General features: G+C 40.5%; 2 protein-coding genes across 2 annotated transcripts; one reads left to right on the top strand and one right to left on the bottom strand.

The window, feature by feature from the left end:
- Nucleotides 1-40,881: 40,881 nt before the first annotated feature.
- DLX5 (distal-less homeobox 5) lies at nucleotides 40,882-45,272 on the top strand. Its single transcript, XM_030200846.1, has 3 exons — nucleotides 40,882-41,431; nucleotides 43,487-43,671; nucleotides 44,605-45,272. The coding sequence occupies exons 1-3, from the start codon at nucleotides 41,056-41,058 to the stop codon at nucleotides 44,935-44,937; spliced, it is 894 nt and encodes a 297-aa protein (XP_030056706.1). The 5' UTR covers nucleotides 40,882-41,055; the 3' UTR covers nucleotides 44,938-45,272.
- An 8,423-nt stretch (nucleotides 45,273-53,695) lies between these two features.
- DLX6 (distal-less homeobox 6) lies at nucleotides 53,696-59,552 on the bottom strand. Its single transcript, XM_030189944.1, has 3 exons — nucleotides 58,854-59,552; nucleotides 57,568-57,761; nucleotides 53,696-54,653 (listed from the first exon to the last, which is right to left on the bottom strand). Exons 1-3 carry the CDS (start codon nucleotides 59,275-59,277, stop codon nucleotides 54,402-54,404), a joined length of 870 nt encoding a protein of 289 aa, XP_030045804.1. The 5' UTR covers nucleotides 59,278-59,552; the 3' UTR covers nucleotides 53,696-54,401.
- Nucleotides 59,553-72,089: the final 12,537 nt, after the last annotated feature.

Here is a 72,089-nt window from a genome sequence, read left to right as displayed (position 1 = left end):
ACCATCCCACTGGCCCCGCTTCGGCCTCGACTGCTCCTCACTCCCGGAAATGGCACCGGAAGGCCCCCAAATCTCTCGGGAGCGCCACTCCTCCACCGCAGCGCTCCCAACCAAACAAAACGGCCCAAAATCGGCCCCGAAACGGACCCCAGCCCCCAATGACCCCAGAAGCCTCCCAAAACTTTGCTGCCTGCTCCTGCAGCCATCGGAGACCCTCCAAAAACCTCCCAAGTAAGTATTTTTTATTTTATTCTTTTCTAAACCCAGGTTACATTAACAAGAACTAATTGGCATTAATTTGCAGTTGCATGAGTCACAGACTTATGCCCCTATTCTATGAACAGTGCACCTAACTTCTCTCACTCAGAAATGCAAAGAGAATATTAATGTGGGAGGGGCATGGGATTGTGAGGGTGTTCCAACTTATCTTGCATGCACCTTTTAGAGTAGTTGCATTTATGCACTCAACAGCCACCATTTATGCCAGCCATAGACATAGCCAAAGTGGTAGCACCTAAAATTTGGCATGTAACTGTAGCCTTACACTAGTATTCTATAACAGATTTGGTGTACAACGCTGCCATTAGAGAATACTAGACTAGTGCAAATTTTGTTTAGTGTCTATCTTTTAGCGACCTATATAGAATTTACTCCAATATTCTTACAAAGGAGACACTACAGGCACTGCAATGGGAACCAGAGACTTGTTCTCTCCTTCTCTGGCTCCTACACACTTGTACTTCTGTTTTTGGGGAACTTGGACCAGGTCAGGATGTTATACCCTCTCCCAGCTTCCCAACTGGACTGTATAGATATCTAGTAAGGGAAATAAGGGTCTTCTTATACGTCTATTCAGAGAAGGTAAAAGTAGAAGTGCTGCTGCGGGGATGGGACAACTTCCCTATGAAGAAAGACTAAGGAGGCTAGGGCTTTTCAGCTTGGAGAAGAGACGGCTGAGGGGAGACATGATAGAGGTATATAAAATAATGAGTGGAGTGGAACAGGAGGATGTGAAGCGTCTGTTCACGCTTTCCAAAAATACTAGGACTAGCGGGCATGCGATGAAACTACAGTGTAGTAAATTTAAAACAAATTGGAGAAAATCTTTCTTCACCCAACGCATAATTAAACTCTGGAATTCGTTGACGGAGAACGTGGTGAAGGCGGTTAGCTTGGCAGCATTTAAAAAGGGGTTAGATGGTTTCCTAAAGGACAAGTCCATAAACCACTACTAAATGGACTTGGGGAAAAATCCACAATTCCGGGAATAATGTATAGAATGTTTGTACGTTTGGGAAGCTTGCCAGGTGCCCTTGGCCTGGATTGGCCGCTGTTGTGGACAGGATGCTGGGCTCGATGGACCCTTGGTCTTTTCCCAGTGTGGCATTACTTATGTACTTATATACTTAATTTACTTGGACATTTTTAAATAGATAACCTATTTGTTTAAAGTTATACTTTGTATTTGTGCATTGGCATTTGGACATTGAAGTTACATGAAGAGCAATTGAATTATGTTGTTCTTTGAATAACTTTCTCTGCTCTGGCCCATCCTAAATCTCTCCTTAATAGTGACACATACATTATGGCCGTACAGTAGCTTCAATAGATAAGCAGAAAGCTTAGGGCTAGTCTTTGCTTCTATGACTAATTAGATGCATCTGATAGCGATGCGTACATTAGCACTACCAAAAGTGCCCCCCACCCCAAGGCTCCTAACACCTTTTTGGTTTCCACTCCTTCCATACCTTAGGGGACAATGGTCCTTGGCAGAAAGAAGCCCTAAAGTTACACTAACAAAACCTGTTTTTTTTTTTCCGAATCTGAGAAAGATCTTTTAGGATCAGCTTCAAAATTGCAGAAAGTTATACTGTGTGACATTTGGATGACAATTACTAGGACTGATTCTATAATTAAGGGCACCTCAAGAAGTTGTGCTAGTTTACTCAAGAGACCATTACTACATTGAAAGAAGTGGAAGATAAAATTCTTAATTTTGAGAAGAGGTTTCAATGTCTTGAATCTCAAGTCTCTACTTAGCAATCTGTGGGCTCCTCTGGAATCAGAGCTAGTCTATCCACCCACTTTAGAATGGAGCAGGTAGAACATTCCCTGAGAGCTTGGAAGCTCAGATTTTTAAACACACAGTTAATTTGTTCTGTAACTCTGCTTGTTAAATACTTCAAAGAGGTGTTTAAAATCTCAAACCTGTAGACATTTTTATTGCTAATTCTTATTATGTACCTATTAGGACTAGCCAAGAAAATGTGGCAGAGGATGGTTTTGATTCCTTGATGGAGGTTTCCTTGAATTTAATAAATTTGTTGGTGTCCCTCTGATGACATGCCTTTTAGAGATACTCGTTTTGTTACATTTTCCAGAGAGTGTGATAAGATGATGATTCTAAAGTTGTTCTTTAAATATGAGGAAGTCTTTGTGGTCAAAAGATACAAATATTTCCTGATGTGACACGTGCCACTCAGATAAGGTAGAAATCTTTTTTGGGTTTGAAATTGAAAGTATTAGTAAAGGGTAGAACATTTTATTGAAGATTTCCATGCAAATGTTTACTTTCCAGAAATGGTAATCAGTTTATATTATTTGATTCCACTTAGTTAAAGAAACTGTTGTAGAGCAAGATTCCTGATGTTCATTTTCAGGGATGGCAATTGGGGGGGGGGGGGGGGTTGAATAAAAGGTGAATTTGATTAATTCCACAATATTGTAGGTTCTGAAATTTAAACCTTCTGTTTTTTCTCTTTTTTTCCTTTCTACTTTTTTTCTCTCCTCCCCTAATGTGAGCTGGTGTGATCATACAGTTTTGTTTATGAATGAACATTAAGGCCCTGTTTACTAAGGTACTTGAATCAACTTCTTTACCAACATACATCTTCCAGTCTGTGGCATCCTTGGTCGCCCTTCCACTTTTTTTTTTGTTGTTGTACTGTTTACCGTGGGGCGTTTTGAGTTCTCTGTCTTTCAGCGGATTTCTTCTCACACATACTAAGGTGCACTAGCATTTTTAGTGTGTGTTAATGCTATAGACACCCATATATTCCTATGGGATTCACTAATGTTAGCACATGCTAATTTTTAACGCATGCTAAAAATGCTAGCATGCCTATAGCATGGCTTAGTGAACAGGGCCCTTATTGTGGTATAGTATTATATACATCTCTTTTCCTATGTCTTTCTTTTAATGTTTGCCTACCCTTTTCTTTATAGAATACTAATGTAGTCCCCTCACATGTGCCTACTTTACAGGTGTGGACATTTACACCAGTGTTAGAGTCACTTAGATGTCCTAATAATGCATAAGTATGTGATCCACCCATTCTCTGCTCAAACTTGCCCTATGTGATGCCCATCATCAAAGAATGTACCTTCACATCTATGCAGATACACGTGTATGTGTTCACATACACATGTAAATGACTACAATACCGGCATGTACATGCAGGGGTGGACTGACAGTAGTCAGGGCCCCCGGGCAGTAAAGGTCATTGGGGGTCCCCCGCCCACTGCCTGCTGCTCCACTGCTGCACCGTCGCCCCCTCCTGCATACTGCAGCCCACCCACTGCCACAGTTGCTGTCCCCCTCCCACACTCTACAGACCCCTAAGCCAAAGTGAGCCCTCCCCAGTCTAGTGGCTTCTTCGGGGGGCAGGAAAGAACCACATTCTTTTCTGCCCGATATTGCTACTGTGCCCAGCACCACCATGTTTTCAAAATGGCTGCCAAGACTTCCGATGGGTGCCGCCAGGCAGAGTAGCAGCAGTGGACAGGAAAGAGTAGGATTCTTTCCTGCCCCCTTAGAGGCCAGTAGACTACCAGGGCCCTTCAAGGTAAGACCAGGAAGGGCCCACTGAAGTTGGGGGGGCTGTAATGTGTGGTGGCGGTGGTTAACCAGGCAGAGCCTCTGTGTCCCCTAGATCCTCTGAGCTCTCAGGCACTGTCCGGTTACCCGAATGATCAACCCGCCCCTGTGTACATGCATGCATTCTTCCCAGCTAAATCTAGGCAGTTCCTTATAGAATTATCTCCAGTAAAACCAATTCAGAATCAGTGTGTGAAATAGTAATTGAACTACTAGCCAGCAAATTAGAATAAGGTTCTTAAATAATTGGATAGCAAATAAATGAACCTACAGCTAAAGCTGCAGAACCAAGTTTGGACATTCTGTTATATATATATATATATATATATATATATATATATATATATATATATATATATATATATATATATATATATATATATATATATATATTTAAGTCCAAACGGTTTTGAGTTTGGTCATCACCAAAAAAGGTAGTGGGAACTGTAGGAATATGTGAAAGACAAGTGCTGCATGCATTAACTGTCAACAATTCTATGAGCTATGATGTCATTGGATATAGTGTAATGTCTTGTGGGTGTGTCTGAGTCACTCTAGTTGCTCTGTGAGTGAGTCAGTCTGTGTCAGCATAAGATGGTGTTAGCAATCTCTCTTCAAGCTGTATGATAACCAACTGACAGAATTTTGTATTCAGTATTTTACCATGTCTACTGCAAGTATGATGTAAAATAGTTATCTGAAGAAACTGTAAGTAAACATCATTTTTGTTTGGAAGTTAAAGAAGAGAGAGTAATTGAATCTTTTATTCAAGAGTCTGTGTGAAAGAGAGAGAGAGAGAACAAAACAATGGGAGTTAACACTTCTAAAGCTCTGCTGCGTATGGGCTAAATCTGCTGAAGTAAAAGTCTATTTTTTCATTTCTCCCCATCATATTGGGTTATAGGCCCAGACCACTAAAATAAAAAAAAGAAAACATTAAGAATTTTTTTTTTTATCTCTCCACACAAAAGACAAGATGGCAGCTGCACCATTACTATGTTCTCTCAAAGTGCCCCAACTGAATGAATATAACTATATTCAGTGGGAGATGAGATTTAAATGTATTATTGAAGCAAAGAAGCTAAATTTATGTTTGGATCAAGTAAGAAATGCTGACAATTTTGAAGAATGGAATACTACAGACTGTTATGTCAGAAGTATGCTATATGAAGCTCTGACAGAGAAACAGGCAATATTGATTGATGGAACAGACACCTCAAAAGAAATATTGCAAAAATTGAAAACCATGTATGGTACTTCATATACAAAACAACAGCCTATATGGTTATCAGAAATAATTCAATTGAAGTTGAATGACAAGAAAAAATGTAATGATCATATAACACATTTAATGTCATTATTTAAGAAGCTAGAATTATTGGGTATACCTATCTGCGATGCTTTAAAGAGAGCTTTTATGTTTACATCTCTGTCTAAAAGTTTTGAAGTATTCAGGACAGTGAATGAAGCAATTGAGGGACAATCTTTTGAACAGGCTGTCTCTAAGCTTAGACAAGAATGTATTATAACAGAGGAGATCTGTTCACCAAGAGAGATTAACCAGAATGAAACATTTTTCTCAGCGATGCATAGTAGGAGGCGGAGCTATAATGAAAAAAACCTGCCCAGAAACAAGCTGATTTGCTATTCATGTGGTAAAGAGGGACATGTATCAAAATACTGTAACAAGAAAAACCACACCCCTTCTAGCTCATTTAAGCCAATGGAGAATAAGCATGGTCAAAGAAAAAATTATGACCATGACAACAGTAAGAATAAGAGCTGTATAATGACAGAAAAATCTTTTAATATAATGAAGAACACTTCAGATAAAAATAGTTGGATATTAGATTCTGGCAGCACAAAACATATAACCAATAATAAAGAATTTTTCACAGATATGAGACCAGAAGATGGTAGTCTTCACACAGCAAATGCTGGCTCAACAATGATCAAAGCAAAAGGAAATGGACATTTAAAATGCATAGTATCAGATGGAGTCAAAAAAACTCTTGTAAAAGATGTCTTATATGTTCCACGAGCAGTTTGTAATATGCTCAGTGTATCAGCATTAGACAAGAAAGGTTTTTCAATTCATTTTGAAAATAGTAAATGTACAATTTCTGATGGTAATGAAATTTATGCTGAAGGTTATATGAATAACAATGTCTATAAGTTAAACATTACAGGTGAATCATCACATCTTATAAAAACAAAGAAGAATACAGAATGTAATCTTGAGACCTGGCATCGTCGAATGGGACACAGAGATCCAAAGGTGATCTTGGAGCTGCAAAGTAAGCAACTTGCAACAGGCATAAAAATAAGTGCCAGTAATGGTAAGATGGAAAAATGCATAGATTGTATTACTCAAAAGGGGGTAAGACCCTCATTTCCATCATATAAAGGAAAAAGAAGTAGTAAAATACTGGACTTGATACATAGTGACTTATGTGGACCATTTAGAGGGGCATAATCGACCAGAAACGCCTATCTCCATGGGCGTTAATCTCCGAGAACGGGTCCGTGAAGGGGCGGAGTGAACCGTATTTTTTAAAAAAAATAGACGCCCATGCTTTATTCGCCAAGGTGTGAGCTGGGCGTTTTTGCTTTTCACCGATAATGGAAAATGAAATCGCCCAGCTCAAAAACGAATAAATGCAAGGCATTTGTTCGTGGGAGGGGCCAGGATTCATAGTGCACTGGTCCCCCTCACATGCCAGGACACCAACCGGGCACCCTAGGGGGCACTTTTACAAAAACAAAAAAAAAGGTAAAAGAGCTCCCAGGTGCATAGCACCCTTCCCTTGGGTGTTGAGCCCCCCAAATCCCCCTCAAAACCCACTGCCCACAAGTCTACACCAGTACTATAGCCCTAAGCGGTGAAGGGGGGCACCTACATGTGGGTACAGGGGGTTTGGGGGGGGGTTGGACGACTAGTAGCATTAAGCAGCACAATTGTAACAGGTAGGGGGGGGATGGGCCTGGGTCCACCTGCCTGACGTCCACTGCACCCCCTAACAACTGTTCCAGGGACCTGCATACTGCTGCTTGGGAGGAGGGTATGACATTTGAGGGTGAAAGTAAAAAGTTGTGAAACATCATTTGTTGTGGTGGGAGGGGGTTAGTGACCACTGGGGGAGTCAGGGGAGGTCATCCCCGACTCCCTCTGGGGGTCATCTGGTCATTTAGGGCACTTTTTGGGGCCTTATTCGTCAAAAAACAGGGTCCAGGAAAAGTGCCCTAAATTCTAGCTACAAACGCATCCATTATCGGCGAAGGGCGCCCATCTCTGTTCGGGTGATAACCACGCCCCAGTTCCGCCTTCACCACGCCTCCGACACTCCCCCGTCAACTTTGTCCGCATCCGCGACGGAGTGCAGTTGAAAGCGTCCAAAGTTCGGCTTTTGATTATGCCGCTTTATTTGTTTTTGTGAGAAGAACGCCCATCTCCCGATTTAGGTCGGAACTTGGGCGTTATTCTCGTTCGATTATAAGCAGGTTAATATTCCATCACTAGGGAATAACAAATATGCATTAATATTTGTGGATGATTTCTCTAGATACTGTATGGCCTATCTATTAAAAGAAAAGAATCAAGTTGCTGATATGTTAAAGAAGTTTGTAGCCTTGGTAAGCAATAAATTTGATAAAAAACCAAAGATTCTACAGACTGACAACGGTGGTGAGTTTACTTCACATACCATACAAACATTTCTAGAACAAGAAGGTATTCAGCACATAAAGACAGTTGCATATACACCAGAACAAAATTCTGTAGCTGAAAGAAAGTTCAGATCGTTTGTAGAAATAACAAGATGTATGCTATCTGATAGTAATCTTCCAAAGAGATTATGGGGAGAAGCAATTCTCACAGCAGTATACCTACAGAACAGATTACCTACAAAAGGGACTGATCGCACCCCACATGAAATGTGGCATAGTAAAAAACCAAATCTGTCACATATAAGAATATTTGGAAGTACAGCATATGCTCATGTGCCGAAACAGAAGAGACATAAGCTGGATTCCACAACAGAAAAAGGAATTCTAGTGGGCTATGATTCAGGTCACAAAGGTTATAGAATTCTGAATCTAAACACTGGATTTGTTGGTGTAAAACACATCACATATTTTGATGAAAATAAAAAAATTGATAAAGACTGGAAAATTCCAAATGAACCTTATTATCCAGAATATGAAAAGAAACCAATAATCAATATCCCGGTGATTATAAACACTAACATACCAGAATTGTCTGATAATAATTTTTCTGATTCTAATGAGGAACAGGAAAATGAAATAGATACAGAAAGTGTTTATACTGAAGACACTACCACTGATGAAGGGGAAATGATTGGAGATAGAATCTCGATCTCAGATGACACGGAGAGGTCAGACCAACAAAATGTCAGACGCTCATCCAGAGAAAATCGAGGTAATCCACCCCAAAGACTATCTTATTTAACAACTTCTGATGATGCACAAGAACCTTTAACTTGGGATGAAATTGATCAAATGTCTGAAAAAGAAACAGAAGAATGGAAAAAAGCTGCACAAGATAAAATCGATGCGTTGCATAAAAACAAAACATGGAACTTAACTGAATTACCCCATGGCAAAAAGGCCATAGGATGCAAGTGGGTATTAAGTTGAAAAGAAATGCACAAGGACAAATAGAAAGATATAAAGCCAGACTGGTAGCAAAAGGTTATCTTCAAAAATATGGTGAAGATTATGATGAAGTATTTGCACCAGTAGTGAAACACACAACAATCAGAACTCTCCTAAGCATAGCTGCATCAAAGAAAATGCAAGTGAAACACATAGATGTTAAAACAGCATTTCTTCATGGAGATATATCTGAAGACTTGTATATGAAACAACCAGAAGGTTTCATAGATACAAATAACAGTCATTTAGTGTGTAAACTGAACAAAGGTTTATATGGTTTAAAGCAAAGTGCAAAATGCTGGAATGAGAAAATGCATGAAATGTTAACTGATTTAGATTTTAAGCAAGGAGAAGCAGATAAATGCTTGTATACTGGACAAAAGGAAGGTCATTGTGTGTACATTTTAGCATTTGTAGATGATTTGCTTATAGCAAGTGAAAGTGAAAAAGAGTATAAAGACATTGTAAAGTGTTTAAATCAGAATGTTGAAATAACTGAACTTGGAAATGTGTCATACTATTTAGGTATGAATATTGAAAAACAGAAAGATGGTTCTTATTTAATAAGTCAGAAACAAAAGATTAATGATCTTATTGAAAGTATGGGTATGCAGGAAGCACACTCAGTAGGTTCACCTATGACCACAGATTTTCAGAGGGATGAAACTGAAAGGGAACCATTACCAGATAACATTCTATACAGATCTGCAATAGGAAAACTTTTGTATCTAACTACCACTTACAGAGTTGATATAGCTAATGCTGTAGGAATTTTAAGTAGAAGAGTGAACAAGCCTACTAAGACTGACTGGACTGCTGTAAAAAGAGTGGTAAGATATTTGAAAGGTACAATTGACTGTAAATTGGTGATTCCGGTAAATAGTAATCAGAAATTGATTTGTTACTGTGATTCTGATTGGGCTGGAGATCATTCAGATTACAAATCCACAAGTGGGTATGTGTTTATGTATGGAAAAACATCTATTTCATGGGCAAGTCATAAACAAACCATTGTAAGTTTATCATCCACAGAAGCAGAATATGTTGCTGTGTCTGAAGCATGTCGTGAACTAATGTGGATAGAAAAACTGTGTACAGATTTTTGTATAGAACAGCAGAGACTGATACAGATTTTTTAAGACAATCAAAGCTGTATAAGGTTGTCAATAAATGACAGGGTACAGTCTAGAACAAAACATATTGCAACAAAATTCCATAATGTCAGAGAATTGTCAAGGCAAGGAGTAATAAGTTTGCAATATAAACAAACTGACCAAATGATTGCTGATATCTTGACGAAACCGCTAGCTGTAAGAAATTTTGAAAATCTACGAGAAAAGCTAGGACTGTATGTATATAAATAAATATATAAGAATTGAATTGTTGGACAATAATGCATGTGAAGGGGTATGTAGGAATATGTGAAAGACAAGTGCTGCATGCATTAACTGTCAACAATTCTATGAGCTATGATGTCATTGGATATAGTGTAATGTCTTGTGGGTGTGTCTGAGTCACTCTAGTTGCTCTGTGAGTGAGTCAGTCTGTGTCAGCATAAGATGGTGTTAGCAATCTCTCTTCAAGCTGTATGATAACCAACTGACAGAATTTTGTATTCAGTAGTTTTACCATGTCTACTGCAAGTATGATGTAAAATAGTTATCTGAAGAAACTGTAAGTAAACATCATTTTTGTTTGGAAGTTAAAGAAGAGAGAGTAATTGAATCTTTTATTCAAGAGTCTGTGTGAAAGAGAGAGAGAGAGAGAGAGAGAGAACAAAACAATGAGAGTTAACACTTCTAAAGCTCTGCTGCGTATGGGCTAAATCTGCTGAAGTAAAAGTCTATTTTTTCATTTCTCCCCATCAGGAACATCAGGTCATGATCAAAACAAATTTTGGAGAATCTATGATGTGTAATTGACGCACAGCTGTCTAAAAAGGCTCCATCCATTCACTGACAGATAAATAGTCTGCAAATGAAAAAATCTTAAGACTATACCCCCGGATTCTAGCGTGACTTAAGTCGTATTCTGGATTTGTTCGTGCAACTTAATTAGTTAAGAAGCCAATCAGCACTGATAATTGCCACTTAACAAGCAACTGACACTAATTCAATTCAATTTGATTCTTGCATACTGCTAATATCCTCTTTCCACGGTTCAGTACAATTTACATTCTAGGTGAGACAAAAGCAAATAGTGTTAGTGTGAGGTTGAAAAAACATTAGAGACCACTGGATTAATACATGAAGCTAAAAACAATACAGAAAGGTTAATGGATGATCCTAGGAGGTAGAAGTCATGATGGACTGTTATGAAGCAGTCTTTGGGACGAGCAAGGTTTTTAGCCTCTTCCTGAAGTTGAGGTAGCTGTTTTCTGTTCTGATGGGAATAGGTAGAGAGTTCCATATTTTGACTCCAAGAACGAGGAATAGAGAGCTGAAAACCTTCTGATTTCTAATTGTCTTTTGGAACTGTGATGCTAGCATCAGTTGTTGTTTCAGTCTGTTAGACTGGACCAGACATAGCAAAGTGGTCTTAGCAGGTCAGAAGTGAAGCCCTGTAAGATTTAAAAAACTAAACAAGCTGCTTTGAACCTGAGTCAGTGGCGTTCCGAGGGGCGCTGACACCCGGGGCGGATCGCCGATGCGCCCCGCCCCCCCCACCCCCCCCCCCCCCCCGTGCAGCGCAACCCCCCCCCCCCCCGGCGAAGGGACACCCCCCACCCCGGCGAAAGAACCCCCACCCCCGGGTGCACCTGCTGGGGGAGTGCCGCACGCTGGTCAGCGTTGTTGGTTTCCATGCTCCCTCTGCCCTGGAACAGGTTACTTCCTGTTCCGGGGCAGAGGGAGCATGGAAACCAATGACACTGACCGGTGTGCGGCACCCCCCCAGCGGCGTGCACCTGGGGCGGACCGCCCCCACTGCCCCCCCCCCCCCCCCTTGGTACGCCACTGACCTGAGTCTTTCTGCTATGGGAAGCTGGTGCAGTTTGTTTAGATGAGTTAAAACACTAGTATATCTCTTATTTAAGAGCTTTGAATAACCATATTTTAACCCCTAGAACTACTCAAATTAAAGGACATCAACTGGATCTAGTTGCATCTCCAGGTTTTACAGCTGGTGAGGATATTTACTATTCAGAAAGTTTTTGGAAGGAAGTCCCTTGGTCTGACCATTTATTATTTCAATTTAACATCTATTGGAAACAGCTTGAAAAACAGGTCTAAGGTTAAGAAATCAAAGGTATCAAGGGGAACCATTGATCCTACTATTTTCTGGTCAAAATTTGATGTTGTTTATCTTCAGAACCTTTGAATTTTGCTTCAGAATGGCATAGATTCAGTAAGGAATTATTAGATACTTTAGCTCCACTGAAAACTAAGAAAAAAATAGTTAGACCTTCACATAGATGGTTTCATTTTGAGCCTATAGAATTGAAGTGTAAAAGTAGAAAATTAGAAAGAAGATGGTGCAAATCTCCTTCAAAGGAAAATAAGATGCTGAGGAGAATAGGTGAAACTAAAAAGGAAAGATTATTACTTAAAATTGATTTCAGGACATCTGGTAGATTCTAAGATGATCTGTAATATTCTTCATAGTCTTACCAATACTGAAGCATGTACTACTTTAACAGTAGATAATAAACCATCAGTTGTCCAGTTGGCAGAATATTTTAGAAATAAGATCAGCACAATGAAAAATCTTCGATAACAGCTATCCGATACAGGAATTCTCAGTTTCTGAATTGAACTTTTCCCCAGTGAATAAAATATGGAAAGACTTTTCTGCTGTATCTTGGGTTATGGTAGAGACTTTATTTTCAAAATATACAACATTTTGCAGCTTAGATTTTTGTCCACCATATGTTATGAAATCAGCATCTAGCAAATTTTAATTGTTATTGTTTGAATGGTTACAGTCTTCCTTAGATCTTTCCTTCCCTTATGGGTGAAATTATTATCATTCCCATTACTAAGGATATTAACCAGCTTAAAATCAAAAGAGAAAAACGCCTATATTTCGACCCAAATCGGGTGATGGGCATTTTTCTCGCAAAGGCGCCCAAATCGGTATAATCGAAAGCCGATTTTGGGCGTTTCCAACTGCACTCCGTCGCGGAAACTAATAAAGTTGATGGGGGCGTGTCGGAGGCGGGACTGGGGCATGGTTATCAGCCGATGAGAGATGGGCATCTGTAGCTGATAATCAAAAAAAAAAGGCGTTTTTACCGCGATTTTGGGTCACTTTTTTTGGACCCTTTTTTTTCACGAACAGGTCCCAAAAAGGCGCCCCAACTGCCCAGATGACCATTGGAGGGAATCGGGGATGACGTCCCCGGACTCCCACAGTGGTCACTAACCCCCTCCCACCAAAAAAACCCCACTTTAAAAACTTTTTTCCCAGCCTGTATGCCAGCCTCAAATGCCGTACCCACTTCCATGACAGCAGAATATGTTCGATCCTCTCACAGCCTTTCCCTGGGTCAGATGTGGCTCTCGGGTGCACTACAGGGTCACATCAGCATTGCATTGTGGTGGGTGTAGGGTATTGGGCTCTGTGATTTCATTAGCTTATGTTACAGTCTCACGATGTTGGTAGTTGGTAGGCTCTTCTCCCATGGTGCTTTTCCCCCTGCCTACTGGGTCAGAGTGTGCCCTGTTGTGTTTCCTGTTGTAGTCCATGCGGTAGTGGCCATTTTTGTAAGCCAGTTTTAGTTCCCTTTCCTGTGTTAGCCACGTTAGACAACTTAGTTCTTACCTTAAATGTGGCTGAAAGAGGGCATTGTACAGCATTCTGCCAACTCTGACCTACTGCTAATCTCAGTACCAGGGAGACTTGTTGCCAGTGGGGCACAACCTCTGATCTGCAGTTAACTGTGAGTAAACATACTTATTCCAATAAAGGACGTTTTCAGAGAGATTAGTCTTCAGGTGTCAACTGGTGTGCCAATGTTATACAGCAGCAACAAGTCCTAGAGGCCTGTGTGTATGCAGGTCCCTGGAGCACTTTTAGTGGGTACCGCAGTGCACTTCAGCCAGGTGGACCCAGGCCCATCCCCCCCCCCCCCCACCTGCAACACTTGTGCTGGTAAATGGGAGGCCTCCAAAACCCACTGTACCCACATGTAGGTGCCCCCTTTACCCCTAAGAGCTATGGTAGTGTTGTACATTTGTGGGTAGTGGGTTTTGGGGGAGGAGGGTTGGGAGCTCAGCACCCGTGGTAAGGGAGCATGTGGGAGCTTTTTCTGAAGTTCACCGCACTGACCTAGGGTGCCCAGTTGGTGTCCTGGCATATCAGGGGAGCCAGTGTACTACGATTCGTGGCCCCTCCCATGACCAAATGGCTCGGATTAGGACGTTTTTGAGCTGAGCGTTTTTAGTTTCCATTATCGCTAAAAAAAACAAATGCCCAGCTCAAAAATGTCCATTTTTTCGAAAATACAGTTCGGCCCACCCCTTCACGGACCCGTTCTCGGAGATAAACGCCCATGGAGATAGGCGTTTGTGTTCGATTATGCCCCTCCACGAAACCTAGTTATTTGATGACCAGCTATAGACCAGTCACTTCTATTCCTTTGTTTTGGAAACTTATGGAGGGAGTGGTGGAATTGCAGATTACTGACTATTTGGAACATCACAATGTACTGCATTATTCTCAGTCATGGTTTAGGTCAAACTGTAATACCGAGACAGTTATTGGTTTTCTTTTTGACAACATACGCAGACTTCTTTCTGAAGGTAAAAAAGCTCTGGTGCTGCAGTTTGACCTTTCCAGTACATTTGATCTGGTGGACCATGACATTCTTTTGTAGATACTTGATAGTATAGGAATCGCAGGAAATGTATACAACTGGTTCTCTGGATTCTTAAGACCATTTCTATAGAGTTAAGTTGGAAGGAAAACTTTCAAACAAATGGAAGAATACCAGTGGTGTTCCTCAGGGTTCTCCACTTTCCCCCATACTATTAATATCTACATGTATTCCCTGGGTTTTGTCCTGGATAAGATGGGTGTCTATCTGTATAGCTATCCAGATAACACAACGATTATGGTTCCTATACTCTCTTCAGTTTCTTCTCAATCTGACTTACTTCATAATATTTTAAATGCCTTGAATTCTTGGATGAAACAACATAAGTTAAAATTGAATTCAGATAAAACTAAATTTCTGCTAATTAGTCACTCTAGAGAAGAAATTGAAACCTCTATGATGATCAATCAGAATTTAAACAATTTTTCTTCTATATAAATTCTGGGAATTCAGCTGGACAATATGTTGTCATTAGATTTGCAGATTTCTCAACTAATACAAAGATAATTTTTGTTGAAATTTATGACATGTAAGAAAATATTTTGATCAAAAACACTTTCAGCTTATAGTAAAATCTTTGATTTTGAGCTCCTTAGATTATTGTAACATCGTTTATTTAGGAGCATCTAAACAAATTTTGAAGAAATTACAGATTGTTCAAATTGTGGTGTCGCGCCTCATTTATTCACTATCAAAATATGACTCGGTTTCTCAACAGTATAGAAAATTGCATTGGCTCCCTATACAGGCCAGATTGAGATTTAAATTTTACTGTTTCTTGTACAAGATTTTATGCAGCCTTGCACCTTCATATCTAATGCATCATTTTGTTTTGTAACAGAAATCTAGGATTACTAGATCATTAGCTTTATTTGCTTATCTATCGATGCAATATTTAAAGAAAAGACTAAACTTGTAGATACTCTCTTTTCCTATTAGGCAGCTTGTTTAGACAATTCTATCCAAAGCATATTATCTTCCAGGATTAGACAGTTTCGGAAACAGATAAAAACCTACTTGTTTAAGAAATTTGTATTGAATCATTCCTGATTTATAAGGTGTAATAGGCCTGTTTTGTATTAATCATTTATGTATTTCCTGCCCACAACTACATTCAGTCATGCGGACAGGTGCTCAGCATATTTTATAAACCGCATGGAAATTTAGGTTTATTCTATAAAGTATGCTTATTTTGTTTCAGCTCTACTTTTTAAAGGTGTGATATATAGAATCTAGTCCATAGTGACTACCCAGGAGTGGGTATCCTGCCAGGATCATCCCAAAAGCAAACAAGAAAATCACACACAAATTAATGAAGAAACCCAGGTTAAACATCCAAAGATTTTGAGGTCTCTCTCTTGCTGCAGCTGAAGGAGAGTTCATGTGTCAACCACCAGAAAAAAAGACAAATAGGAACAGTGTTCATATAAACAGGAAGAAACCACTTCTCCCCAAAAGAACATTGCTGCCTATCTCAGACTTGCCAAAGACTATCTGGATGACCTGGAATAATAATATTCTTTGAACAGATGAATAAAAAAATTTAATTTTTCAGGCACAATAACAAAACATTTTGTTTGGAAAAAAACCTCAAATACTGTGTTCTAAGGTAAGATCCTCATCCTATCTGTGAAGCATGGTGGTGGAGGTATCATGGTATAGGGCTGCTTAGATGCATCAGGACCTGGGTGGTTTGCTGTCACTGATGGACCCTGAATTCTGATTTATATCGGAGCATCATGGTTGCTGTGTTACTTCGCTTGGACATGCAGAAATAAGAGTCAATCAAGTTTATTTATTTATTTCTGCTTGATGTACCACCATATGGCCTGTGCTAGGCTTCAAATCCATTTACAATACAATAAAATAAAGTGGCTAATTTATCTGAGCTTGTCAAAGATAAGTTAACTAACTTGTTTGTTTGTTGACTCTTTTTTTTTTTTTTTGCTTTATAAATTGTAGAGGAGACTAGCAAGCCGTCTGTGAACTGAAACTGAAAGCAGGTCGTTCCCTAAACATTTAAGTACATCTACTACAGAATGGCTTTTAAAAAAGAAATGTCATGCTTTGGATTGTCCAAGTCAACGTTCCAACCTAAAATCCTAATGAAATTTTATGACAAGACCTGAAGCAAACTGTTCATGTGAGGAATGTTGGAGCTGAAACAGCTCTACATGAGAGAATGGACTAAAATTCCTCAAAAGTGATGTGAGAAACTGATCGGCAGTTATAGAAAACAGTTACTTGAAGTTATTGCTTCTCAAGAAGATGACCCAGTTACTGAAGGAAGGGTTATAAATTAAACAATTCCATGTCTCTTGAGACACAATAATGTGCCAAATAGGAACAATGAGGGTAATTCTATAAGGAGGAGCCTAGATTTAGGTGCACCAGGGTTCACTACTTTTATTCACTCAAGGCTACTTATTGCTGAATCATTTGTTGAATAAATAATTAAAATACAATCTTTTGTTAGATTTATTTATTGAATGGAATTATTTTTCTCTCTTACCAGGATTTCGGTTAGTATCTATTCATGTTGTGAGCAAAAATTGTGCTAAATTACAGACCCAACCATGGGGGTTCACAAACTTTTTTTTTCAGCGGTGCATCAAAAGAATAGGTACACATAAAATAGATAGTGTAAAAGTCATTAATGTATAAAACCTAATTTAATGTGAATCTACTTTAATTTGTTCACTTAACCATATCAAATTCAAAGCAGATTAATAATTAATCATATCAAAGAAATATCTTACATGCTAACTCAACCTATCACTTTGCATTCTTAAATACTACCACAAGACAATATCATTATAAATCAATGTCAACATAAGCGCAAACCTAATAACATGAAGTCCATCCAAGGGTAGTATAGGAAATGAGTGAACTGTCTGCTCTGTGCTTGTTGATTCAAGATTCAATTAAGGCATAAAGGTTCTTCAAGATTGACAAAGGGCACGTAAGAACTTAAGAATAGCCATACTGGGTCAGACCAATGGTCCATCTATCCCAGTATCTTGTTTCCAACAGTGTCCAATCCAGGCCACAACTACCTGGCAGAAACCCAAATTAGTACTAATATTGCATGCTACCAATCCTGGGGCAATAACAGACTATGGACTTTTCCTCTAGGAACTTGTCCAAACATTTTTTAAACCCAGACACACTAACTGCTATTACCACATCCTCTGGCAATGAGTTCCAGAGCTTAACTATTCTTTGAGTGAAAAATATTTCCTCCTATTTCTTTTACAAGTATTTCTATATAATTTCATGGAGTGTCTCCTAGTCTTTGTACTTTTTGAAAGAATGGAAAATAGATTCACTTCTAGTTCTACACCACTAGGATTTTATAGACCTCAATCATATCCCCCCTCAACCGTCTCTTTTCCAAGCTGAAGAGCCCTAACCTCTTTAGCCTTTTGTCATACAAGCGTTCCATCCCCTTTATTATTTTGGTTTCTTTTCTTTGAACCTTTTCTAATTCCGCTATAATTTGAGATACGACGACCAGAACTGAATGCAATACTCAAGGTGAGGTCGCACTATGATGCAATATAGAGGCATTATAATATTCTTGGTCTTATTTACCATGAGCACATGCACTCATATTCAAAATGGGATCAAAACCAGAAAAGGGCTGCCCCTGGAGCTCTGTACCACTGACAACTAAGTTTCATCCAGCTACATTTAATGACGAGGAGATGGAAAGCCAAAGCCAAAACTTACTCTACTGTGCTGGAGGCTCCCAGTTGGCAGGTTCCTTTGAAAGCTGTCTTCTTCATTGCTTTATTCTGCAAATTGTTAAGGCAGATTTTAGAAAGCACGTACAAATCAAAATTGAGACATCCAGGTCAGCATTTTTAAAAAGGATCTGCCGACATAGAGCCTTTTCTAAAACAGATACAGAAATGGATATCTATGGGTTGACTACGTGCAGTGGCAGCACCCATTGTGCAAGTGTCAATTTCAAAAATAACAACAGGATCAGCACACCAACATACATGTGTATGTTAGCCATTTTAGAAACATACATATCTATGTCTCACCAAGCTATCACAGAACCCAATATCATTTCCAGTATCACAAACTGAGCACCTTTATAGAACATGGATTGATTTATTTAAAATGTTCTACTCCTTATAAGACCTAAGTGGAGTACAAAGTTGTTTACACAAATACACTAAAAATGAACCACCTCAGACAAGTAGAACAATTGCCCATCAAAGTACTGTAGTAACATCGCCCCAAGTTCCTGATGGTAATAACACTCCTCAATAGAATACTTTCACAAAGAAGTAAGTTTTCAAAAGCTTCTTAAACCGTTCCACACAACAACACAGTCTCAGTGTTCCTGGTAGTGCATTCAACAAACGTGGGCCAGCTACCGATAAAGCGGTCGCTCGAGTTTCTGCATACCTTGTCTCTGAGAAAAGAAAAGCAGACCCATGTGGTAAAATAAAACAAAATGTATTCAATGCAGATGCATACATTCAGCATATAACTTTCCTCTAACCGTTCAACATGGCCATGTTTCACTCTCTCAAGGGTTGCATCAGGGGCTTAACAGGAAACCAGCAGGAACAGTCCAATGTTTTCCCTGTCTGGTTAATGCAGTGTAGCACAAAGAACAAAGCTCCCAAGCAGTGAGCTGTCTTTCTCAAGCAGCAGACGTGGGCCTGCTTTTCTTTTCTGCCGTTTTGGATCTTGTAGTCTGCTTGCCTGTGTGCTTTTTGGTACCTTGTCCCTGTGAGCAGGCAGAAATCCCAACGCTGATCTTCGGGCCATAAACATGTATTCCTCTCTGAAATGCAGAATGCACATCTATATTTAACTCTGCCCTAATCCCACTCAAAACAGACCACCTAATCGCATTTTGGACAAGTACATGCCAATTTTCTAAAATCCAGATTTAGACATGTATGCAATATACACATCTAAATGCTGGTTTATGCACATTCTAAAATAGCCACCTGCCTGTGATATGCTTAAAATAAACAGTTTCATTGGGACTGGGGTTTTATCAAAGACATTTCTTTCAATATATCATCTTTGTTTTGTTTTTCTTACAGCTGCAGGATAACACAGATGCAGGTAAGTTAGCCACAGAATTGAAGTCCATCTCTTGGTTTACTGAAATCCTTATTGTGATTCTGGTTACTCAGTACAAGAACTTAAGGAAAATGTAACCTGAACCTTGGATGGAGACCAAGCCATATATTTGCTGCTCACAGAGGAGTCATATTATTTAATCCTGCTTCTTTCCTCTGCAGTGCCCTATTGCATTAGCACAAAAGAAGTGCAAGTCCTCACTGAATACGAGTCTAAGCTGGAACTTTATTGGTTGTGACATACTAAGTTCATTCTGAGAAGAATGTGTGCGAAAAGTGTTTTCACAGATGCTAGCACTCAGACTACAGAGATGTCATAATGGCCAAAGCTATTCCAATTAAAAACAAAGGGTACCTAGAATGTCATTAACAGATAAAATGGAAGTTCAGATACTTCTACATTCTAAAATACATGGTTCATGGTTATAAAGTGTGAAGCTAGCCTATACTTACTGTCAAATAATGGCATTTCAAATAGTTAAAAAAGAGAGGAGATCCAAGATGGCCACTGCATTTGATTCTGATATTGTGCTTGTTACCTCTGAAATTTAACTTCTTATGATTAAGCAACAGGACAAGATAAGGTGTTTTTTATTCCTTGGAAACCCCTATCTTGGCTCTGGCAGCTTCTATAGATAGACTAGTGCAGCACATGAAAGCCCGAGTGACTGACTCTGAAGCTGGTCCAGAGAAAGGAGGATTAACAGAGACCTCTGGGATGAAACATTTTCTCAGTCTCCAGGAGAGCCCACTCACTTCCTGTGCTGTATCAACCGTGTCCAATGATATCATTTCTGGTCTGGCTCTAGCGGTTGCAATGATGGGGGCCTGGAGATCAGGGCTTTGGACTGCAACTGACTGCAGGCAGTATGGAGCCCCTTCTGTCCCCCTCCCCCACCCACAGCAGAGTTTGTGGCAATAGCTTGTTATGAAATGGATTAATCTGATTCAGTTCTGTTTACTTCATTCCTATTTCCTTGGCCAAAGGTTTTTTTCTCTTGAATAAATCTGGGAAGCCATTTCAAATCTGGTAAAACTTTGACTGTACAGTATTCTTCTATGAATCAGCTTCAAAAGGGTATGGGAAAGAAAGTGAATACAAATACTGCAGTTATTGCTCAATGCACCCCCTTACTGCTTAGAGGGGGTATGATGAATGGGGGTAATTTGCCTTGGGTGGCAACCAAGCTAGGTACACCACTGTGTGCATGTGCTTTATTTCACTTCACTTCATGTATTAAAACGTGTATACCACCTTAGTGGCTAAAAATCATTCAAGATGCTTTACAGTATAAAAGGTGAAAACATAAATCCACTATCATAATCTAAAACACTCATATCCAAATTCCAATATCCAAAAAGATTTATCTCTTTCATAGATCTAAAACAGTTTCTAAGGAAACAGTGAGTTTTTAGTTGCTTCCTTTAGTGATTTCTTGTGTACTTCAAATACTGAACTTATCAATAAGTGCTCAATACATAGGGCAGACCACCAATTAGACCTGTTAGTGGCATCTAATGGTTCTGGACGAGAAAGCCTCATGTGACTAGTTGATTAAAACTGTCTTATGGTCTAATCACTTTGTATTAGATTTTACTATAAATTTTGCATAGTGGAAGGAACAAAGGAGCTCAGAGTAGAGGCAATTTCACTGGGAAAGTAGGGGATACATAGAGGCAGAAGCAGTTCAGCAAACAGCTGTAAACTAAAGTTACAATAAAATTACACAACTTCTCAGAAACTGGGAACCAGTGATAGTTGAAGTTTTGCAGGAAGTAGTGCCTCTGAAAGAGAGGAAATGAACTGAAATTAAATTTTCACTGACAGATTTGAAATTATCAAAAACAAATTGTAGGCAGGTAGAAGGATCATGGCATCTTTCTAACTCTGATGAAGCCAAACAGATTTGGCATATTCAAATAAATAAGTATAAGCAGTTGGTTAAAAAAGAAAGAGAAGAAGAGTCAGTATGAGTTTGGCCAAGGGAAGTCTTGCCTCACCAATTTGATTCATTTTATTAAAGGTGGCTAAAGGTGAGCCGGTTGATGTAGTATAGCTAGATTTTCAGAAAGCTTTTGGCAAAATTTCTCATGAGAGACTCCTGAGAAAATTAAAAAGTCATGGGATAGGAGGCAATGTCTTTCTGTGGATTAGAGATTGGACAGAAAACAGAGGGTAGGTTTAAATGGTCATTTTTCTCAATGGAGGAGGATGAATAGGAGTGTCTCAGGGATCTGTACTTGGACCAGTGCATTTTAACATATTTATAAATGATCTGAAAATCGGATTGACATGTGAGGTGATTAAATTTGCAGATGACACAAAATTATTGAGAGGTGTCAAGACACATGCGGAATGTGAAAAATTGCAGGAAGACCTTGGAAAACTGGAAGACTGGGCATTCAAATAGCAGATGAAATTTAATATTGACAAATGCAAAATGATGCTGGGGTCCACCTTAGGAGTCAGCACTCAAGAAAATAAAAAGATCTAGGTGTCATTGTAGACAATAAGCTGAAATCTTCTGTCCAGTGTGCGGCGGCAGACAAAAAAGCAAACAGGATGCTAGGAATTACTAGGAAAGGGATGTAAAATAAGACCAAGAATGTTATAACGCCTCTGTATCACTCCATGGTGTGACCTCACCTAGGGCCCTGTTTACTAAGCCACATTATAGGCATGTTAGCGTTTTTAACACATGCTAACCATGTATGTGTGTTAACCGTGTATGCACCCACAATATCCCTATAGGTACCTATACAGTTAGCACATGCGCTAATTGTAGACATGTTAAAAATGCTAATGCGCCTTAGTAAACATGGCCCTAGAATATTGCATTCAATTCTGGTTGTCATATTTCAAAGAAGATATACTGGAATTAGACAAGATTCAAAGAAGAGCAGTCAAAATGATAAAGGGGATATGAGGAAAGACTAAAGAGGTTAGAATTCTTCAACTTGGAAAAGGGATGGATAGGGAGGGGTGATATGATTGAAGTCTACAAAATCCTGAGTGGAGTAGAACAGGTAAAAGTGAATCGATTTTTCAGTTTTTCAAAAAGGGCAAAAACCAGGGGGCACTCAATGAAATTACATGGAAATTCTTTTAAAACAAATAGGAGAAAATATTTTTTCACTCAATGAATAGTTAAGCTCTGTAATTCATTGTTGGAAGATGTGGTAAACAGTGGCTAACTACCTGGGTTTAAAAATGGTGTATACAAGTTCCTGGAGGAAAAGTCCATAGTCTGTTATTGAGATGGACATGGAGAAAGCCACTGCTTGCCCCGAGATTGGTAGCATGGGATATTACTACTAATTTGTTTTCTGCCAGGTACTTCAAACCAGGATTGGCCACTGTTGGAAACAGGATAGATTGACCATTGGTCTGACCCAGTATGGCTATTCTTATATTCTTAAGAAATATTATATGAATAAGATCATAAATAAGGAGAATGGCCTTCGGGAACTTTTTTCAAGAGGTCAATCCCTGATAAGTAGATTGGGCCAAGTACCTAATAAAATACTGACTGCAAATGAATATGCTCAGTTTTTTGAACAGAAGATGATTATTTCCACTACAAGTTCACAGTTACTACTGGCAAATAGGCTCACTATAGTTAAAAGTCATGTAAAAGAGGATACAATGCTACAGCCAATTTTAGCACATTGCCTATGGGAATGTTTCTTTTGTTTTTTGTTTTTTTTACCCATTTCTCTTCAAGATGTGGCTAAGCTCCTAAGAAAATTTGCCAGTTGTAACTGCTCACTGAATGAATGTCTGGAGGCTTTGTTTAAAGATTTGCCATTGACAATACTTTTATGGCTAACACTTCTTACAAGAAGGTTCCTTCTTGTGTGAGTTAAGAGGTATTTTGGTAACCTCTTTCTTGAAATCTGAAAATCTTGACTCTGATGTATGTTCCAGCTTCATCCAGAGGCGGAAATATCTATTTTATCTAAATTGATTGAAGTTGTGGTTGTGCATAGATTAAAACAGCATGTTCAGGATTTTAATATATTAGATCAAACTCCAGTCAGATTTCTTTAGCCTACATAGCATTGAAATGTTACTCACGGCCCTTTTGAAAGATTTGAGATTTATGTAAGATAAAAAAACAACAACAAGGATTTGTAATGGAGCTTTTGATCTGATCAACCATAATCTATTACCAGTTGAATTCAGTGACGTTGCTTTAGCCAAGGTATTTACTTTACTTACTTTACACTATTTGATTTTTTGTCTCACCAAATAGCCCAAGGTGAATTACAATTTTAAATTTATATAAAATAAAATTCAAAGACAGATATATCTCCTCTGGTCCTTCATAGGGAACTATACCCTAATAAACCAAAGAGTTAATCCTTTTAGATTTTTCCTAAGAAACGCTTTTTATAAAATCACACTTTTAAACATTTTTTTAATTGGTCGTAAGACTGGATTTGGTAAAGTTCTGTAGACAAATTATTCAACACTCTTGGGCCTTGTGCGCCAAAAGATCTTTGACATGTAATTTGTAGATTACTATACTTGGTATTATGAGAAGACTCTGTTGGTATGAACTAAGTTGTCTGGCTAGTGTAAGTCCTGTAAGTATAAAGGACCCTCTAATCACAAATCATTGAAAACTAAACAAAATAGTTTAAAACAGACACACTGCTCAACTGGCAGCCAATGCAGTTCAACTAGAAGCAGTGTTACATGGTCAGTGACTGTTTTATTCATTAGCATCTGAACAGCAGTGTTCTGTACTAACTATAATCTCTTTTAGCTGATTTAGTAAGCTACAGTACAAGCCATTGCAATAATCAATCCTAGAAGTTAAGCATGCATATTAAGGGCTTCTTTTATCAAGCCGCACTAGCGGTTTCTGGTTTGGCAATGTTGACAAAGCCCATGTACTTTGAATGTGCTCTGTCGACATTGCCACATGGGAACCGCTAGCGTGGCTTGATAAAAGAGGCCCTAAAACAGCAAGGTACTTTTTTTTTCAAGCAATGAGTGTAGCCTACAAAATAATCTACTACAGTCAAAATTTGCCTATTAAAGATTAAATATCTATGACCAAACTCCAAGATTTTGTACCTCAAAATTTTCAACTAGAGGAACATCTATGCAAGGTGATGAAATAAGAGTTGTTTGGTGCCTAGTGAACCCGATTATAATGCATCTTCTCTAGGTTTAATTGTAATTCATTTCTCTTAAACCATTCAGAAAATTCCCCTAAACAACTTTTTAAACGCTTCAGTTTGATCATTCCCAAAGTCTATCCACAGCTGGACATCATCGGCAAACAGGTGGCATTTTAACCCAGTGTTTTATATAATAAAGACTAATATGCTTAAATATAAATTGAAAAATAACTGTGACAATACTAATCCCTGTGGAAGACCACAAATGAGGGATACACTGTCCAAGTTTTGTCCATTACAGATCACATGTTGAGATCTATGTAAGAGAAATGATTTAATCCAGCTGACATTTCCTCAAAAACCTAACTTAACCAGTTTTTTTTAAGTAGATGATGGTTTACAGTATCAAAAGCCGAAGTCAAATCCAGTAAAAGAAGTAACACATTTCTTCCCTTGTCCAAATTAAATCTAATATTATTTACAAGGGAGATCAACATTATTTCAATGATATGGGTTTTCTGAAAACCTGATTGTCTACTACTTCTAAGAGCACTCGATGATTTTGCATAATCCATTAACTGAAGATAGACACATTTCTCAATGGCCTTACTTATAAATGGCAATTGTGAAACTGGTCAATAGGAAGAGAGTGAACCCTTATCCAAATAACTTCCTTTAAAAATGGGTTGCATGATGATATGTTTCAAAGATGTAGGCACAATCTTATAATGCTTTGTGTGTTTTCTAAAGAATCATACTATGAGGGTGAGATGGAGAAAAGAGATTTCAACATCATGGGAGCTGTCTTGTGGGGTCCCTCAGGGATCCCGACTGTCTCCTATATTGTTTAATGTGTATTCATAAGTAAAATTATTCAGTGGTTTGATATGCCTTACTCTTCATATGCAGATGATATTGGCTTGATTTTTCCTCTGATCTCTTCTGTAATGGAAATCTACAATCTTATGAATGAGGTTTTCCTCAACATCCATTCTTGGATGCAGAATCATGGTTTAAGATAAATCCAGAAATGATCCAAATACTAGGAATGGGCAATTGTTAGAAATGACATAGGAAATCAGTGACATAACCTATGTCTTTTTCATCATTTTCAATATGGCAGGGAGGAAAACCTAAATTTTCACCAAGTGTCATCTTTGGAAAATAATGCACAGAAAGGACACAGGCACTAGCTGTTCCTCTGGTCCTACCCTCATTTCCTGTTTGCGGAAGCACGGGACCAGAGGAGCAGCTGAAACAGAAGTGAAAGCAAAGGCAGTCTGAAGCGGCGTCCGTGTGTGCTGAACTTCACTGTTGCCAGTGGAGCAGGAGGTAAAACGTTTAAAACAATAGCTGCCACTTATGAAAGGCTGGGGCACCCACACACGTCCTCCTTGCATTCGGAGGCCACAGAGACAGAGGGAAGGAGGTGCTGGGCGGTGGAAATCGGAGGAGAGGGGGGCACGGTAATCGGATGGGAGTGGGGCCATCGGACTGGAGTGGGCCCGTAAAACTCGGATGGATTGGAGTGGAAGGAGGGAGGGAGGTAGGGGGTCATGGAACTCAGGGGGGGGGGTGCGTTTGTTTACTCACCTCTGGTGGCTGCTGCTGGCTTCCCTTCCCTCTCACTTCCCATTGGTCCGCCCTGTGACGTCATCCCCAGGGCGGACCAATGGGAACTATGTTACGAACCCAGGTAGCCAGACAGAGGTGCAAATTATTATATAGGATAATTTGTGCTCTTCTCAAACAGTGCACACTATTACTATGGGGTCAGGTCACTGGTAGAGCATGTTCCTCCCCACTTTCTTCTGTATCCTTAATTGATGGCTAATAGGCATCTGTGGGGTTAGTGGTAAGGCACTTTGCTTCTCTGCATTCCCAGTGTTTGGCCAGAGAATCCTGTGGAGTCAGGTAGGACACTTTTACTTTACTGCCCTTTCATTCCCACTGTTTACCTATCAAAATCTGTATGGTCACTGGTTTGGAACTTTGTTCTCTGCATCGCCATTGGCTGCCTAGAGCTCTGTGTTTGAGGCATGTCGTCCCCGAGAGGAGTTGACACTAAAAGGACCTCCATCCAGTGGATACCACTGCGTGGGTCTCTGGATCTTGCTCCCTGAGCTGCTATCTTTTTTCGGAGTGAATCAATCGCTTGCCATGCTCCTCCAAACAGCCCTGCATGGTCCTCAGCCTGCAGTGAGACTCCTCAGCTTCCCTCTACACTGACGCCTCAGCCTTTCCCGATGTTGTCCCTCTATAGACACATTTGGGCCTTGCTCCCTGAGCTTCTGACTGGGTTTTATTTAGGGTGCATTGGCACCGAGGATTCTTGCACCTGCCATGCCTCTTGGCTTAGCCCTGCATGGCCCTCAGCCTGCGGTAAGGCCTCCGATGCTGGTGTTGCATGCGGCACCGGCATCGACTGCCACCTGTGTCGGTCAACATCGGTGCAGGGAGTATCGTGGGAGTCGAAGATGAAGCCCACTCCTTAACGCGCCCCTTGGAGTCATGGTCCCTCTCTGTCAAAGCAGACTTGGTCTCAGCCCTCCCATGTGGAGTTCCTAGCTGAGACCAATGAGAGGAGCATGGGAGTCAGATGACAATCCCTGGTATTTCTCAGAGGGGGAGTCCTATAGAATATCATCTGACTCCTCCCCTCCACAGGAATGGAGGATGTCTCCATCTGCAAGCCTTTTCTTCCCTTCTTTTGTTGAGGACTTGGTGGCTGCCATTCCAATTCCTCTGGAGGTGGAGCGTCAGCCCAGGGTTCAGCTCTTTGAGGTCCTGGACTACGAGTCTCCTCCTAGAGGACCTGTGACAATCCTGCTCCACCGCTCTTCCCTGATATTGTCATGAGGAATTGGGAGTCCCCTCTGTCAGCTCCACTCCTCTCTATGGGGACCACCTCTATGCACCGGATTTGGAGCTCCTCTGGCTTTCTTAGGCCACAATTGCCTCATCACTCCATTTTCCAGATGTTTTTCTATGCATTTTGTCTGCAGTGTGTTCAAATCTCAAGGGAGCATGATAACGGCAGGATTTGAGCATTCCTAAGACCTGGATGTTGTTCAACCATAATGGAACAAAACGAAAATGTCCAGGACTAAAACTAAGATGTTTTGAGCTAGACCTGTTTTAACAATGACTAACAGTCACAAAAGAGAGGGTAAAACAGCATACAAAATAATAAAGAAACAGTAAAAAGCAACACTGGGCTTCCAGGATTGGGATAATCAATGTCCTCCTTTATTGAATGATGACCCAACACGGGTCATGTATCGGCGCACAAGCGCCTGCCTTAGGGGTCAGAAAATCCTGTTTGTGACTTTATCAGAGATGTATATATAACCAGATACAATACAATATATAACCAGATAGGCAGGATACAATATCTTTGATATGGGTAGAATTTCTTAGCTCAAAAAATGCTGCACTGACAGCACTCTGTGTACTGACAGCGGTTTTTTGAGCTAAGAAACACTACCCATATCAGAAATATTGTATCCTGCCTATTTGGGCATCTCTCATTTGTGCTGGTACCAAAACTGGATGAGAGTATCCGGTTTTGCATTGATTTCTGAAAGGTGATTGCTGTCTCCAAACTAGAAGCCTATCCAATGCCAAGGGTGGATGAATTCATTGAGCAGCTGGGAGAGTCCCAGTTCATTTTGACCCTTGACCTGACCAAGGGATATTGGTAGATACCTCTCACCCCAGCCGCCAAGAAAAAATAAAAATAAATATGAAAGTGCTAAACCTCTAAGAGAGAAACTCCATTGGCTCCCACTCAAAGAACGCGTTGAGTTCAAGATTTGCACGATTGTACACAAAATTATACATGCAGACGCCCCAATCTACATGCTAAACCTTGTGGACTTGCCTCCCAGAAATGATGTAAGATCATCCCGCAAATATCTCAATCTGCACTTCCCCAGCTGTAAAGGACTAAAATACAAGCTGACACACGCCACCACCTTCTCCTACTTGAGCACGCAGCTGTGGAATGCTCTACCTACAGACCTGAAAGCTATTGACAAAATAATTAACTTCCACAAATCCCTGAAGACTCATCTCTTCCAAAAGGCCTACAAGGAAAATACATAGCCTACAAAACTACTTCAACAATCCACACAGTTACCGCAGTTCACCTCTAACCTACCTAACACTTTCCGTCTATCCTCCCTTACCTAATCTTTAAACAATAATAACTGTACTTGTTATCATGAAATGACTATGCCTATCTTCTCTTACCAGGACTAAAGACCACTCATACATACAATATAAGATGTAAGAAGTGCTATACCACTATATGGCAGCTTTATTGTCTGCATAAATTGTGGGTAAGATCTGAGGGTACTCTCCATATAAAAAATTTATATTTGCCAATACACTTGAGCTAGTTGTGGCACACATATATATTGTATGTATGAGTGGTCTTTAGTCCTGGTTTGTGTTTATGCTATTGAATATTACCAGAGACAGTGATATTCTGAAATTGTTTTCTGTTGGTATCTTCTCTTACCAACATTCAAACTATAAGAATTGTACCTGTTATCACGAAATGATTATGTCATAACCACACTCTGTAAGCCACTTTGATCCTGCAAATAGGTGGGAAAATGTGGGATACAAATGCAATAAATAAAATAAATAAATAAATAAATAAAATAAAAGCTAGCCTTTACAACACTCCAGGGTTTGTTTCAATTCACAGTGCTCTGGTTCAGCCTGCATGGAGCTCCAGCTACCTTTCAACACTTTGTGGATTGCCTACTTAGACCCCATGGCACATACACGGCTGCCTACTTAGATGACATTGTCATGTACTGTAAAGCCATCTCATCCAAGTAGAGGCAGTACTGGATAGTCTGCAGACAGCTGGGTTAACAGCAAATCTCAAAAAGTGTTTCTTGGAAGGACAAGAAGTCCTGTATCTGGGGTACTCGGTTAGGCAAGGATCCGGAAGATAGAGGCAATCACTCGGTAAGTACAAGCCTTCCTCAGGATCATAGGTTATTACCGCCGGTTTATTCCCATGTTTGCTGAGAAAGCAGAACTGGTAACCCACCTACTGCAGAAAAAGGCCCCCAAGAAGATATATTAGACTGAAGAGCAAGATGTGGCCTTCTAAACACTGAAGAGGGCTATTTGTTCAGAGCTGGTGCTGGTCAGTCCAGATTTTAACTGACCCTTTATCGTACAGACTGATGCATCTGAGGTTGGGCTTGGGGCCATTCTGGCCTAGGAAGTGGACAGAGAAGACTACCCGGTGGCATACATTAGCCGAAAGCTGTCCCCGAGAAAGAACTATGTGGTGATTGAGAAGGAGGGCCCTGGAGATGTACCAGTACTGCCTATTGGGCTGAAACTTCCTGCTGGTCACTGACCATCAACCCCTGCAATGGATGGCTTCACATAAGGATTCGAATGCACCTGTAATGCGGTGGTTCCTCAGCCGTCAACCTTTTAACTATCGGGAGCAACATCTGGTGGGTTGAGAGCATGCTAATGCGAACTTTTGGTCCCAGGAGATGAACCCTGAAATGGCAGGCACTCAACTGGGCATGGTTGAGCTGAGGAGGGGAGGGTATGTGAAGGGGTTTATAGAACACTGCCCCTCATCCTTAAGAAAAATGCCTCTCTAACTAGCCTGGGCAACCTTAAGAGCACTGGTCCCAGCCCAGGAAGAAGTGAGCCAAGAGAGGAGAAGTCAACACCTAGGAGTTTAAAAAAACAGGGCCAGGCTGAGGTTAAGGAGGCCCAGGGAAGGAAGATTAGGAACCCTAGCAGATGTGCTGCAGTTGTTATGTACAATTTGTGACCTAGCTGAGGATTTGTGACCTAGCTGAGGTAAGCCAACTTCCCAAGTCTCAGAAGACCCGAGAACTGGCAGGCTGTTTGGGGTGGGGCAGCCCCACCAACCACAGACTGTTTGGCCTGCTAGCCAGCGGCCTACCCAAGACTATTACTAAACTAGAGAAAATGTTGTATCTGAGGTTTCTGGCCTGTGAGGTAACAGGTTCCAGGGCCCAGATGAATAAAACATTTATTTCCTCATTTATATACCTTGTCTTGCTGAGTTATTGACAGGGGTCTCACAGGGGCCACTGCTCCAACTCTTTGCAGTTTGCATTAGCTATTGGTTAGTCAATGTGTAACTTTTTAATTTGTGTGTCTAATTTTTAAATGTGTTATGGAACAGCCAGGTTATCTCCCTGTGTTCCTGGGTGTGCCTTTAGGTCTTCAAAAAGTACCTATTTGGTGACACCCTCACTGCAAACTGCTCCACAGATCTCTACCAGGAGCTGGTATTGTTCTTGTGCCTCACTGTCTGTTCAGAAATATTTTTCTTATGAAATATGTAGTATTGATGACCATCTTATATTTCGGAACACTGTAAAGCATGGCTATTTCAGGTGCCTTACTAAATATTAATTAAAGGTTTAATTTTATTATTATTATTGTTTATTGTTTGATGGTATATGATTTTATTATGTATGACTATTATGTTAAATTTTAATGCTGTACACAACTGGAAGAGCTTTGGTGTATCAGTGACTTAGAAACCGAGATAGATAAAATTAATCTGTTAGAATTAGAATCTGTTTCATCATTCTGGTTATCTTGGCCCCTGTCAGCCATGGAATTTCTATCTGTAGAGATTCCAGACTTCAAGGAGTGGAGAATTTGCTTAGAGCCCTGTTTACTAAGCCGCACATGTTACAGATATCAGGAAAAGTAAGTGAACCCTTGACCAGTGGTCAGAAAACCCAACACTTCACCTGCAGGGACCACCATGCTGACATTCCAGCAGTGGTCAGGTCCAGGCAGAAGACAGGGCAGGCAGTAAACAACAGGAGAGAATGCACCAGTACAACTAACAAGGTAGTAGCCGAGGCAAAGAAGTAGTACACAGTTCCTGGTTTTAAGCTGAAGGCGTCTGATGTCACTGTAGGCACAATCATGCAAAGTGACCTCTACTACACTTGTAATGTGGTGTTTAATTTAGTTTATAGGAGGAAAAGCCTCAAACACAGGTAAATACTCCTTTGTTGAGTCCAACCTTAGGGAGCACTACCTGATCATCACTGGCTAAAAAACCTCCTCTATCAATGTAACCCTCAGCTACCTCTAATCCATATAATGATAACGTTTCTGTGAGGGTTACTTATCTTTTCTGCCATTTAAGCAACTGTGCAGTCTTTTTGTGCAATCATTCAGTCTTCTAAACCCCATCCATAGCCCGACTTTGGCCCAAGTTTCGCCTCCTGCATCAGGGTCTGTGGGATTTTCTCGACTGATATGTCCTTTTACTTTCAGGCATAGCGACGGCAGTGAAGACAACACAGCGGGCTCGCCTCCAGCTTCTCCCTTCGCTCACACAGTGTCCTGCCCTCGTGGAAACAGGAAAGTAAAAAGACATATCAGATGAGAAAATCCCACGGACCCTGATGCAGGAGGTGAAACTTGGGCCGAAGTCGGGCTGTGGATGACTATCAGTTGGGCACTAAGGATCTGATCCCTATGTTGCTGGCTGCAAAGATTCTTGAAATATTGATCTCTGGCCATGCAGCAGTATCGTGTGATTTTAATTGGTCTCCCAATAAAACCAAATCTTCTTCGTGGAGGCTTAATACCAATTTACTAACGGATACTGTATTTCTCCAGCACATATCTCAAAAGGCTACTGAATTTTTTGACAACAACAAAGATTCTGTATCTTCTTTTATTACAGTTTTGGAATGATTTAAGTCTTGGCTGAGAGGCGAAATAATTAGTCACTCGTCTTATCTTCGCAAGGCTAATAATGCTAAAATCTCTAACCTTGAAAGGGAAATTCACCAGCTTGAAACAGTTTTATATGTATCCTCATCCAAATTTACGCTTCACAAGCTTAGATCGCTCAAAAAGCAATATAATTCTCTACTGTCAAATATCTGTAATGTCATTTCTTTTAAGCAAAGTGCTGTATACTATTCAGAAGCTAACAAAGCTGGTAAACTGCTTGCATCTTATCTTAAAGGCAAGAAAGTTAGGCAGCGAATATCTGCTGTTCAGTCACCTACAGGAGCCTCCCTGACTTCCTCTCCTTCAATCCTTGAAGCTTTTGAATCTTTTTATACATCACTCTATTCCTGAGAGGCTACAGCTCAAGATCATGAAATCTCCAAATTTCTCTCATCATTGCATTTATCTCGCCTCTCAGAGCATCATATTAACCAACTTAATCAACCTATTTCACATGAGGAGATTGTCTCTGCAATCAAAAAGCTACCTACAGCCAAAGCACCGGGACCAGATGGTTTGCCAGTGGAGTTCTACAAGTCCTTTTCATCTTCCCCATCAGTTCATCTAAGGACTTATTTCCAAGCTTTGCTTGAGTTGTCCTTCTCAGGTCACTTCTTGGACGCTAACATTGTAGTGTTGCCTAAACCTAATAGAGATTGCACTCTTGTACAAAATTACAGGCCAATCTCGCTTTTAAACACAGATTATAAAATTTATGCAAAATTTTTGTGCTGTAGAATTGAGAATGTTGTTCATTCACTTATACATAGAGACCAGGCTGGCTGCATTAAGTACAGATATGGTGCTGATAATACTAGGTTGCTATGTCATGTCATCCATGTTGCTCAGTCAAAGGCCTAACCTATATTATCTGTTTCTCTGGATGCTGAAAAAGCCTTTGACCGGGTTTTTTTTTTTTTTGTTACATTTGTACCCCGTGCTTTCCCACTCATGGCAGGCTCAATGCGGCTTACATATACAGGTACTTATTTGTATCTGGGGCAATGGAGGATTAAGAAACTTGCCCAGAGTCACAAGGAGCTGCTTGTGCCTGAGGTGGGAATCGAACTCAGTTCCCCAGGACCAGAGTCCACCACCCTAACCACTAGTTTAGTGTTCTTGGGCAATTTGGTTTTCCTGAATTCTTCATCCACATGATTTAGCTATTGTACTCATCTCCTTCTGCACGAATTGTGGCTAACGGGGAATTTTCAAACTCATTCATTTTACACAGAGGTAGACTGGATACTATCAAAATGATGATTGTGCCTAAGGTCACATATGCTCTAGGTATGATTCCACTTTTTTTCCCTGTTTATTTTATAGTGTGATAAACCACAGTGTCTGCCCTTACATGAAGAGACCGCCAGATGGCGCTCGCCTACCGAAAACCGGGAAAATGCCCATTCTGACCAGTAGAGGGAGCTCCAGAGAGATAGCTGGAAGAGTGAGAAGAGTCTTCTAGGCCAGATCTTTCTGGAACCAGAGGGGCGAGGTCTCAAGAGGTGGGGAAGTGATTGGACACCTCATAAATAGCTTCCTCTCAGTAGAGGAAGGAGTTTTGCCCAAGGGAGAGAAGATGGGAGCCTGGAGGCCGGAAGCCTGGGCTGTGTGATCCCGGTGCTGTGGAAGAAGGACTGTGTGTCTGGGACTGTGTGGCCGAGAAGGTAGAGCAGGCTGTAAAAGCCTGGGGTTAGAAGTCCCCAAAATATGGAGGTTGGAACTGTGAAGTGGTTAAAGTGAGCAAACAGCCGTGGGGTGGAGGATAGGACCGTAAGGTTAAGGTGAATAAAGTATGTCCTATCCAGGGGAGGTGGCTGTTATACCCTGAGACCCAGATGTCCCCCCAGTAAATGGTCTCAGGGGGGGGTGAATCGCAGTCCAAGAATAAGAGTTGGAAAGCCAGGTTCCCAAAAGATTGTAACCAAGCTCTAATAAACTGAATTTACATGCAACCAGCTAATTTGCATATTTTTGGCAAGCAGAGGAAGCTGTGCTACCTTCAAGAGAAGGGTGACCTGGGGGCCCCACCAGAAGAACTGGTAAGGTGGGTCGGTTACCAGGAGATACAGCGGGGAGGCCGGGCCAGGACTGCAGGTTAATGAAGAGGTCACCCTGACGGAAAAGGGAGGACCAAACATAGAGGCCCGAGTCAATGGACACCGAGAGAAGTCTGGTCGCAAGGTGGTTCCCTGAAGCAAAGGGCTAGTGAGGCTGGGCAGGAGCCACTAGAGGGCCACTGCACACTGGAGAGCACCCCTGGGGACTTATAAATGGCACCCCAGAAGGGACTTTGTTGAAATAACCACATGAGGACAAGGACATCAGAGAATCCCTGCTACCCTTGGCCATTGAATACAGCTGTCTGAAAGCTGAAGCCAAGGGAAGAGCAGAGGGTTGGTTGGACCCAGGCAGTAATTGTATCCCCAGGGAAGTGTGCAGAAAGGTCAATAGAATACCTGCTGGTTCTAGAGGACCAGAGAACTCAAAGTGAAGCTGAGTGGAAAAGGCATCAGTCTCCAGAGGAGGTCTCTTGTGTGGGTGAAGACAGACAGCACGGAGAGGTGCAGGTCGAGAGCAGACAGCACGGAGAGGTGCTGGCTGACAATAGGCATCTGGAAAAGCTGCTCTCTAATGTCCTATGGAACCTCAAGGTACCTAGAATCTCCTACTATATCATAAGGCCTTCATTATACGTCAGGGCATGGAATGGATTGCTCCTTTGAGTACTGTTTCTCTACCTAGATGGCTAATAATTATATTTTGTCCTGATATCATTATGTTATGTTTTATCTATTTTCCACTTCTTATCCTATATAATAATTCTCACCACCAACGTTCTAATGTGGGACTGCCTGTGTCCGAGGCTCCTGGAGTTGCTGAGCTAGGCTCTGTATCCAGGATGATGTCACTAACAGCTGATTCTCAGGCAGGGGGAGGAGTAGGGAAACAAGCAGAGCGTGTTTCCCTACTCCTCCCCCTGCCTGGGAATCAGCTGTCAGTGCGCCGCTCCCTGCCACTTCGGAGCAAGTGGCAGGGAGCGGTGCATCAAAAAACTACAAGCGCAGCACCACAGAACCCCCCCCCCCCCTTGGCGCATCACCCAATCCCCCCGGCACATGAAACACCCTCTCCCCCCCCCAAGCACATGAAACACCCCCTCCCCCCACCCGAAGCACATCAAACACCCCCTCCCCCCACCCGAAGCACATCAACACCCCCCCCCCGGCGCATCAAACCCCATCGCTACCCGCAGATGCTAGTAGTAACACTGTCTGGCCACTGCTGCTTCTCCTGTTGAGCAGCAGCGGACGCTACAAAAAGAAAAGAAGCGATAAATGTTTTTAAACCCAGCCCAAATCATTCGCAAATGCTTGAGTCTTACAACGCAGTCTCTGCAGCCGCTCCTCCTCTCGCCTCCATGTCACTGCCCCTGGAGTAAGACCCCGGAGGAGCGCAGTGACGTGACAGGCAAGAGGAGGAGCGGCTGCAGAGACTGCGTTGTAATACTCGAGCATTTGCGAATGATTTGGGCTGGGTTTAAAAACATTTATCGCTTCTTTTCTTTTTGTAGCGGCCGCTGCTGCTCAACCGGGGAAGCAGCAGCGGCCAGACAGCATTACCACTGGCACCTGCGGGTAGCAAGGGGGGTTTGATGCACCGGGGAGGGTTGCTGGACATGAAGGGGGAGGGGAGGGTCGCTGGACATGGGTAGCTACAGGGGGCAAGGGGAGAGGAGGGTCGCTGGACATGGATGGCTGGAGGCGGGGCAGGAGAGAGGGAGGTGGAGAGGGGGTCCTGAGACCAGAGAGATGGGGGTGGGGAGGGGGAGGGGGCCCTGCAAAAGGGGGGGTGGGGGCTCTCACTCACTCACTGTCTCTCACATACACTCTCTCTGACACACTCCCTGTCTATCACACTCTATCTGTCACACACATACAGTCTCACACACACAGACACTCTGTCTCTCACACACTCTCTCTAAGACAAACACACACACACGCTGTCTCTGTCTCTTTCTCTCATTCTCTCTATGACACACACACTCCATCTCTCTCACACACTCTCTCTCAAACATACACACTCCGAGGAAAACCTTGCTAGTGCCCACTTCATTTGTGTCAGAAAAGGGCCTTTTTTACTAGTTATACATAATTTCCTTATGCACCTTATCTGCAACAATGCTGAAATTCTTACTCCTTTAATATGGTTGCCATGATATATTTTTTGCAGCTTATCTGTTATCTATATTCTGATTTTCTTATTCCATCAATGTGATTGTTGTTGTATTATATTGTAATGGGTGGCAGAGCTGGTGGTTGGGAGGTGGGGCTAGTGCTGGGCAGACTTATACGGTCTGTGCCGGGGCTGGTGGTTGGGAGGTGGGACTAGTGCTGGGCAGACTTATACGGTCTGTGCCAGAGCCGGTGGTGGGAGGCAGGGATAGTGCTGGGCAGACTTATACGGTCTGTGCCAGAGCTGGTGGTGGGAGGCAGGGTTGGTGGTTGGGAGGCAGGGATAGGGCTGGCCAGACTTATACAGTCTGTGCCCTGAAGAGGACAGTACAAATAAAAAAGTAGCACAAATGAATTTATCTTCTTGTGCAGACTGGATGGACCGTGCAGGTCTTTTTCTGCCGTCATATACTATGTAAGCCACATTGAGCCTGCAAATAGGTGGGAAAATGTGGGATATAAATGCAGCAAATAAATAAAAATATTTGAACAATCCATTAGTGACCCTTTATTGCATCCTTATCTAGTTGGCATGTGTCTCCCTAAAAACATTGTCTCCAATCTGATCATCAATATAACTCATAAATTATTGTCCTCTTTTGATAAATTTCTGGGCACTCCTTGGTCCGCCATGACATTGGTGCCTATATGGAACAACAACAAACTTAGAATTGATAAAAAGCAGGTCTCTTGGTCTCATTGGCAGTGTATAGGAATATGGGCCCTTAAAGACTTTATTGATCAGAAAAACCAAGCCTGGAAATCTTTCTCGGATATGAAAACTGAATTTTCATTATCTGACTCTCAATTCTATCAGTGGCTACAGGTTAGCTTTATGTTGAAAAAAAGTAACTTACAAATTCAGCATAGGCCTCAAACCCCAGAGCTTGTTGATATAAATTTGCGGCTTCAGCACACAGACCATGCTACCTCCCATATATATAAAGCAATGCTAAGTAAATTTCCTCTCAAATTACAGGTCTGCGTAAATGCTGGGAGGAAGATATCCAGCAACCTATCTCAGATAAGTCATGGAAACAGATGTGGGGTTCCCTATTTAACTGTTCCAGATCTTCTTCAACGTTGCAATCTTTGTACTTCTTTATGCATAGATCTTTGTGGACGCCCCTTAAATTGCATGTAATAGATTCTTCTAATTCCAACTTGTGTTGGTCTTGTCGTCCTCAACAAGGCAATCTTAAACATCTTATATTTGATTGTATATGTATCCAAAAATATTGGAAAGATATATGGTCATAAATAGTGGATATTTTTCATCTTCCTGGTTCAATAACCTACAAATATGTGATACTTAAAGGACATTGCTTTAAAAATATATTAACATCTAATGAATGCAGCATTATTAATACTAAGATTTCCTTAGCTTTGAAAGTGATTTTTTTTTTCGCATTGGAACACCTTATATCAGGTCACCTACCATGAATAGTGGAGTTTACTGCTTCAAACATATACTGTAAGTCATATCTTGCTAAAAAATCATTTTCTTTTGCCTTGCATGAGAAAAAGTGGCTTCCACTTGAATCTTATTTTAACAATGTTTAGTGTAAAATCTGGTGTAACCTTTGGCTTATGCATACAATGTAGTTTGTTGTATATCCTCCTTTCCCCCCCCCCCCTTCCCTTAATCTACTTTGTACAGTGTTTGTTGTTATATGGCTGATAATTCTTGTCCTAACTTTGTATTGAAAATCAATAAAAAGATTAAACCTTAAAAAAAAAGAAGAAAGCAAGCGTGCAAAGTTGTTTTCCCCACTAGGTGGTGCTCATAGTAAACAATTCAGATAGCAGAGAATTTGTGCAATACTAAAGACAATATAGGGCTGAAATTATTCAGATTCTTTATACGTGTCAGTTTACAACCAATAGGATTTTTTTTTAATATTGATTCTGTGCTTCTCCCGTAAAATACATAACAAAGAAGTTCGTTCTTTGTACGCGTTTGAGATCGAGAAAACGTGTTTAGTATGTAAGAAGAAATACCTTTTTCAAATTGCGTCCGTTGTTTCTGGTTTTTAAGATCGAATTTTGTTTCTTAAATAAAGGCCCTGGGCCAGACGAATTTAACTGTGTGCTAGCAAAGAAAAAAAATGAAATGGTGAATTAGAAACAGGCTCACGTTCCTTGTTAAAATGAAAGTACCGAATGTGTTAAAAAGCTATCGAAAACAGAACAAGAAGTACAGAAAGAAAATCGAGTTCAGGCTGACAAAGCAAAACCTGCAGAGTTGTTGGTGTCTCTTCCAGCCCATCAGCCCTGACGCATAAACTGTAGTAAACTACCGTGTCTAAGTAAAGTGACTGTGATGATGGATTAAATGTATACGTTTCCCCAACACTCTGAAATTAATAGGATATATTTCTGTAGCTGGACGCAAGTGAAGGTTTCGAGAGCGATCCGTGGGGTGTAAAGTGATCCCGTTAGTGTTCGGTTATTTATGAAAAAAAAAAAAGTAACTTAAATTTACAGAGACCTGCTGAATCCCAGTGAATCCCTCTAGCCACGTGCTCCAAGATTGTTACCGGATCGAAAAGTAGGAGGCAAAATGACCATCATGTCAGACGTTTGTCTCTTTGCTTGTTCAGTGCAAGATGCCTTCCATCTTTCCAGATCCTGTTGGTGTTGTTACTAACGGATCAACGCGATAGGATTTGGAATTTGGATTTGGGTAAGTGATTTGCCGATTTTAGCCGACCTGTACCTCTTCTGCGCTTTTGCCTATGAAGTGTGGCCGTTTCCAAAGCAAATAAAGTTCAGTGCGACGTACCTGGCTGGGTCTTGCAGCCTGCTACCTCATTTTATTTTGAAATCTTCATTAAGCAAACATGCTAAATCAATTTGCAAGTCGAGCTGAGTCAAAGCAGCATTTTATTTGTTTGTGTAGTAGCTGGTAAGAAAAGTGATTGTAGTTGTCAATTACGCACCCCGCTCTCATTAAACGATTTGAGACTAATGAATTAATTTTTATTTATTTATTCGTTTGGCTTGAGCTCTGCTGTTTGTGATCGTGTAGGAACAGATTCCCGAGTTTGATTTTTACAAGATGAATTCTTATGGTTTATGGTTTAAATTCTGTTCCCTGGTTGAGTACCTGTTTGAAGCTCTGATATGCTGCTCTTTTGTGACTTTCGATGTAAAGGTTTGCAAATACCAGTTGAACTGGCCTTTCATATATACGGTGCCATCGAATTGTGTGATTTTCCAAGCGGGAAAGGGGGCTGGCATCAAATTTGCAATAAGTCTAAGTGTAGGACGTTTATTAGTTTATTGTTGGTAAAAGTGCATTTTTTTAAGCAAGAAAAGGAGTGTGGTATTGGAAGATGAGTAGCTTCATGATTGCAAGGGATCGGGAAAGTAAATCGCCAGAACTTCTATACTATAACTGAAAAACAATAGCAAGACATTGTTTTACAGTAACTTGGACGAAAACGTGTAATTGGAAGAAAAGTTGAGCGGTTTTGTGGCTTTGTTAGACAGATCTTACAGACAAAGCATCTATCTCATTGTTTGTCTGTGACAGATAAGGTTTGCATTATTCCCTGCAGTTGAACTCCTTCAAGGGGCCCTGTTCCAAAACAAAATAGGATAACCTGCCATTAGTAATCTGCAAAAGGTGAACCAATATCTTTTTTTTTTTTAAATTTTCCATAAAGAAAAGGGAACAAAGGTGAAAAGCTTTATACGTTTCTTCATTGAAATGTGCGGATCCTTAAATTTAATTGGCACATCTCACTTGAAAAATAACAGACAAAAAAAGGGGGGGGGGGGGTTATAATTTTTGGACGGATTCTTTATAGTATATTTTACCCTGTGGGATAGCTGGGGGAGCGTTATTTTAGGGGCAGAAAAGTTTGCTTGCTGTCACAAAAGCATGCTCTTTATGTGTAATTCTTCCCTCTGTGCCTGTAAAAAGCTGGAGCTGGGAGGGGGGTGTCACCAGGAAGCTCTGAGCTGCCCTGCCTTGGAGCTGGGTGCTGTCATGGACGCTAGGTAGGCAGATTGCTGGCAACGGAGAGAGTTTCAGTGGGACTTTTTCGCCTTCTTTTGGTTGTTGTTGGACTGGGGCTTTGTTGTGCTGAACTAGTTGGACGGGTTAGGGTGTTGCTGCCGCTGCTGCTGCTCTGCTGCTCTGGCCAATGGCACCCGATCCGCCCTGCTGTGCGTAAGAGAGCAATTAAGGATTTAACCAAACCTATGCTGAGCCCCAGCCAGCAGTCTGCAAGAGTCCCAGCCACTCAGATGCTCTCCCTCCTCCCTCTCCTCCTTCTCCTCCCCCTCTCGCTAAGCCCTCACACACACTGTGGGAGAAGCCAGAGTTCCTCCTAGCCTCGGCTCCAGCATGGCAGCCTGAGCGGAGCCCCTGCTCCCAGCTCCATCCTCTGCCCCTGCCTGCAGACTATGACAGGAGTGTTTGACAGAAGGTTGCCCACCATCCGGTCCAGTGATTTCCAGATCCCTTTCCAAGCTTCCAGCATCATGCATCACCCGTCTCAGGAATCTCCGACTTTACCCGAGTCCTCGGCCACAGATTCGGGGTATTACAGCCCGGGTGGCGGCGCTGGAGCCCACCCTCACCACGGCTACTGCTCGCCCAGCTCGGCCAGCTACGGCAAGGCACTGAATGCCTATCAGTACCAGTATCACGGCATGAACGGAGCTGCCGCCAACTTCCCGGCCAAAGCCTACGCGGACTACGGCTACGGGAGTCCCTACCACCATCACCACCAGTACAGCGGTGCCTACAGCAGGAGTCAACCTCCCGCCGGCCAACCAGGTGAGAGGGGCAGAGGCAAGGAGGGAGACAGGGTTAAAGAGAGAGGGAGTAGAAAAAAAGGGAGCTGTCTTAAAAAAAAAAAAAATACAACCACAGATTCTTCCAGGAGTTAGTGCCGTGTATTTTGCTACTGATTACACTAGCAGAGAAAGATCCAATCGCTCTTTTGTTTTCTCTGTCTTTTTTTTTTTCTGTCTCTCTGTCTCTGGTTTTCCTTGTAGTTTGTCCTATTTATGACTAAGGCGCCTCCAGCCAAACCCAAAACAAACCGCAGGAATATTTCGGCCGCTCTAAAAACTCAGCCACCGGGATTATTTATAAAATTCCAAAGAAAACAGCACCGCGGCTGTGCTCAGAGACCAAAATATATCTGCCGCAAGACTTTTCAGAACACCAGGGCAGAGGAATGGCGATGTGGTTTGCGTCCCCAATGGATTCGTGGGATTTGCTTAAACTTCAAAAATAAAACAGAATAAAAATAAACTCCTCCAGATGTTAGGAGGTGGCAGGATTGAGAGAAAGAGGAAATGTCCGAGGTTACCAAGTGTGTAAAATGTGCCACTGCAGTTGACAGGCCCGGGGAAAAGGAAAATAAAAAAAGGGAGGAACTCGGGTTTGTTCCTGAGATTTGGTGCTTTGTGGTCTTTGGATCCCAGTTTCCAAAAACATTTCCCCCCTTGCTGCCCATGGGGAACTTGCTGGACAGACTGGGCCTTTTCTCCGGAGCTGGGATATTCACGGCGGTCTAGGAGGAGACTGAGGTTTGGAAATACTGCTCTGACCGGATTTCTTTTTTCCCTTCCAAAACTCACATTTGGTATCCTTCTGGCTGCTGCTAACTTCTCTCTATGTTACAGAAACGGGGTTAGCGCGCCCAACACCACCTTTGCGCGTTGCGGGAGGGCTAGTTTCAACATTCGAAGCAGCCTTGCTATTTCATGCTTACTTTAAGGATCTCTTTTGAAAAAAAATGCGTTTGATGTGAAGTGATGACTCCTGACGGGAACGGAGGTCTGAAATCAGCCAGGGCCTCTCCTTTATATGCAAGATGATTTGCCACACAAGCCTGCAGCAGGAGGGTTAAGAAGATGCCATTCCGAAAATTGCCCTGTTTTATTTTCAGCTACTTTTCTTTCTCTCTTTTTCGTATATCAAAAGAAGTGTAAGGAGTGATAGGAAGTGTGTAGGAGAAGGCAGACTTGGCTATGCTGGTTCAGGACAGAGGCAAGATTCTATTTTTAGCCATCTTAACCGCTGTCTCTATCTGATCTGACCAAAGCAACCGCTCCTGTGCCCAAATTACAGACAAGTCTTTCTGAAGGGGGGGGGGGGCGGCTTTGAACTTCCTCTCTAGCCCTTCGTCCCTCAGATCATGTCTCTTTATGGTCTGGGCTTTCCCCGGACTGGAATTTTCATCCTCTTTCCACAGCGTCCGGTGGTACCCGGGATGCCCACTGACTGCTATTGCTAGCACCAGGAACGCTCCCGGCCCAGCTTCTGATAGTTAACAGCCCCACCGGAAAATCATCAAAGGGGGGACTTTAAAACATCAACAACCAAGACTGAGCACAGCTGCTTCCCTTGAAATGTAATTATTCCAGGCCTACAGCGTCTTTTTTTTTTCCTAAACCCGAAACTGCTCATCAAGATTAGAGTCATATCTCATTACATAAATAACAACAAAACAATATAAAAACAAATCAATGAAAATAATTTAGCTGAGTTTCAGAAAATGCATATATATATATATATTTTAAACTTAGATGTTCAAGAAAACTAAATTTTCACTTTAGAATTCATTGCATATATATATTAGTTGGTTCTGTATTATTTTTGTTTAATATATAAGCTGGCAGCAAGCACGGATTTTATGGAGAGCGTGCGGGCAATTATGGGAACAGTAAAAGCTTTTTGTTAGGAGAGTGAACTAATCTGAGCTTATTTCCCACCGCAGCATCTTTATTTATGTGGGAAATCACAATTTCCTTGGTGTTATTGTTGTTGCTGCTGTTATTCGTTTCAATAGTTTTTTTCTGTCTTTTTTTTTTTTCACAGAAAAAGAAGTGGTTGAGCAAGAGGTGCGAATGGTAAACGGCAAACCAAAGAAAATTCGGAAGCCTAGAACAATTTATTCTAGCTTTCAACTGGCTGCTTTACAGAGGCGATTTCAGAAGACCCAGTACCTGGCCCTGCCGGAGAGAGCCGAGCTGGCTGCATCCTTGGGACTCACCCAGACCCAGGTAAGGCCCTTCTGCACCTCGTTGTCTTTCCTATTTACCATCTCACGGGCTAGTTGGAATTGTTTTCTCTCTTTATTCTGTAAGAACAGAAATTGCCCTAGATTTTAAGTTTCTGCTAGGGAATGTCGGAAAACAAAAAAAAAATCGAATTCGGCATTCCCTGTGGCTCGATTTACTTGTTTTTATAAAGTTGCTGGTTTTCCTCAGTAGTACAGGAAGGGAGAAGGAGGGTTTGAAGTAGGGTGGACAGAAGCTGGAGCACCTTTGCTGTGTGTGGGTTGTTGCTTCTGTAGATTAACGAAGGAAGCAAATATTACCTGTTTATTAGCTCTGAAATGTGTGCCTGGTTTCGCCAAGCTGGTGAACTTATATAATGCAGAAAAACGCCCTGAAAAATGGACCAACAGATAACACCAGGAGTATTTTTATATTTTCCAAAAGTTTAAAAGTTAGAAGGATAATAATTTTTTTTTTACTGTACAGTATTTTCTTTTTGCGTTCTTTTTTTCAGTTTGCATTATATGGGTAGGGTAAATCGAAGTTTATGACTTTTTTTCCCCCTTTGTGGCTTCTTTTAAAATATCAGCATTGATAACTCTTGCACAAACAAAACCCTAAAAAAAAGTTGCAGTTTTTTTAGGCGAATAGTTCAAACACACATTTCAACAGAAAGGTTCAAGACCAACTACCTACTTTTTAAAATACAATTTTTTTGAGGTAGTAAGACGTCTGAACTAGTTGCTTGGACTTAAAAAAAAAAAAAAAATTTTAACCGGAGCACTGAAATATTCATATTCAAAGCGTACAAATATTTCAGACGGTTATTTAGATCAACTGAAATCGCTAAGCTATTGTGCAATAAACCTTCAAACCTGCTGTTAGGCAAGTATAACAACTGTGTTCTTTTTTTTTTTTCGTTCCATTTCGTTTTAGGTTAAAATCTGGTTTCAAAATAAAAGATCCAAAATCAAGAAGATAATGAAGAACGGGGAGCTGCCTCCTGAGCACAGCCCCAGCTCCAGCGATCCCATGGCCTGCAATTCTCCACAGTCTCCTGTAGTTTGGGAACCCCAGGGCTCCGCCAGATCCCTCAGCCATCATGCTCACATTCATACTCACGCTCAAAACTCCAACCCCTCCTCAGCCGCCAGTTACTTGGAAAACTCTGCTGCCTGGTACCCCAGCACCAACTCCCTCAATACTCACCTGCAGCCTCATGGCTCTCTACAGCACCCCTTGGCGCTTGCATCTGGGACACTTTATTAGAACATCACCTTTTTTTGGACTACCCCTCTTTTTCGCCAACGGAAAAATACGAAACAATTTTTTTCAAAGGAAAAAAAAAACATTTTAATGTGTAAAGCTTGTTGCATGTAACTTATTGCATTTCAAAAGAAGCTTTTTTTTTTTTGTTGTTGTTGTTGTTTTGAACAGATGGACTTGAGCAACTGTGGACACTTCAGTGGTGCCTTGAAATCTTATGACCTCAATTTTTTTTTCCAGATACTTTTTTTTTTCAATGTTATTTTAACCATGTAAATAAGTGTAGATAGATGAATTAAACTGTATATTCTGGATAAATAAAATTATTTCGACCATGAGAAAGTTTCCAAAGTATTTTTATGTTAAAAAAAAGCCCTAGAAAAGGACTCAAGGGATCTATAAGCAGAGATTCTTGGCTATGCTTAATCTAGGATTATTTTAAAGGATTATTCTAGCACACACATACACACAACGCTTTAAAGATGGTTTGAAGTTTAACTATGTCAGTTAGCTTGCTGCAAAGAACATAATGTATTTATAAAGCTCTTCTTGGTTTCTAAAGGAAACCATTTACCCCTTGTAAACGAAGCAGTACTTGGCAGTGTGCTCATAATTATTTTTAAATTATGATAGCATCAAAAATGGTAAAATCTCTGATTATGGTGCATCTTTGTTCCAAACAGAAAGCCATGGCCTGATGGAAGGGTTTAGAGAGTCCAAACGTTATCCTGCACTTCTCCCATCGTAAGGTTTTTGGTTTAAGTGTGTACTAGACAAATATAAAACCTTTTGACATGGAAATTTCCCGCATTAATTAGGTGGAAATAAGGGTCAACAAACACATCGTAGAAAGAGCAGAAAGGAACAAAATAGCCAAAAGCCAAAAAGCCATCAACAATAAAAACAAAAGCGGGAAAAAGGGCGATAAAGCAATTCTTCTCTTGCACTTTAAAGTAAGGTGAAGATGGACGCCTGCATATTTTATTGTTTGCATTTAGCCGAGCTCTGGAAAAATCCAATTCCTCGGCCTTTTTCTTTGCTTCACTTTGTTTTGCCTTGGGATTCTTGGACTTTGAAGAAAATGGCAGTTTAAAATTTATTTTCCAAACCTGTTGAAAATTAAAACAAGAGTACCTTTGTTTTCATTTTGCTTTAGACACTGACTGTATTTTATGATTACAGGTGCTGTTTTCTATTGTATAAAAACTCTGACCCAAATCATAGGGGCACAGCTCTGGATTTATTTCTAGCATAAAGCATAATGCTTGTGAAAAAATTTCAATAATAAATAGAAAATGTAATTTATCACTGAATGTAAAACGGCAGCCATAAATGTGACAGAGACATTTTAAGGATTAGAACATAAAAAATTACATCCTGTCAGCTGAGGATTTCGGTAAAAGCTGCTACAGTGGTTGTAGACAAGACCTGAAAAGGCACGCTTTGTACCCTCAGGCAAAGTTACCTGTCTCTGGCTCTGTCTCTCACAGTGTCTTGTCTCCATGGATGCCACCTCTCTCTCTCTCTCTCTCTCTCTCTCTCTCTCTCTCTCTCTCTCTCTCTTTTTTTTTCTCTCTCTCAATTTTTTTTGGGGGGAGGGGGATTTTTTTCGAAAAAAATATATACCCTTGCTGTCTTGTAAGGTATTTTGAATTCCTGTATGCTCTTGATGCAATGAAGGAATAGTTGGCAGATTGTGTGTGTGTGTGTGTGTGTGACTTGCTGGACAAGTTAGATAGGTAGGCGGATGGATTGATTTACTTCCTGAATTTCTACATTTATTTATTTTTTGAAAGTTGTAAATAACAGTCTTGGAACATAGCCTTTAAAACAATCGTGTTTTCTTTTTTTTTTTTTTTTTTTGTAGGAAAACGTATTCCCTGCAATTTGTTTTATTATTATTTAAGAGATTCTGGGTTACAGTACAGATAACTGAAAATATTTATTTACTGTAACTAGCCGCCTCTTCATTAATGGAAACAATTGCATTTTTAGATTCAATTTGCATCTTGTCTTTAATAGCAGGCTCCTTTAAACTTTGCGATAAAACACTTTTTATTTATTTTTTTTATTTTCTTTATATTCATTTCTACTTTTTATGGTTTTAGAGGTAGCTTCGGAATTCTAGACGTGGAATAGCTTTTATTCAGTGTGGACTCAGGGAGTCTGGGCTTCTTTGAGCGGGGGAGGAGAAGGGAACTAAGAGGAGGAGAGAGAGAATAGGGGATGCTTTTGTCTCTCATTTAAGTGGTGTAGGCGTCACGCAGATATTTTGGAAGTGACGCTAGAATATGTAGTCGCAGATTTCTTCATGGAGGATGCGCGTATTATTTGATATGGTTTTTGGACTTCATTGCGATAAACGCACATTCATCCATTTCACATTGTACGTCATCCCTGAATAGTAGTGGCCATATTCTGTGCCTGAATGTTTTCATTTTCTCCTAATATAAAGGAGAGTTCAATGTCTTCCTCTGAGGATTTAGTTAAGCAGTCATATATTTTAGGCTGTGTATGATACTAATTGCTACCGTTCTAGCCCTTTCTAATGTCTCTTTACACAAATGTCTTCTGTGTCTTGTACCTTGAACCCCAATGCACAGGAATCACTGCATTCAGCACCTAAGATCAGTTGTTTTCCTTTCAAAATTATGCAAGCAATGGTCTGCCTCACCCTCAAGGGTATTTTTTTTTTTGTGGGGTTTAAATGGGCTGTGACACAATTTGTAACCTTTCTGTTGACAGCTGATTGGCAACTGTATTAATGTTTCTGGCCCACTAGCTTATCTGAATGTAACTCAGCAGTTAATTTTTTTCAAATTCATTGAGTTTTTTTGGGAGGGGGGATCTAGAGGGAAGTGGTTTGTGATCCATGTCATTCCCTATCTATGCAAACCTGTCTGCTAGCAAGGGTACGGGAGAACCACATTCTTGTAGGTACAGAAGGACTCCAGGACTGATCCAGAGGCCAACCACACAAACCCTGTTAAGTTAACCTTCAAGGAAATATCCTGACAAGGATCAAACACCCCATCCAGCACCTCAGCTCTATTTCCCTGACCTTTCTGTTCTTTGCTCGCCTGCCTGCATATCTGGCACCTTTGTCCAGCAGTTCATTTCCACCTTCTCCCACTTGTATTCACATCCAGCACCCCAGTTATAGCCAATCGCCTTCTGAACAGCCAATCAGTTCCTCCATTTCTTCCTCCCACAACTGCCTGAATATTTATTCCCCTTTACCTCAGTTCTTAGCGGCACTGGTCTCAACATCGCCCCCTTGCTAGCTAGCCCAAATATACCCTCGTCTTTCTGTTTTGCCTGCTCAAGGAAAGAACGGTCAACGTTTTACATAACAAAGCACATACAGACACCGACCTGGAAAAGGAATGGCCTGGCACACACTGATCCGTACAAACACCTACGCTTGAGAAGACTGCCAGCTATTTTTTCCTGACTCCAGTGAAACCAGCCTGGGCACAATACCTTCTGCCACGAAGAGAGCACACAACTGTGCTTTATAAGAACTATCCAGTTTCCTGAGAACATGCTCACGCGCCATCCGGCCACCACAACGGGCCACTCCGGCTACTACTGCAGCCATAGTGAATTAACCCTTGTACCATCTCATACATAGAAATTATGTTCCAGACTGTAGAACATTTCAATTCTGGCACCAGCCAGAGAGAGTCCATGAGGATATATCTGAAAATATGATGTATCTGTTCATGAACATGGATGAACCTGTGGTACTTATTAAATATTTGTTCCACGCAATTTAAAGACAGCCAGACGAGGTTGTTCGGTTATGAATTGCAAAAGGCACCTTGCTACAGTAAAATTGCAAAGAACTTGCAAACGGTATGCTCAGTGCTGTGTGGATCAGTGTTAACAGAGAAGAATTTTTTTTTTAAGGTCAATCAACACAGTGCAGGCGAGAACTGTTGCTAATTTACATGAAGTCATTTGTTGAGAGGGGCTGGGGAGGGCTGCGTTGCATAATAAATGTTTCTGTGATGTGCTTGCTAATGCCTACTTTGAAATTGAACATATGGGTATTTGAGACATTGGTCTTTTTGCCAGAGTCATGTAGGCTGCCCATCCTAAACCAGAGGCCGCAACATTTCGACCTTTACACAAGTTTCTTGAAATGAAATGTCTTCATAACGGCATTTCCCATTTTCTTGAGAATTTCCAGTCCAGTTCCATGAATGAGCCCAAATGCAGATTAATTTATAATCTGACATATAAAGAGGGTACAATTCAAATCGCATTATCCATAAGTGCATTCTCTAATCTGTGATATATATAATGCATTGTATGCACCCAGAGGTAGCAATGTACTACAATATCAATGTGTGTTGAATTATTTGCAGTATAACGTGAGATTCGTGATAGATAGACAGGCCCTACCTTTTAGAACTCACAAACTATTAACATAAATAACCTGAGATACAGAATTCTCATTAACATTGATTTCTCTGTTTGTTACATTACAGTTGAAGGCCATCTGTGCGCTCCTCCTGTTCCCGAAATACCACCCAGGGACTGTCCACTGAATTAGTGCCAGAAATGGTATCTTAATCTCAAACCGAAAAACTAAAGAGTAATACATTTTAAGGCTTGGTCAGTACAGATCTGGAAGTAAAATGAATATGTGTTTGTTTTATTTATTTATTTTCACTAATCATAGCTAATCATGAGATTACAGACATTACCCAAATGGCTAACCTCAAATGTCCATTAAAAAAAACACACCGTTCAATTAATACATTTCCTCAAAGAGCTCCTGATGACTTGTCTAGTTCATATGTATCTGTCTACGATATTCCCGCGTAATTGTTTTTACTCATAGAAACATTGTTAAGATCACAGAACTTGGGATTCGCAGCTGGGCAGCAGAGACCACGACCTACAGGAGCTTCCGCGCTTTACCCGCTTCACGGGTTCTCCTTCGTTTTAGTGCACAGGAATCAAACTGCCTGGTGTCCTTCAGAGTGTGATTTGATCGCCACTGTTAGTGTTCACATTTCACTTTCGTATTTTCCCTTTCCTTCCCATACCATTATTTATTGAGTGCAGCGTGAAATTACAATCCTGCATTTTGCACTCAGCAACCCGTCTGCAGTGCAAAAAATGGGGTCTCGGTAATGGCTGAATTAGCCCTACTGGACAGCTTCAGATGTAACACTTTGTAATAATTATATTGTAGGCTGGATTAGGATGCTATTATCATAATCTGGACGTTTACAATTATCTGTAATTTGCAAAGATGCGCCAGGTCTTGATTACAGCAGGGTTTTTTTTTTTTTTTTTTATCAAGCTAACCATCACTAAACAGTGACAGTAATAACAGCTAATTTTGCTGGCAATATAAGAGGTGCTGGGTTGTGCAAACAATTTCACACCTGGATGTGCTCACTCAACCAGGAATGCAGAGAAAGAGTGTCTGCCCTGAAACACAGTAAAAATATTTTTCCACTGCTCCACTCCACTCTATGGCTTCCGAGACACAGATCGTTTCTTAACAGATTTTGACTTGGGTAAGTTTGTGTATTTTTTTTTTAACATTTCTAGCATCTTTTAGCTTTACCATTGAGGTTTATTTTGGCAAACCTTTGCCGTGACATAGTATCTGCTGTGTATCATTTTCTCTCAGGCTAGGAGAGGGGCTGCTACATAGATTGAAAACTTTGACCTCTCCATATGACTAGTCTGGATTGTACTACTTACTTTTTGACAGTTAGTGTCAGGAAGAGAATAGCATGCCTGAAAAGTTAGCTGAGAGATAAATGACAGGAAAGTTCTTTTTTTCTTGTGTGTGTGTGTGTTGTGTGTGTGTGTGTGTGTGTGTGTGAGAGAGAGAGAGAGAGAGAGAGAGAGAGAGAGAGAGAGAGAGAGAGAGAGAGAGAGAGAGAGAGAGATCATTGTAATTTTTCTAGTAATGGTAAACTTGAGCAACTCAGGCGCGCGGGCGTGTGCTAAAAATCAATTCATTGAAGGCTCAGGATGGTACAAGGGGACTAAGGCTGAAATCAGTTCCTGTCCTAGTAGTAAATGCGACATAAGGGCGGATTGCTTTTTTTGGAAGATAAATTCAAATACCATTGCGTTCTAATAGAAGCAGTAGCTATGTTGCATAGATATTGACAGCCACACACAATAGATTTTTGTAAAACTAGGACTACAGGAGTCTTGTTTTTAAAATGATAGGGGGTGCTAGATAATATAAATTAGCTTTCTCTGCACAATGTGATTTTTTTCTTAATATTTGGGGGTGATCAAGCATCCAGTGCACTCACAGTGCTGGCATTCATGCGGAGGACAGGTGCAGTTCAAATCCTCCCGTTTGAGTCTGGAAATTGCTGTCATATAGCTTGTAGCTTGCAAACTGCGACTGGTGGAAATGCAAAAAGCAAGTTCCCTTTGGCAAACAACGTGCATTGGGCCTGGTACTAAGGAATCAGAATCTGAAGGAGTGTGATTTCGGAAAAACGGACTTCCAAAAGAGCCACTTCACCATGTGGAAAATAGAAACACTTTAAAGACTAGCTGGCGTTGTTTTTCTAAAGAGTGGAAGCATAGTTACATTATTCCTGGAGCATGATATAAATTCGAGGAATAATTATTATTTTTTTATGTGAACAAAAATAAAAAAAGCCAACCAAAAAATAAGAAGAGAAAAGAAAAGAATACTGAACAGTTTGATGCTGAAAACTGAGCGAACCACGTCTGTGCTGACTGTAGGTGACGCTGTTTCATGGGTTAGCTAGGATTAGCTCCTCACGAGAGCAGGCAAAGACAGGCCTGTAAACTACGGGCATTTCTTAGAGCACCAAATAACTACATCTATGCATTCACCACTCCTGGTATTATTACGTATAATTTTAAAAGCAATAATGTATGGGGACACAACATTTAGAACTGAATCGGGGTGCTGCCTGGGTTGCAGTGCTTGAGCATTATGGTAGGCTGGCTGGCCTAAAGAGACGTTTAGTGACCCATTCTGCAAAGGCTTTGTTCGTAAAACAATGAGAGAGAAATCTTCAGGAAGCACGACCCTTAATACGAAAGTCTGGTTTATAGAAACCTCCCCTGGAAGGTTTACAAACATGAATGAATCATTCTTGCGGCGCGTTTCTGTATCTGTGCAAATGATCGTTAATTCTCCTTGAAAATGTTTGAGCAAATTGCTGCAAGCATCTAGGGACGCACCTCATGTGCTAGCGGTATAAATGCTGTTTGGGCTGAATTTTATATGGGTGTATATATATATATATATGTTTATGCATACCATATTCGATTTTTCTTCCAAACATTGTTGGTTTAAAAGCATGGTAGCTTTACTTATAACGTAATTTGAATAATTCAGCAAGCTCTACTACCAGCTGTACTTCTAAAGCCTCTTCCATTCTTTTCAGCATAATAATTTTGGTTAATTTTCAATTTTAGGTCCTACATCTCTGCAATTTGTGTATGAATAACAGAATAATTTCGCTCTTTTGTTTCGCCTTTCCTGTTCCTGAATCTAAATAAAGATGGCTTTTTAGTATTAAAAGTGGAAGGAAATTACAGGTAATTATCTTTGACGGTAGAAACGCTGTAATCAGCGGGCTACATGAAAAATTACTCTAATTATGGTTGCATTTAAGAGAATGGAAAAAAAAACGTTCTTGTGGATAAAAACCTTAAATTGTCCCCAATGTCTGCTTCAAACTGGATGGGACTGCAGCTGGAGGCTTTGTTCAGAATTGATCCTGGGGAGCTCTGAGCCCAAAGTTTCACAGTAGGAAGGGGGGAAAAGAAAAGGAAACATTTTTCCTAATGTAACAATACTAAACCTAGAAAATGACAGGACTGATCGGTTTTAAACCATTCTGGGGACTGGCTGAGCATAGAAGTTGCTCAACAACAACAAAAAAAGACCTGGTATATTGGTAAGTAATCTTCGCTTTGTGTCTAATTATAGTGACTGTCCTTTTCACGACTGTATGTAGCTGTCATTATATCGAGCACTCCGAGGATGACTATTGAATTGTGATAAATAGCTCAGTGGTTTCAAGGTTCATAATTTGAAGGATGCCCAGGTCTGTACCTATTAATTCTCACAGTATGGGGCTTCCTGCTTACTTGAAGAAAGAACTTTCCATTTTCATTATTCCTGTGCATTACACCATATTGAAAGAATATAATTCTTCCCGGATGTTCATTTTGTGCATTTTTTTTTTACAGATTAGCAAAAAAGTATTTTTCTTAAAAAGGTTTATGCGTGTGTGTAATTATATATATATATATATATATATATATATATATATATATTATATATATATATATTATATATATATATATATTTGTTTACATTGGTGAGTAGCCAGATCAGATCCTAAATTAGGCAGCAGTCATTTGCACAGAATAATAGAAAGCCCTGTATTTTGTCTTTTGCAAAGCTAGGTATAAGTTACACTATAATGATCTAGGTGTGCATGTGACCTGATGCAGTAGCATAAGAAGTGATTGGGCAATTTATAATTATTAACCATAAACTTAGGTGCCCAATAAAATTGTAGCACTAAAGATAAAATGTACAAAGTCATACTATTACTGATTTTATTTATATATATATATATATATATATATATATATATATATAGTACACCTTACAGTGCACTGCCTGGTAGATCTTATTCTACTTATTTATTAATTTTTTAAAGTAAAGTTTGCTGAGAAAAAAAATCTGAAATTTAAAGAAAAATAAAACACGTTAGATGTTTTCTGGCTTTTACTCCATATATGAAAGAAGACAAAAACATACAAAGTATATACAACTAGAATTCAACATATATACAAGTGTTCAGGGTATAAATTTCCCTAGCTTTGTAAATGAACTCCCCCTTTAAAAGTAATTTGCTCTTTATTTACTACCTCTTTTCTTGTTCCCTTCAGAGCTTAGGGGGAAACAGTGGTTTCTTGGGCATTAATAGTCAATCGCAGCTTCTTAAAACAAGCAACTTTGGCCTTGTGGCAATGTTTTAATCTTACAATAAATTCTCCTTTCAAGTAGTGTTTTTTTTTTTTTAATATAGTCCCCAGTTTGAAACTGGTACATAAAAACAGGGGAGGGTAAATTAGCCTCTTTTTCTGCAGTGCCTCAAGCTCATTAAATAAGTTCAAACTTTGCAAGGCATCGGGCTTCCCTTGTTTGAAAGTCTGCGGTGTGTCTCTTGCACACAACTCCAAAGAGAACAGACCGTTTCCTCTGAATCCCAGAAAAAGTGCATTCTACGTGCACCAGTACAAGAACTGTGGTCTCTCTAAATTCAAGTTAAATCACTGAGGTCACTCAAAACGTGGTGTCCTGGCCACACGCCCATGTTCATCTGGAGCCTGCTTGGTTGGCAGTGCCGGCAGACACTTAACTTCTGCTATACCGGGACTACAGTCCTCACCAGAACTTATTTCTCTTGGATGCTTCACATCATCTGTGGTCTCTGCATTGTGTCTTGATGTGGAGATGAATACCAGTGAGAATAGCCAGGCATATAGCTGTTGGGAGGCATATTAACTCCCTTTGCAGAAGCTGAAACGTCCCAGGCTGGAGGGATAGCTGGAGATCTGGGCGACAGGGCAGCTGTGCCCGGCAGAGGGTCACTTTCGTGGGGATTACCACCTTGCTTTAATAGTTTCTTAAATTTGGAACGTTTATTCTGAAACCAGATCTTCACCTAAGAACACAATACAATATCAGACAATTAATCACTATACTTACAATTTTTAAAGGGACAGAGGGGACAGTGAAAGAACAATTAAAAATAACAAAAAAAAGATATATATTTTCGTATGAAGGTCACATCGGAACCTATTAGACGTTTATTTTAATACCCATTTGAAACTGAAAATGATAACCACAGAGTAATGTGAATCAGTCCAGGATTTTCAGTCTCTCTCTGTCTCTCTCTCATAAGCCCTTAAATATTAGTACAGGAAGATTTATTAACAATAAATTAATGTAACGTAAAAACTGTCAGAATGCAATGTCTAAAAATGTCAGGTCAAGTAATTTACACAGAGCTACCTATATAGCTATGAGGCAGCATTATAAGACATCACTTAAGAGAGTGGTCTTTTGATGAAGTCACCAGATGGCAATGACATTTTGTCAGGATTTTCATTTTACATGTAATTCTCCATTTCCATTAAAAATATATGCATTTTCCCCCTAGATATCTGCTTTGATGAATTTATGAGCTCTCAGCTGGGTCTTCTAAATAAGCTAAGATTTGGGAAGACCCTAAACCAACCATTTTCTCCTTAAAGAGCAAATAATGGTTATGACATCACAGTCATATACTACATGCACAGATACAAACATTTTTGGCCACAGTATCAACTCAAAACTATTCCCCCATTCCGATCAAGCTTTTAAAAGGTAGAAGTGTTTGTGTTAGGTATTTTCACATTGGCTGAATATTTATGCAACCCCAACCAAACTTGGACATTTAAGCAAGACCTCTGATCAGATGATATATCCAACAAAACGTACAGCAGACATAAGACATAACCACCAGTCTTTTGTGGCCTTTCTATAGACACCAGTGGCTTCTCTTTGGCCCACAAAGTTTGAAATACTGCTTCCCTACATCAAAGAAGTATTGTTTCTATTAAGCGGCCTAAATTCATATCTACATTTAGGCACATCAAAATAATGGTAAATATCCCTAACTGAAGATAACTAAGGGAAAGTTTGCCATGTTATCAATAGATGCCCTCTCTCTTGTAGTATAAGGAACAGTGACAAATACCAATCAAAATACACAGGAGAAAAATCAGGAACATCTCTACCAGGTCACAATGGAATCTTTAATTATTTACACAAGCAAAATGGGTAACTAAACCAATGTGCTTTAAATAAACCTCCTATGCTTATATCCTGAACTTACTTCCTTCCCCCTGATGTCTCTAGTCATACTGAAAGAAAGGGAAGGGAAAGGGAAGTGGGACTTGATATACCACCTTTCTGTGGTATTTTGCAACTACATTCAAAGCGGTTTACATATATTCAGGTACTTATTTTGTACCTGGGGCAATGGAGGGTTAAGTGACCTGCCCACAGTTACAAGGAGCTGCAGTGGGAATCAAACCCAGTTCCCCAGGATCAAAGTCCGCTGCACTAACCACTAACCTGAAGAAAAGAAGCCCATCAGAGCAGGGAAAAAAAAGTCTATATTCTTATACATTATAAAGAAAAAGAAATTCTTATTCATCAAGCAAGGCTCCATTTTCAAGACTTTTTTTCTGGCAGATCCAAAAGGGAAGAATGTTTATAGAAAATAAACCCTGAGCATAATTTCCAGGACTTATACCTTCCATAATAGCCTTTTCAGGTCTAATCAGTGAAGGCCGCACAGTCAATACATAAAATTTGAAGATTACTTTACTCAATCCCTGAATTCACATGTTGTCTCTAAAGAGAGTGCAGGCTAATATTTGAAAATGAAACTCCTAAAATAAGGGCTAAATACAAATACTCATCATTAGAGAACTCCTGAATGCATTTCTTTAAGCAGAATATGTACACTGACATTTATTAAGGTTTACTTTGTAGAAGCATTTCTTTTGGTGAGAGGTAACTAATGACAGTAGATCTGCTGAGTCCAGTAGTACATGCATGCAGATTTTTTGCAAAGCAGGCAGCAGTATTGTAAGATACAATATTTTGGTATATAATGAAGCCCTTGACAAACCAGAAACATTCCTTGAGAAATTGTTTTTGAAAAAGCTCAGATTTTTTTCAAAACAGGTCTGAAATGTGTGTCTTTTGTAAACTTGGAAAGTGATCTAAATGTGAAATTCAGTATAATAAGATACAAAATGACCATTTTTAAATGTATGCCACCTGTGACTTTTGTTTGGTATTTGGTTTATTTATCACTAGTATTTGATTTATGTCTCACTGTTATAAAAAAAATCTTTCCTTGTGGTTTATAATGACTTATATGTCTTTCGGACTTAATTGGTAAGGCATTAAGAATTACACCAACCACACTCAAAATAGGAATTAACCTGCTATAATTTTGTAGACATTTGTCTTTGATGTTCCTCACTCTATTATCACTGTGCCTCAGGGAAGATGCTGCAATTGGCTCATTATTGTTCAGGCTTATTTAACTATTGATTTTACAACTGCTTATTAATGTTTCCATTTCTAGGCGCTCCGATTCTTACAGATCAGAAGGCCTCTGCTTTCTATGCACTTGTATATGGTTGAGCTTAAACCCCATTTGTTTTCAGCAAACAAATCATTACCAAATGTAATTTATTTTTCAGCTGTTCCTTTACTATAGGTACACCAGTTCATTTTCAACTCAGTAACAAAAATTTGATCCAGAACGGAATAGAATGCGGCTGTCAGTTGCTTTTCCAAGAATACGCACAGTACTGTTCTTTCCTGCTGAAGAATTCAGATTCGATCCTGCTTTACATCTTTTCCTAGGCACATACATGCATTTTATTTTCTACTCTTGTTCTCCTGCATTTTCTGTCATCCCATCCCCCAGTGTTAGAAGTCTGTTGGAGGGTGTAACTGGCCTTTTCTTTGTCTGGCCTGAGATTCTGTGATCTGAAGTTGCTGATAATTACCTGTGTCTGAGTCAGTCCTAATGAAGCTGCCAGTTCTGCTCTCTCTGGAAGTGCCAGATACTGTGTTTGCTGAAAGCGGTGGTTTAAAGCTTGAAGCTGTAGACTTGAGTAAATGGTTCTAGGCTTGCGGATTTTTTTCCCTTTCCCATTGAATCTGATTTCTCCATTTTCAATCACTGTGGTTTTTTGCTGGTCTGCAAACACAAATTTGACATTCCTGTCAGCAAACATCCAGCCACATATTGACTTTGCAACTTTAACCTAAATGTATTTGGTTTTTTCACGTTCTTATACACAGCATAATAATGACAACAAACTGTAATTTGTTTTATCTCCAAAATAAATGCACTGGAGCTAAACATGCAAAAAAAAAACTGGAACACCTGTATTAATCTGGAAATAATTCCAGTATTATTTGAGGTTAATTATTGTAATGGGCACTGAATGACAAATCCTCCCAAATTAAAGTAGAAAGATCAAATATGTAATATTTGTGATGAATGATTTCCTTTACCTGCAACTATATTGTTTCATGAACATCTAAGGTCTACTTAGCCAACAAAATGTTTACACGGCTAATTAACTTTATGTCACCAATTTGCAGTCCAGTGAGTGAGCACTCAGTGATTCAGTGCCATGCTCATTCATACGTATATATCTCAGAGATACAATTAAAAAAAACATTCAACACTCGGTTTTCAGAATTTCATAATTCAAACAAAGAAGCAATAAACACTGCCGCCGATCTTCACTTTGCTGATTCATTGGAATAGCTAGGCATAGGTTTATAGGGAAATAAGTGAAGAGCAAACGAAGTAGAAGACGGAAAACACCTCTCTTAAAAGCAGAACAAGTCAGTAGTCATCATTACTAGTGATTAATTGTACTAAAAAAGTAGGCCATTGTGTAAAGTACATGGAAGAGCAACATAAGAAACACACCCACATCTGCTTCATATGGTTCATGAAATTAGGACATCACTTTGCTCACATATATCTCTAGCTATCTATGCATGCTGTTTTACAACAGACTACAGATTTGTCAAAGCAACTGCATCACAGAAGATAGATAGATAGATAGAGCTCAGACAAAGATATGGCAATGCTTGTTTTACGGGAGCCACCAAGACAACTGATTTGGCCAAGAAATAAGGGAGCTAGAGAAAATCCCTATACACTTATGCACGATCATCAACTGTTAAAAAAAAAGCACACAAATAGAAAGAAAAGTGAGTTGGCATGCAGAGCTAGTGAGTAAGCCAGGCGGGGAGCCGCAGGCGGCCTCACCTGGGTCTTCTGCTCTGGTCTGCGTCGTAGCGGCGCCGCCACCGCCGCCACCACCTCCTCCTCCTCCTCCGCCGCCGCCGCTTCCTCCGCCGCCACCGTGATAGGGTTGCAGGTAGGGGCTGTGCTGCGAGTGGCTCATGTAAGGATAGGAGGCGAGCGACGAGCGGCTGTACGAGTTGGAGCTCGGGTAGGCAGAGCCGTCGTGCTGGTGGTGATGGTGGTGGTGGTGGTGGTGATGAGCGTGCGAGCCCGAGTGCAGGCAGTGCAGCGGGTAGTGGCCGGCTGCCATGGTCGGGGAGCTCTGCTGCGAGTGAGGCTGAGGCGGCTGCTGCTGCTGCTGCTGTTGCTGGCCGAACTCCATGAAGGCAGACTTGGAGGAGTCCTGCGCGTCCAGCCCGTCAGCCATCGCAGTCATAGTCATCATCAAACTTTCGTGCGCTGGGGAGAGCGAGCCAGCAGCCCCCCTCGCTCCCCGCCGGCCACCTACCCTGCACTTAAGGTGATCCCCCCTGCCTCACTTCCCAGTTCCTGCAGCAGGGAGAGGCCCCAGTTAAATACGGGGAGGAGGAGGAGGGGGGCAAGAGCAAGGATTCCTTAAGAGGCTCTTTCTCTGTCACTCCTTCGCTTCCTTTAATTCCAACTTGTTTTCGGCTTCTGGAGTTAAGGCAGAGGTGTGTGTGTGTGTATTTTTTTTTTTTTTAAGGTGGATTCTGCTAAAGTTCAGCTTCTGCTTTTAGACTCTAGGAAGACGCCACAAGTCGACTGGTTTGTCTGCGAAAGGGCAGCGCCTTCCCATTGGTCAGTCAACCTCTGACGTCACAAGCCCGGCGCTTCCCCAGGCGCGCGCGGCGCGGAACGTCCTAGCCCACCTTCGCTTCCGTTCGCGCTCCCGGCGCTCGTTTCCCCACTCCGCGCAGGCACCCCGTGTCTTCTCCGTTCAACCTTCCCTGGCTCACGGCTCCCGACTGCTGCCTGATCCTTACCGGGGCTTTCCCCTGCTCCTGCGCGCGCTTCCCTAGCACTAGTGCGCTCCTTACCGCGATCCTCAAAGTCTACCGCGCAGCTGCAGTGTTTCTCTTTCTTTATCTAACGCGTATGGGGTTTCACTGTTTGGCTTAATAACCAATTAGATCAGAAGACAAAGTAGCCTGCGTTTCCTTTATTCCATTTAAAACACTGTTTAAAGGCAGAGTCCGACTTTTAAAAAAATAATTATTTTGTTATGTAATAACTAGTCACAAGGTCTTATCTATACAGCGCAGTACCAGGCTTTAATACCGGCCCAGAGTGATGCATCGTTTAAGCTGGGTTTTAACATTTTCCATGCCAAAATTGTTCCTTATTATTTGCTCACGACAGAGTGCCTTTGCAACATATTATACAATCTGCATATTGGTGAGCGGGTTTTGAATGCCGTTTTCAAACTGAAAATAAGTTTGGTTTCTTATTCCCTGACTTAATTACATTTTGCATTTAAGCAAGCACGTTCAAGGGAGCCAGCTATTTTAAGTGAGTCATTGGATAACTGACAGTAATGCATTTTTTCCTATTGAAAACAGAAGCTACTGTAATGCTTTCAAATATATGCAAATGATACATGTGGTTCGTGGTTTGGCAAATCTTGATTACAATATAAACTACCCAAGGAAAGTGCATTCGTCTTAAATTTGTCTTCAGATTACAATTCCAATTGATTTTATTTTATTGTCAACATTGTTAATGATAAAAATAGAGTCGTTTTGCAGGTATTTTTACTTTCTAGAAAGAGGCAATTAGACCTCTAATCAGGAATACACAAAAATCTCCCATGATTAACTGCAGTACTTTGTTCAAATTGCTGTTATAAAATTCAGAACAATTTGCCTGTAATGATTATGGACTGGGTTTATTTTGGGAGGTGGAATAAAAGTGGATATAGCATAAATTATCCTCTAATTATACACCAGTGTCGCCTCAATTATCCTCTTATCAAAATGGTTGTCTAACTGCAGCGTTTAGTTTCAATTCGCCTTCTTCTTTTTCCCTATAAAAAGAACTTCATACCTTGCTATTATTAATCCATTTATTATTTGCAAGGGGATTTATATCTGAACATCCAGCTGCTTGTACCACTTCTCTTTCAATGATGGACTGGGGAAAGACATTAACTTTGAGCACAATGCTGTGGATTCTGTCCTTGTGTAATTCGCACGTTTAAACCTTCTCGTACATACAGCCACAAACAAGCCGTGAAGTCCAAGCAGATATACTAAAGACCTGGTGCAAAGTCAGGTAGAGGAAGTGGAAGCTGATGTGTACAAATCGATAGAATATGGACATTATATTGTGAAGTACCATCGGTGACTGGACTTAGGAAAACTGGAGGAGGCGAGCAGCTCACCAACCTTTCTGTGCAAGAAGTATTACACTAGACTAAATTACAACTTTCTGAGAAGATTTTTTTTTAAAGTAGTAATAATCGCTTTCGTGGAATTGTGTTGGCTTTTGCAGAATATTAGAAAGAAGCCTTGGCTTTTTGGAAACATCACCTAGAGAGTTATCCCCCTTGGCTGCACTGTTATTAACCGTAAATCTTAAAGGGGTGGATATGTCAGAAGGAGATCTAACCATTTGCATATTTCACTGTACTGTGGAAGAGGCTTTATGCTAATTGATTCTTCTGCATATGCAAAAGAATCTTTCAGTATTTCAGAATATACAGGGCTTTTCTTTCCCCCTACGGAAAGGCCTGTTGTGAAGAGTTGTTTTTTTTTTTTTTTTTTTAAGTATGTTTTTTTCTCGTTTGCTCTGATCAGTGTTTAACTTCTTGAGCTTCTGGAGTCGGTTCAGTAACTCTGAATGGAGTTTTAAGTGCCTGCCTTGTTCTCTTTCTTTTAACAAAAGTTCCACTTTAACACGCGAAAGAGTAACCCGATCTACGCGTTTACAAACCTACAATGAATAAAAATGTTCAAACTGATATAGAAGGGAGAAAACAAGGAAAAGAAAAGGGCTATATTCTTTTCTTCAAGTATTCTGTTCCTATTGGGACCTTATTCACAGTCCATGTAATGTATTCAGGTGAACTACTAGATTTGGCAGTTTTATCGCTCTATACCCTGAAGCTTGTTGTTTCATAAGTCTTTTTTTTTTTTTCTTACAGGTGCACATATTCTAAATTTCTCCACGCTTTTTTTTTAAAGCAGCAAAGCAGTAGAAAATGTGGTTTTTCCCCAACCAGCTATGCCAAGGGAATTTGATTGCACAATTCCCGTGGGCAATAGTATTTAATATCTGCATAGTGTTATCGGAAGACTTAGCTTTGGAAGGAATCTCCTCCTGTAATGTACACAGAAGAAAAGATGTCTTGGTCTAGAAATAATGGAGAAGAGTTAGTGGCCAAAAGAATTTAGCAAATCTGCATATGTAGAATCAGAATATGTTTATTTTGATGAAAACAATGCCAAAGTATCCAAACGCAATGATCATAATTGGCAAAATATCCGTATATCTATTTCTATTGTATATGTGGATAGAGATTATATAGAGATATTTATCACAGAGAATTAACCCGCTTCTATTCTGGCAGTTTTCCAAATGCAATTATAGAAATCCAGTTTTCCAAATTTAATTATAGAAATCTGGCTGCATTCGTCTCCCGTTTTCCAGTGTTGATTAACTGACCTTAATGATTCCTGATTGAAAGAAGCGGAGTTAGTTGTAAATATATATATATTTTTTGTTTGCTTTTTGTACTCTTGGGAAATTGCCAGTTCTAAGGGAACCACACCTTTAGGGATTGTAAAGTGCTGTGGGGGGTTCTTCTTTTGCGGCAATACAAATTCAAAAGAGGTTTGTGTCCGCTCCTAAGTCTAAGGTGATGAACTCTAGTTTCATAGCCAGGAGGTATCTGTCGCCTGGTTAATTATTGCCCATCTCTGGGCTCTGAGGGCTTCTAAAAGCCGCTTATTGTTCAGGTGCACCGGCTTCTTGTATGGTCTTTCCCCCACTGAGAAGGTCAATTCCTGCCTAGGAGAGGACCTTTATTGGCTTTTTATTATTCTAAAAAGACTGACAGGTTAAGAAAAGGCAATCTGTTTCAGGCTGGTAGGTGAAGCATTTACGTAGGCGCATGGCAGGTGTAGGTATGTTCTCTCTACAGATATACAAACTTTAAGGCCTACTCCATCTAGTTGTGTCAGTATTTCAGTATTTTAATGTAGAGGAGTGTGGTAGCCGTGTTAGTCCACTCTTAAGGTTATCAATAGAAATCAAACAAAATAAAACATGGAAAAGAAATAAGATGATACCTTTTTATTGGACATAACTTAATACATTTCTTGATTAGCTTTGGAAGGAGGGCAACCTTCGAAAGCTAATCAAGAAATGTATTAAGTTATGTCCAATAAAAAAGGTATCATCTTATTTCTTTTCCATGTTTTATTTTGTTTGATTTCTATTGATAGTATTTTAATGAAAACACATCTATCTCCAAGTTTGCAACTTACTGTATATAGATACACTGAAGCTCTACAAAGACAACTGTATGTAAAGCAGTTTGAGAATCATTAACATATATTTGGTTGCAAAGTAATGGTCGTTTAACCTGTTCAAAGGAAATAAAAAAATGTATAATAGATATGTATATTTACCTCAGAACTAGAAGCCAGTAAACCCATCCCTCCTCTCAAGACAATCTGACCAGAAGGCTCAAGGGTCAAATATGGGGTTTTTTTCCCCCAAAGAAAGAATTGAGGATCTTTTGTTGATAATACTGCTTTATTGTCCAGGCAGCAACATTAGAATAAGCTTGCCAGCGGTTGGTGCCACCCGTTGATACCCAGCACATTAATGGCTTAAATATAATACACTACCAGCCAAAAGTCAGTGAGCGGATCTGCGTCATTTCAGAAAAGAGCAGAGAGGACAGGTGAAACGTTCTTATCTGCTGAGAAGTGTTTTCTGTTAGGCCCCGGTTTCAGCTTCCCATTTGCCCCGGTTTGGTGATATGAGGTTTCTCATACGGCTGCTGTTCATATACTCCTGCTTCAGAGATTTTTAATCTGGTACAGGGAAATATAAATGATGGAAATAGGTGAAAGACGGCTTTAGTAGGTAAGGGCTGCTATTTCGTTTCTGATTTGCTTTCTTTGGTAGGCATCTATGCTGTTCTGTGGAAGGTTCTTCCATTAACACCTCCATGCTGGGCTACTTACAGCAGATTACTCCGGGGGCCTATTTGATTTTGATCCTAGTGTGTCAATTTGAGGGGATTTCTGCAACAATAAATAGAGCAAATTCATAATGACTCTGTTTCCAAGCTTTTTTTTCCCCTTAGAAAATTGCTTTCGGTTATCACATCGGGAACAAGCTATATTTATATATTTTTACCCGAAAGATCTATTGCAGTGTTCTGGTCTTTGAAAAAGCAGGTTCTCTTTCAGGTACCTACCCGATCGAGCTTGGAGGCAGCAGGTACACGCCATATGTATACAGAATGCCACTCAGCCTTCTGTCACCCCCAAAATCAGTTGAAATCCAACTAACGTGTTAGACAGATAAAATGGGGTCCCTTTGTAATGAGGAGACCTTTACCTCCTAGTGTTTAAAAACCCTTAACTCTTGAACTAAATAGGCCCACACAGCTGCCAGACCCAAATCTCATAAAATCCGTCCAGTTTCAGAAAAGACCGTAGGGTTGATTTGCTCTCAGTTTTGCTCCAGAATTATCAACATCAGGGAAAAAAAAAAAAAAAAACCTTCATTTTCAGGGAGATAAATACTGGCACGAAACTGGTGGACATTTTCAACAAATCAGCTCCAGAGGCTCTAGGGTCTATTTTTTTTAAAAATCTTTGCAGAATGTGTCTGTTGACCAGTACCTTTAAAGTCCAATTTACATAGGAGTCAATTAATTTTTAATGTTTCATAGCAAACTTGTTTTGGTGTGCTATTCCTCTGCTTGTGACTTCAACTGCGAAAACAAGCAGGTAGGGGGGGGGGGGGGGGACGAAGACAATATATGTAAACAATAAGCTAACCTGAATGTAATTATGGCACGCCTGTCCTTTCGGGTAATGCCAGTTATGGTACTGAAAAAGCATCGCAGCCTACCTGCTCCTTTATTAATATCTGTGGGCAGTCGTGTTCACAAATGAACTATTTATGTCAGATTCAGTTAGCAGCACAGCCGGCAGCACATGACTTTCTCGAGGGGAAATTAAGTTTACTTTTTATCATCTACAAATTTAAGGCCACAAGGTATTTTACTCACTAGGTTAAAAAAAAGTATATGTTTTTAGTAGAGGTGTCAGTATAGGAGCCAGTTCTGTGGGTGCTCAATATTGAGCAACCCTGGTCATTTCCATTGGACGTATCACCCCCAATCATTTTGAAAAGTTGGCTCCTATGAATGTCAGATCAATAAAGCTAAAAAGACAAAAAAAAAAAAACCCACGTGAGGGTGAAAACTTAACTTGGTCGAAATAAAAACTCCTTCTATAACATAAAATACATATGCAAAAACATTATTTTCCCTCTCTCTGTATTATTGTGATCAGGTCTAGTTACATTCTCACGGATTATTGAAAATAGCTCCTGCTGAGCCGATTGGCTCAGTGGAGTTAGGCTGACTTGAGGCAACATGCGAAGACCATCTTGAAGTGTGGAATACCCTTCAGTATTTGGCTTGCAAGGTGGCTGGATGCTCCAGCAAGCAAAGCCTCCTCGTCAGTTTCCCCTTATCGCCCCCAAACGAAGACGGAGACGAAGATGTGCAGCGCTACATCTGCTATTCACGTTTGCAACGTTAGAAAGCCTATGTTTATGGCACGCACTTATCATTATGCTACTGCCTTGTCCTTTAATAATAACTGACTGGATAGAACGCATCCCCCACAATAAGAAAGTCGCATCGTCCATATGAAAGAAAAACTATTTTTAAGGAGATGTTTGGTAGTTAAACGCCTGCCAATCCAATCATCAGGAGGTATAGTGTGGGCTCTTCTGGATTTCAACCCACCAGCATTATAACAGACAGGCAGGCGTCAATGGCTTTCCTTACCGCTAGTGAAGGAAGTGGCAAAGGGGGGGAGGGGGGCCGGGAGAAGCTGCAGATGGATCACACACGCAGCTTTCTGTATTGTAACATGGGTAAAAAAAAATAGTAAGAGAGTTCAGAAGGCAAAGATCCACAGAGAGACAGCCACTGTCTCTTGTACAGATTTGTAAGGAAACCCTCACTGTAATTAAAGCCTTACAGCTAGATTAATTCAATGTGTTGCAGTGCAACGTTTTTAATAGTAAAAATCCGTTCTGAAATTGAATTAGGTTTCGACTGTTCCTATAGTTGTAGACTGCATCCATTAAATTGACAGATGCGCTGGAGCACAACTTGAACAATTAATATCTGTGCGCCAAGTCAAATGTGAAGCGAGACCGGTGGCAGGATAAATCATGAGAGCCACCAAGAACCTGTCTCGAGGATTTACCCTGCTTTGTGTACGGGAACACTATGGAGCCTCGTGATGCAGTTCACATACGGATAATAACTAGGCCTAATACCAGGTTTGCTTGAGAGGAAAGACATTAATTCTCACTTACATAGCTCGAAACAATTTCCTATTCATTCTCTATACGGGAAGAATAAGAGGTTTTTGCACCTTTTGTGCGATCAGATATGCCAATGGGGGGGGGGGGGGGGGGGGTAAAAAGCTGTCTGTCTTTTTCTAAAAACTGAAGGTAATATTTCATGATATCTGACAAAATGACTACACAGGTTTGGTTCGGGTCTTTACTGTTGCAACAAGGTGTAAGTCCCATTCTCCTGCACTTAGGCAGCAATATACCACCAGCAAAATAACCAAACAAGTCGTACATCAAACTTGTGTACCTACACACACACACACACACACGTATGCAGAGTTTGGAAAAGTCACGTCTGTTTCTTCTCTTTGGCCAAGAGAAAAAAGACGCTTTAATTGCTGCAAATTAGCCCAATGCCCCCTTCCATTCTATTTATCTTGAGTTTATTTTTAGTGCGCTTCAAATGCCTGCACATTTCCCGGGTTGGGATTAGTGCAATTATTCGCTCTTCCTTTAGGGCTGCAGCATTTAACAATCAACGAAGTAAACAAAACGGAAATAGACGCACTTCTTGACATTAAAGAGTTTACCGGGGCCTATTTTTCATTTCTTTAAAATGCCTAAAAGCAGTCAAATTAAATTTTCTCTCGTTCTACTAACTCGAAGCCCTCGTCGGATTTTAGAAATCCTAAGAGAGCTATTTTTTGGCACACGTATACCGTAAACTTCTCTATTTTGTTCCTTGCAGGAAAAACATATTAGAAACCTCAGCGTTCATTCCTGGATATATGTGTCAAATAGAGTAACACGTAAAGTGTATCCTCACGATACTTTTATATTCCCAAGTTTACTGCAGAAAATAGAAAGGGGGCATCTTTTAGAAGTGTTTGCAATTGCTTATCAAGTGTTTATGATTAGATTTAGCCTTCACTAGGGAAAAAGCGCCACGAAAGGCTGGCTTTTAAAGCAGAAATCGACGTTTTTCTTAAAAACCTCTGCCTAAGTACAAGTTAATATGAATCTAACACGGTTCCAAACTTTGATGGGTTGGGCATTTGGGCAGGAGCAGGTGCAGTATGTGGATGAGCTGGGAGACCAGGTATAAAGGCACTAAAGGGTTTCACAGTCCTGATAGGTGGATCTGAAACAAAAGTCAGCTCTTAACCAACTTCCTGTGTGAATAACATAATCAAGAAAAAGCATCCGCCCTTTTCACCCCATGCTCCCTTAGCAGGTTTTGTTACACCTACATCGTGTTTTTCTTATTCTCTTCTTCAGAGATCCATGCTGTTTATTTCAGAGAGCTGCAGAGTCTGTTTTCTCTCCCTCTGCTTAAAGATGAGAACAAGCCTGTTTTTCATGGGAAGTTTAGACATATGCGAAAAGAAGTACTTAGGACGAGCGGCAGGACCGGAGCCCACCCCTTTGATGGTGGGGGGGGGGGGGAGGACAAGCTAACCCCCAGTTCCACCTGCAGGGCGGGCTCAGGTTGGGGGGTCTTGCTGCAGGTGGGGAGGAAAGGTGAGCCTTGTCCTGATTGAGCTCTCATTTTTTAAATTGCTGGCCGGTGGGAATCGACCTCCAATGGGGGTAATTCTCAGGGGAGAGTGGGAAGGAACAGTGGCACTGATTTAAAACCGCCCCTACCCCCTCCCCCCACAGGACCAGGATCCTTCCTGCTCCTCGGAGGCAGCTTGCCTGCCCGCCCTCCCTCCCAACCAACCCATTTGTTCTCACTGTTGTCTGCAAGGCCATGGGGTATTTGCTTTGTCACAGTTTGGGTGGGTACCGGAGCTTGAGCCTGTGCAGAAGGAGATTCTTCTGGACAGGGCCTCAATGTTCACCAGCAGGAAGTGAGCATTGGGGGCCACAGCTCAATACAGATGTGAAGGGCCACATCTGGGATGCTTAGCCTTGCTGCTATGGCGGGTAAAAAAAAAATTGTAGTTTGCATTATTTGTCTACCGCTCCTTGTTGTGAAATTGCGGTAGTCAGGTTGTTATTTCTAAATAAGAATGTCACTTGTTTTTGTTCCCCCTCCCCCCTAGCTCGGGTTCTAATAATATCACCAATAAACAAAGCTGCGGCCTGTTTTATACCAAGCAAGTGTGTTCTGGACTCAGTTATTTACATACTAATATTTCTGGTCTTCTTGTATGTTATTATTATGTTGTAAGGGAGGATGGGTCTTGTGCCCCCATTTAGAAGATCTCTGCTACCTTGGCGGAGTAACCCCATAACCATACCACCTTAAATGTCATGCTAGAATGTGCCTTCCAAAACATGTAATCTCTCAAAGCTGGAAGATATTTAATTAAATCTTTAAAGCACTGTGACAAGTTTGTTAAAGGCACCGTTCTACCAATTAAGTTAATGTGTATTTAGGATTCAGGTTAGTTTAAACTGTGCATTTTTAGCTATTTAATGTTGTGGTTAGCTTAAAACAGATTTGAGATGTGCTCAAGTCTGTAGACGTACTCTTTCTCCCTACAGAGGTATGAAGAAAGGGAAGGATGCAACTGAAACAGTCTCCTCAGAAAATAATACAATACTGGTTCTGCCTCTTCATGAAAACGGGGGGGGGGGGGATATTTGAAAATTAATCTGAGAGGCACAGCTGATGCACCCATTCTGGTAGCCAGCAGAAGGAATCCGAAAACAGGCATTACATTTAATTTTTCTTATACATACGTTTTCTTTTATTTCTCTTCCCTCCCCCCCCCCAAAAAAAAATCTGATCCACAATCCAAACTGAATTTGAATTCCCATAAAAAGCTTGTAAGTCCAGTTTCAGAAGAAAGAAGCCAAGCCGCAGATGCAGCTTTTCAAGGAAGAGCTGTCTATTACGCAGACTGGACCTTATTCTCTAAGGTCACTATTACAGCAATTCTCCCCAGTTGCAGGACTATGTGCCTGTGGGAAAACATCTTTGGAAAATAAAGTCTTCAGTGAGTATGGCCTGTGGGAATTTTCGCATAAGCACAGATCGGGAGATAAAGCCTTAGTAAATCAGACTCATTTGTAAGGCTACGTATAGCATAAGACAACTTTTCATAGTTCTATAAGGAAATCGTTTTCCATTTTTAGTATTAAATAGATTAAACAATATATATCCAGACTTCTTTAAAGATGAGGGGATGGGGCGGGGCGAGAGATTGTCTGACCGGTAATAGTATTAAATACTTTCTAAATTTTTTTTCTACAATGAAACAAAAAACACTCCATTTTACACTTTTACCCTGTTGATATTTCCCTACCACTGACTTGTCTAAATATGCGTGGGAATGCAATATAATCAAGGACAGAGCTTAAGTAAATTTACACAGTTTTAACAGGCTTGTAATGATGATTTTTTTAAATAGCATTTCTGCCACCAATAACCTCACTCGTTGGTATAATGTATATTCTCACGTGTGAGAGTGAATGAATAGCAAACAGGTTATAAAATAGTTATATTGTAGGGATATACTGTTGGCTTACAATTTGTTCTCGCCTGAATTATGGTTATAGTCAAGGAGGTCCAACTGATTTTATCTTTACCTCTGTATCTTAAATAGCAAAAGTTACCTTGGGTGTGAATCTATTCAATAGATAATGGAGGGGAACTCTCTCCAGAAGGCGGATAAACATTGACACCCAAGAACATTATTTCAGGGTTTTGATTTTTCTGCCTTTCTAGCTGACAGGGTTCATGGATTGATTTTTTTTTTTTTAATCTGTCATTATACAAAGATGTAATATACATATCTTTGCAAACTGTTATTTGGACATTTAAGCCAGTTCGTTCGCACACTGATTCCAACAACCTATTTGATGTGAAAATAACGGCAGAATTTGTATTTCGCAATGCTGACTGTTTAATTTCACAGAGTATAAAAAGATTTCTACCGGCGGTCCAGCCAATCCCAAGCGGTTCTGCTTCTTTTCAATCGAGTGGCAATTAAACTTATTAATTGGCTGTGCAGACAGTTTTAAATGCTAAAATGTTGACAGCAGATCATTAATCTTCTGTCCACAACTGTGCGAAGAATGAGCTGAAACTATATTTTTGTACCAATTAAAAAGGGCAACGTTTCCCCCTCTGTTAAAACGTTTTCTAGCCTCAAATAAAATCAACTTTGGAGATGCAGTTTTAGGTAGCTTTTGTAAGATGGCTTTTTCTCCTCCCCTTCTTAAATATTTTGGGATGACGCTACTTCAACTTTACGGCTATATGCCGGAGGATAGTGAGGAGGGGAGTAGAAATCATCTTTCACTTGCGAATTTTAGAAAACTGAAAATGTCCTATGCGCGAAAATCCATAAGATGCTTTTATTCCTTTATAGTCAAATATATATATATATATATATATATATATATATATATATGTGTGTGTGTGTGTGTGTAGGCATATATGTCTGCAAGACAAGCAGAGGAATGGATGAAGGATGAATAATATATTTAAGTTAGATTTCCGTATAATTGATATAAAGGCATATACATGAAATGGGAATATATGGATTATACTGAATTTAAATAACTCTCTGCCAGGAGTAACACATTAACTACTTAAGTCTTCAAAAGCTATACTATAGTAGATTATTTATGGCGAGAAAATTGTAATTATATATATCTGAACTTTCAGCTACTGGCCAATTACTATTTTTGATGTATTACACAAGTCTAACTGTTATTGTTGTGAAATGTGGCGGGCAGGGTATTACAGAAGCATTGTAAGTTATATGTTTACCAAACCACTTACATGAATTACATGCCTTTCTGTATAATGTCCATGTATATTTGATCTCACACATATGACAATAATAAATACACATACACTGCAGCTGTCGGTTCCCTCAAGAGGCAAAACCTCAGCTCAAGAATTGCTAATCTCTTTTCGCCTCCGTAGCGCTATGTGCTCAAACGCACTTTAGTCCTGTGATATCACAAAAACACGTTTTGAGATCACAATCCATCAGCAACATAATACCCCGAGCTTCTTACGGCACGTTGGCTACATGTCTTTGATTGCTACACATTTTAGAATGGCAAAACTAAGGCACAAGCACCTATAAATAAAAAAGGCACTTTCCCCAAATGAAAGCTCTGGGTAGACAGCTTATTACATTTTATGTGCGGGCTTTGTGGGGCTGCTTTCTTTACATGATTTATCGAAATGTACACATAAAGATAACGCAGACTTACCCAGAGGCTACTTATTTTTAAAATTTTTTTTTTTGGCAGAAACATTTTTTTCTACCTTTTATTGCATTTAACCGGCAGGCAAGTAAGACAGGAGGTGGTGATGCATTAATATGGCATTAATAATTGTTGAATCATGTAACTTCCTAGGTCTGGGTTTTAATTTGCAGTGAACCAAACAGAGATATTTGCAATTTTTAAATAAGCCTTCTATTTAATAAATGAGAACATTGTACATGAATGCTCTTGCCCCCCCCCCCTTTTTTTTCTTCTTCAGAAGACATTATTAACTCTGACAGCATGCAGCTCAGGTTTTGAGGAGAGGATTTTGTAAAGGGATGATAGACAGGAAGGGCAGCAATCATGGGCTTTTCGGGCGAAAGCTTTTTTTTTTTTCCTGCCTTTTTTTTTTTGTCAGAATGTTCTGTTCGATGCCATTTATCCTTGATGATAGAAAATTGCTCTGTTGCCAGGACGCTGCTGCTGAAATAG

The sequence above is a fragment of the Microcaecilia unicolor genome, chromosome 1 (assembly GCF_901765095.1).
Source record: "Microcaecilia unicolor chromosome 1, aMicUni1.1, whole genome shotgun sequence".
NCBI classification, from domain to species: domain Eukaryota; kingdom Metazoa; phylum Chordata; class Amphibia; order Gymnophiona; family Siphonopidae; genus Microcaecilia; species Microcaecilia unicolor.
Note: the sequence above shows the minus strand (reverse complement) of the source record. Positions and strands in the feature narration are given on the sequence as shown.

Excerpts from the sequence above, each read along its gene's own strand:
- DLX5 (XM_030200846.1), top strand. The coding sequence starts at position 41,056 with ATGACAGGAGTGTTTGACAGAAGGTTGCCCACCATCCGGTCCAGTGAT. Across the intron at positions 41,432-43,486 it reads ACCTCCCGCCGGCCAACCAG|AAAAAGAAGTGGTTGAGCAA; the intron begins GTGAGAGGGGCA and ends TTTTTTTCACAG. Across the intron at positions 43,672-44,604 it reads TGGGACTCACCCAGACCCAG|GTTAAAATCTGGTTTCAAAA; the intron begins GTAAGGCCCTTC and ends ATTTCGTTTTAG.
- DLX6 (XM_030189944.1), bottom strand. The coding sequence starts at position 59,277 with ATGATGACTATGACTGCGATGGCTGACGGGCTGGACGCGCAGGACTCC. Across the intron at positions 57,762-58,853 it reads GACCAGAGCAGAAGACCCAG|ACCAGCAAAAAACCACAGTG; the intron begins GTGAGGCCGCCT and ends TTGTGTTTGCAG. Across the intron at positions 54,654-57,567 it reads TAGGACTGACTCAGACACAG|GTGAAGATCTGGTTTCAGAA; the intron begins GTAATTATCAGC and ends TTGTGTTCTTAG.